The sequence below is a fragment of the Meleagris gallopavo genome, chromosome 15 (assembly GCF_905368555.1).
Source record: "Meleagris gallopavo chromosome 15, MGAL_WU_HG_1.1, whole genome shotgun sequence".
Taxonomy (NCBI): Eukaryota; Metazoa; Chordata; class Aves; order Galliformes; family Phasianidae; genus Meleagris; species Meleagris gallopavo.
The window spans coordinates 16,598,489-16,668,370 of NC_139418.1; the positions used below are offsets into that span (position 1 = coordinate 16,598,489).

Sequence of the window (69,882 nt, forward strand, 5' to 3'; positions counted from 1 at the left end):
TGCACGCTGGAGTCCAGTGCCCAGCAAAATGGTGAATTTGACATTAAACACAATCTGTTTTGTTCAGATCAATGGAACTAAGTGTTAATATCCACAAAGCTTCTCTTTGCTGTACACACCATCCACCTGCACACATCATTACAAAGACATTTACTGATACTTGGTACACATCACAGAACAGACTTCTGAGGTGAGCCCTTCCCAGCCTTCTGCAGGGCACACCACGCCAGCTGTTTCTCTGGAAACACGAGCAGGGCTACTGACACTCCTGCATAAATATGCAAACTGAGGGCCCACAGCCACAGAACAAACACTTGTCAGAGCTGGGGAAGCACCTAACGCTGCTCTCACTGACGGTGAAGACACAGCAGCTGCAACCTGCACTGCCTGCAGTGCTGCTCCCAGGTGAGCTGTGGGCAGGTGCAGCGCACGGAGCCACTCTGGGTTCCCTCCTTCTGCAGGAGGGAGGGCTGCCATGTTATCTTCAGGGAGCTTTGCTTGTACACAACACAGACGATGGCCACCCTCCTGGGCAGTGTTACTTCTTGAGCTCATGCTGCCCAGTGGGTAAGCTCAAATGGAAAATGTGATCTGATGTAAAACTAAAACCATTAATTCATGCTCAGGTCGATGCCCCATTCTGGGTGGTTGTAAGATATTTAAAGCTTTGTGCAAGCCCAGAGGATGCGGATGCCCACAGGCAGCAGGAGAGCAGTCAGCACACACACACACAGTGAAAGCTCTCCGGGTAATGCCCAGCACCATGGAGCAATGGAAATCTGTTTTGCCAGGGGCATAATCCCCAGTTTGATACGCAGCTACCTGATTCATGATCTAGGCACACAGCCCAGCCTGAATATTCCTATCGTTGAATACTTAAAGAAAAACAGTCATCCATATTATAAATATCACTGGTTTGGCTCAGCACACAACATCAGTTTGAAAGATTTTTGCCAAGGGATTCGTATAAAAGCTCATGGATTGAATTATTTCCTCCACTTTCTCCACGTACCTTTTCCCACAGCAGAGCTTTTTACCCACATTCTGCACTTCTTGTGCATGCTGACAACTGGAAACCACTTAAAAATCAGTCCCAGAAGGTGCTGTGTGAAAAATAAGCACTTCAGAAGCACCGTGAGGACTTCGCAAATACGGTATGCAGGAATGAGTTCAGAGGTTATCATTGAGAGAAGTGCCGTTTCAGCTGGTTCAATCCGATTAACACTCACCTGGATCACGCAGAGCCAGGAGATGTGCAGGTGGCAACTGCTGAGAAAGAAAATAATTGCACTCTTCCACTGCAGTGTATTTCTATTCTGTTGTATATACATGTAAACAGCAGAAATGAGTGCAAGAGTTTCACTGAAATGATCCATAGTAATCCCTATGGCTTCGTTCAATCTCCAAATCCAAACACCCACATCAGTTTTCATTTTGAATACTCAACCCACCCACAAAAGGAAAATATTTATGCCGTTCTTTTATTGAGATTATGTCAATCTGCAAACAGATGGACAGACAACAAGAAGGGGAAATACACGCCAGATTAATGGGAGCAAGATGTCCCAGCAGCCATTCCCAAAGTGCAGTCTGCTACACCACAGGATTTTGTCACCTGGCTTATCCAAGGGGAAAGCACATCCAGTTGTGCCTAGAGCATCTAAGCACCCGTCAATACTGTGGCACTAACAGGACTGCAAGAGTTCAAACTCAGTGCAGTGAGCGCCCATGGATTCCCAGGAAAACATCACAAATTATCGCACATAAAAATGGACAGCCCGCTGTTATTAGAGAGGGATGCTTTTCTCTAGATTTTCTAATTGTTCCTCGAAAAATTTGATCTGTTCTTCGAGGTCCTTCTGTTCAATCAACAAAGAGGTCTTCAGTTGCACAAAGTGCCTGTAGGCCTGGAGCTGCTGCTCGGTCAGGTATTTGGCAAGGATCCCAGCCACCACCCGCTCCCTACGATCCAGGTTTTCTTTCAGGTCCTTTGCATCCTCCCGTTGTCTAGACAAGAGCTTGTGCCGTTCATTCAGCGATTGCTAATAGGATGAAAAAACAAAGCAGCACACTATGAAACCTCATAATTCCTGGCAGACTGCAGATCTCCATTTGGAACCCATGGTCGATTTAGTTTAATTGCTTCCTCTTGTGGGCTTTGTGTTCCACATGAGTTTTTTCTAGATTAAATGACTCACTCTTGTGGCTTGTAAGGTAAAGACACCCAGTAAATCCCATCAAGGCTCACTACTTCCACAGAGCCCTCAGGAGAAAACTCAATGCACTTCATATTCTCATAATTTTGAGTATTGAGTATATAGTTTCAATTAGAAGCTCTTTAAGGCATGCATCTCTGTATTTTCTGAGATGCACGTGGCCAGAGTGCCACTGTCAAGTGAAAAATATACTGTGACTTAAAACGCATAGGTAAGAAAGTAACTCTGATGCAAACAGTAAATCTCATCAAATACACAAGAATCAAGCCTCGTCTGTTCTATGGGATTTTAATACCCTCCACATTTTAACCAATTTTCCTTCAGCTGCAATAATTGGCACAGGGATGGCACTGCTGGAAAATCCCCAGTTTCAGGACTACGTCCATAAGTACAGCACAGAGCAACCGTCAGCACCTGCATCCCAAGCACAGCAGCTGGAATTCAAGGCTGTTGGGGCAATTGTAGTGACTGAGAGATACTTGTGAAAATATTGCACATGATCAAGTCTTTATAGAGAATATTATTCCAAGTCTCCAATTAATGACTTTAATGCATTTGCTATGAAGAATACAGATGTAGCACTAAAGAAACCAGCTTGGCACCAGCCACAAAACACGAAGGCTGTTTGGTGTGAAATGCTGCCCAGAATTATTCATGTTAACTTGATGGACATCTTAGAACAGGTAGATCCTGCTTCTCCTCATCTAAATCTAAATAACAGCAAACCTCTAGAGTACACAGTAAAGGTCAGCAGCAGCACAGCTCCAGAAAACCCCAGCAGTAATGCCATGCTTTCTTGTTTCCTAATAAGAAATAGCAGCAGCAGGTGTTATTTTGATATTTGATTATATTTTGATAAATGCATGCCTAGAAGCAGTAAGGACAGCAGGAAATCCTTGTCCCTAGGCTAAACTTGTCTTTTCTAGAAAAAAAAGTGTATTTCAGACTTAAGATTTTCTGGTAGCATGAGACAATTCCCAGTTTTCCACTAGAACCTGCTGGTCAAGTTAAACTATAGGGAACTTTATCTGAAGGTACAACCACTTCCTCCTCCTGCTCCCTATAAGACAAGCTCATTAAGTGAGATAAGCTCTCTAAAGCAGCAATTACCAGTGAGCAGAAGCCCACCCCAGACGCACAGGTTGTGATCTGACCTTGGGGAGCAGCCCTGGGCTGGATGTCCCCCGCAGCTCAGCCCCGGCGTGCAGCTCCCCAGCATGCAGGGCTTGTGGGAAGCGAGGCGAGTGCAGCCCCATGGGAGAGATGTGGACAGAACTAATTAAGCACTCCCAACACTCACCTTCTCCTCAGCATCTGTGCTGCCATCGATCTTCCTCATGGCGTTCTGGACGCGGGCCAGGCGGCTGGACAAGCAGAGCAGCAGGCTCACCACCTTCTCCAGGTCGCCGATGAACATCAGGTAGCGCTCAAACTCATTGGGCTTGCAGGCAGCACGCACGGCAGCCTCCAGCTCCTCACCACGCTCTGCACACTCCTTGGCCTCAGCAAGGACGAGCTCCCTGTCCTCTGCCAGCACCCGCAATTTGGCCCTAAGGCTGGAGATGAGCTCCAGCTGCAAAGGGAAAAAAAGCATAGAAAAAATGGACTGCTGAAGATAATCCTTACAAAGGATGGATTCTCCTCACGTCATCTTTGCCACACTTAAAATAATTTCAAGCTCTGGGAAAGAAGAAAAGGAAGATTATCCATGGTATACTTAATTCTCAAACTCTGAAAAGCAAACAACTGATCATCGCCTCAATTGGTGGCATAACTCCTCACTCAGAGAGCTCCCAACCAGAGTCTGCAGTGAACTACTACAAAGATTTAAACATGTTACGCTCAGATACATGAGAGTGAAGCCACGGCTCTATTACTCTGCTGCACGAGAACAGACTGGAATTTCATTTCACAGAGAAAGGCAGTTGTGCAGGTGATTCCATTCAGCCCAAGGGCCTGGTGGCAGAGCAGGTGCAGGAGGCTGTTGAATACCGAAGTGTTGATATAGAAAAAGGCTCCCAGATCAGAGAGGGATAAGAACTGCCTCAGCTTGTGTAGAAATAGGCCGATGGCACCATAAAGAGCAGCAGCAGCAGATCAACAGCAGGCAGCAGAAAATATCCCTATGCCCACAGGAGGAATTTCAAGAGGGCAGACTGTAATTACCTGAGACGGAGTACAGCCAAGTTTCTTCAGGAAAAAAAAAAAAGTGTAATTCCTCAAAGCTGTGTGTTACCCTTCTAAGATGCCATACCCCTATCAGCAGAACTGGCATCCAGCCATGCCCACCTCTATTCCCTGCACATATGGAAATTAATAGGCCACTAGTGTAAAACGCTGCCAGTTCTCACCGTGTTAAAAACATTTATTATTTATTGTTTATTATTTAGGCTGCCAATTGTAATGAATTTTACAGATACGGAGACCACTTTAGAATGTTAGCTCACAAGCCAGGAGCTGTGCAGGAACAAGGAAGCAAACAATCAAACAATCCCAAGCAATCCATGGGTGTGCTGCACACACTGCTCCCATGGCCTGCTGAAGGTCAACACGTGGAGGGAGAGACCGAAATGAAATCAGGCAGAATTTAAATACCACCATTTGTGATCACCTTGCCTATTCCTAGAACATTAGCTACTGGGAAAAAGGACTGACTCAAAGTTATCTACCAAACATAATCACTGGGATAAAAGCTATGAATAAAAGCATCCACAATAATAGATGTGATGCAAATAAGTTTGTGTCGTGGTGAAGAAGCAACAGTTCATTTGATGGTCATCTACCTTTTTACACGTGATGTCATCTAGGTCCTTCGTGTCATCTCCACTCCTGCCCAGTGCATGGTTTCCCTTCCCAGTGGGATCTTCACTCCTTTGCTCGAGGGTGAGTTCAGATTCAGGACATTCTTCTGTCACATCTCCACTGCTTTTCCTGCTGTTCAAACAGAAAATAACCTGTGACAAACACTGAGTACTGCACACAAACGCTGCGTTCTTGTTTTTAGGTCTCTCTACTTCAGGATCACTTTTCTCTCATCTCACAGCAGGGACATTTTAGTATTTTAAAGGCTGTGGAGTGTTTTGGCAGACAAGAATTGTCAGTCCCTTTCAGACAGGTCTCAATCTGCTCACTGCAGCGCAGGCAGCTCAGCCATGCACTCAGTGCTGCAGCACAGCCAGCAGGGCACCTCCTGTCCCTGCACAGCCCATCTCATGCAGCACACTCAGAAGCTTTGATCTGCAAAAGCTGTCAGCATGTAGAAACCATTCAGCTCAGCTGAGCAGCACCAAACTCCCCCTGGCAGAAGGGGCTAAATTTGAGGTACCTCAGATGCTCATTCCCCAGTGCACAGCTTACTTATTTCTCATGCTTTCAATGCACACAGCACCTTTGTTTGCATGCAGCTGTCACAGCGTGCCCTATTCTAGCTTTCTTCCCTCATGCACCCTCAGCCTCAGATATTTTTGGACAGGTAAACCAGAAAACTATAACATTTTGCTAATGAAACAAACATTTGAAAAACACATCTTCTCAGAGCTGGTGCACGTATAACATTCACATGTTATCCTGTCTTAATACAGTAGTTAATGGGTTTTGTCTACTTACTCATTCTCCCGTGCACGTCGCAGATCTGCCTTCCTTCTGTGCATTTCCAACACGGAAATGTTAACAGGGAAAAGACCCTCCATCAAGTCCAGAGCAGTTTTTCTAACGGGATAAGGCATGAGGACATCAACCAGAGAGCTGTCTTTGGCAATGAGATCCATCGCAAGCTCCTCGTAATGCCGGTCCTCAGGAGACCACAGCCTCCTTTGGGGCAGGTCCGTCTCCCCCTCCTGCAGATCACCACCTCGGCTGTTGTGTGCAGCTGCTTCCTTTACACCCTGACCTGGGGCTGCACCTCCATCTCCTTGCTGAGGCTGAGCTGGCAGCACAAGGCAACTTGCCACATTCCCCTCAGCAGCCACAGCACTGCTTGCCTTTAGCTGCAGCTCTGGGCACGTCGTTAAAGCACTGCCAGTCTGAGATCCACTTCTGCTTTTCTTTTCTACTTGAGCATCTTCCCTGCCTCCATTTCTTGGGCTGGGGATAGAGCTGCTGGCAGCTAGCTCCTCACTGTGCTGACACAGAGAGCTTTCAGCAACTCTGTCTCGATGTTCCTGGTTCTGGCATCCGTCTTCCCTGGGATCATGGGAACTGTAAGAATAAAGACAGATGTTCCCTTTATTGGAGACTATTCCTCTATAGCAGACACTTTCTTGTACTGCTAAGCAGCTGAAGGTAACCGAAGGGAAAGGCCACCATAAGCAGTTATGTTCATGAAGGTACAGTAAGCAGGAACAGGTACTTGTAAAATATATGCAGGACCAAATCTGTGAGCACAGAGGCCCCACTGAACTCAAGGTGACTGAATAGTTGTGCAGTCCACCCTCTGAAATGGTGTTCATGCATACCCACCCACATGAAAACGAGCAGTGCAGCCCAGCCATGCATGTGAATAGCAGTGTGCTGACATGACTGAAGGAACAAAACTTTCTTTACCCACTAGCATTTTTTAAAATAAAATACAGTGATTGTGAGGGCAGAGAAGAAAGGAAAAGCAGAGGGATTCAATGAAAGGGGCTTTTTTTTTAAGCCCTGATTTGACTTGACCTACAAACTTCAAAGTTGTAGGCACAAAGCAGAAGTTTTGGCCCACAGAATGAGCACAGAGTTCACCTCAGTGCTTGTCAACCTAAACTAAGGTCACAAAGTCAACACAGCCGAGAGAAAAATCTGTCCTTTCCCCCCCGCTGCTAACCCTGGTGCAACAGATGGCATCGGCCTTCCCAAAGCCAACCAAATGTAAGCATTTTCCTTCCCTGACAGAGACTGGACCAGTGGAGGGACTTCCCAGCTAGGGATAGGGATGGTGGCGTGCCTTGGGGAGAGGTGCACACAGTGACCAAAGCCACTCTCCCTGCAGGTCTTACATGGAACAACCTCTGCAGTAATTAACAGCACAAACACGACCTGTATGCTCTGCATTTCCCACCACAGCTCAATAGCACTTTCTTGGGAGGAAAACCAAGAGAACAAATAAGATACAAGTGCTGCAGTGAGAATACATATTTCAAGTTCTTTCCCAAAGATAATAATCTAAATTAGTTACTAGTCAAACCAGTCACTGGCTTTCCATCTCTGTTACTCAGCATGTGTTACAGAACTCTGATCAAACATTTTCTGCCCTTCCACTGCTCTGTCTTAAACCCCAAGTGAAACTCACTGAGCTCCCGAGCTAAAAGGGAATGTTTAAGCAAAACTCCAAATCTCAGGAAGATGTGAATGGCTTTTGCCAAGAGGAGCAGACCTCCAGGAGCTGCTCAAGTGACTGAAACAGCAGAAATCCTATTTATAGAGGTTATTATACAGACATCAGCTTCATTTCTGTGTCGAGACAAAGCTCAGGTTCTTTTCATCCCTGCTGCTAAAGTAAGCAAAATGGATACCAAGACTTATCACACCTTGCTTCTAGCTAGCTATTTGTAAACAGCACGGTATCTCTTTTTTTCTTGGAGAAAGCAGAGCCCCAAGGCTCCGCTGTCACCCAGGAGGCACACACACACACACACACATATATGCACATGCATACACATATGCACACACACACATGCACAAACACACAACACACACATATATATATATGCACATGCATACACTTATGCACACACACACACGCACATACACACACACACACACACATATATATGCACATGCACACGTACACATATGCACACACCCCCACCCTGCAGCACTGCAGCCCGCACTGCTCAGCGCTGCTGCGGCCGTCTCCAATTGTCACACGAGGGAGCTGTGCTTCCAGAGGAGCAGCTCAGGAGGAACACAGCACCGACACGCTTCTCCACTGAGGAGAAATGATGTTAAAGGTCACCCCAGAATGAAAACAGGTTTTGGTTTTTTTTTTTTTTTTTTTGTTGTTGTTGTTTTTAAAGCATAGTACACAAATATTCCTGTATGGCCAACAAAGGATGCTAAGAAAGGAAGATGGAAGCAGGCAGTCACACCCAGTGCTAAGCTATCACTGCTTGAACGTGAGCTCTGCTACATTTGGGAGCAGAGAACAGATAAACACATCCCCAGAAGATGGGCTACCCCAAAACAGAGCAGTGATGAGGCCGGAGGGGCTCTGGGTGTGGGAGGGACTCCGGGAGGTCTTGTGCTTGTGTGTGAGCTCTCCCCCCCATGAGCTCAGGTCGGGGTTTTGTGTCCCTCTCCAGGCAGAAGATGACAGCCATGTGCCGCACAGCGGTGCTCCTGCAGCCTTACCTGGGGGTGCTGAGGTGGTTTTCACAAGGCTGGGCTGGTGGCACCGCACAGCTGGCACATCTGTCTGCAGCCTGGAAATGAGAGCAGCACACGGTACAGGCAGCACTCAGACCATGCAGATGCATTAGCAATGGACAGGTCCTTCACTTGGATTCCAGTTGTTTGGGAATTTCCCAAAGGACTAGCTTTGGACAGAAGCTTTTCCTCCACCCCCTATCACCTCCCCCCCTTTGCAATAGCTGTGCACTAATTGTGCAGGTGCTTCTGCCCGGACCAAGCATACTTCTGTACAGAAAGTTTCTATCTTTATGCACTCATGTTGCAGCTCTTTGCGTTAAAGGACACCTTGTTTGTCTGCAATACGTCCTTACAAAATATTTTTGAGAATACCATTGTTACTGTTAACCATAAATACATAATACATTAAAATTGTCAGCACTTCTCTTCAACCCCTCTCCCCCCCCCAATTACTTCTGCACGCTGCAAAAGCAGAGCATAGGCTTTGCTTTCAAGCAGCAATGTAGCATTTCCTATAGATTAAGCAAACACGCCTTCACCCCAACTTCTTCCACCCCCTGCCAGAAGCCACACACTGATCTCTTAGCGACCAGTCCAGCTGCTCCCTCCACAGCAGAAGGCTGCACCCCGCCATCCCAACACTGCTCACCTGCATGGAAGGATGCTCCACTTCCCTCCCCTGGGCAGCAGCACCCGACAGAGGGATGCTCTGCACAGACACACACTCGGTGCTGCAGCTGCAATCCGGTGCAGCAGGATGCAGGCTGGGCTTTGCTGGTACCGTCCCGCATCCAACATCTGTGTTTGGTGGGGGAACAGGTGAAGGAGGAGGGAAAACATCTGGTGCTGCTTCTTCAGAGAACACCTGGCAGGAAGCCTCATTGCTTGACGTCTTTCTGCTCTCACCGAGGTTGGAGCTCCTGCCAGGAGGCCATTTAGGATGCGAAGGCCCCATCTGCAAGGGTGGTTTATGCTGCGGGATGTGCTGCGTGCTGCCTGGTCTCTGACTGATCTTCCGTTCCATGTACTCCATCAGTGCAGTGTGCTGGATTTGCTTCAGCTCCGTCCTGGAGATGCTCGAACTGGAAAGTGCCCTCCCTCTGCTCTCTGAAGTCCTTCTCCTGGCTGTGGCCATATCCTGCTCGGTGCTCTCATCGCTGCCTCTGTTCCCCTGGACTTCCTTGTCTGCCAGCTGATTGAGTTTCTCAGGTTCAGAATAACACAGTTTCTTTTCCTCTTTTGTCAACCTTTTCCTTCCCCCTAATCGACCTGCTTGTGGCCTCTTAATTTCTGTGTCCTTATTGAAACCTTCCAAGGATTCTAGGTGAGAAGCAGAACAAGGAGCAGGTTTGGAATCCTCGTTTGCATTGGACAATGAGAAAGATCTAAGGTGCTCAATTGAAGGCCTTTTGGAGGGCTTTTGTCTCAGTCTAACAGGCAAACTCATTTGTAAGTCTTTTCTTTTAAAGGAAGTTTCTCTCAGAACCTTTTTCTGAGCCACTTTAAGTTTCTCTCTGTAGTCATTCTTAGAACTCTCCTCCATGGATGAAGCAGGACTCCCGAGAGCGATGTCTTCAGCCTCGTTCAGGGGATCCCCGTTGGCACAGTGCTGGCGATGCTCAGCCTTTCGGGGCTGACTGCTTTCCCTCTGCATCTCTGTGCTCCACGCTGAGGCAGTGTGGCTGCTTGTTGCAAATCCCTTTGGTGAGCTCCTCACACCCTCTGGACATTGCGTGAGCTTAGTGTGGTGTGTGGTGTTGGCAGCCCTTCCCCCAGACAGGTAATAAAGCATCGGAGTTGTCTGCCTGGTTATTTGCTCACCAGCAGGATCATACAGTGTCTGCCTTAAGAGCTCTTGCTGAAGTCCAGGCTGACATTTCTGATAAGGAACAGGAGGTTGCTCTTGCTCTAGCTGCATGTTAAGGCCAGGACCGCTGCTATTGGCACAACCTTCATTTAAAGGTTGTGATGAGGAATCTTCCTTTGATCTAAGACAAGCCATTTGCTCAGTATTATCACAGCATTGCTTATTGCCATGATCCAACTTCCCAGGGGGAGGCTGCTCCAATTCTGCAGCATCACAGCTGCAGGACAGCAGCGATTTCTGCATTTTGCCTTGTGGATTCAGAAGCGGCTCCCTAACAACATTCCCAATTTCTCCTTTGTAGTCATAGCACCCATTTTTATCTGTACAGCTGCTGGACTTCCTGGATGCATTTTTTATAAGGAGAGCATTCTCCATACATTTCAAGTCACAAATGTCCTCAAACACCTCCTGACCCACGTTCAGAGGCAGCTCAGCACGGAGCGGGCACTGAGCACCTAGCAGGGATCCCTTCCATCGGCTTTGCACCTCTGCATCCCCGAGCACTGCCCGGTGTGCACTGCATGGGCACAGCTCATCCCCTCCTGCATCACCAGCAGCACCAGGGCTGCTGTGTGCAGATGTGTAGGGCCTGGGCTTCACCTCTTCTGAAACACTGTGCATGTGAGCTGAACCATAAGCAGACAGAATTTTAGGGATGTTAGCCATGGAGTCAGTCTTCAGATATTCTTGAAAAATGAAGGAAGATGGCCTGCTGTAAACGTGGGGATTACTTCTCCTCGCAGGCTTTTGGGATGGGCTCCACTCCCCATTTTCTTCTGTCCTTAACCCCTGAAGTTTTGATATAGATACTCCATCTGCAGAACCAGAAGGACCCTTATTTTCCAGAGCCCTTCTCCTAGCTGCCATCATAGCTGGCTCACTGCTTCCAGCCCCTATTTGGCCATGCAATACACTCACCGGCTGGCTGTCCGTGCAAGGAGCTGACTGCTGCACACTGCACTCACTGAGACCTCCAGAGTTTCGCCTCCCTCTCCCCTTTGTGCTTTCCAGGTGTCTGGTGACTCTGTAGCTGTCGAGTCGCATGGGAGGAGAGGGCGGAGGTGCAGCCGGAGGCAGCAGTCCCTGGTCCAGCATCTCATGGGAAGGAGTGCCACTGCTGCACTCAGCAAGAGCAGGGCTGTGAGAGGAAGCAGGGATGCCCTGGGCTGGTGCCTGGCATGGCTGCAGGCATCTGAGAGCAGAGCTTGCTGCACTGAGGTTATAAATGCCTCTTACATATTCCGAGTCCATGTACGGTACCTGCTCTGAAGCTGAACAGCAGTGTGCATCATAACACGATGGGGTGTGATACTCTGGAACATTTGAACCCCCTGAGAAAGAGCTGTATGCAGAGTCCGCTCGCCCAGGGAGGTGCAGGACGTGGTCTGTGCTGCCAAGGGATGGCACTGGGGACAGATGGCTGCTGTCAGCAGCAGCTGTGGGCTCCATCAGTGCTCCTATTCCGCCGCCGTGCCTGCGAGGCCATCTCTCTGTCTCGTTCTCAGATACAGCCATGGGGAAGACTTTCCAGGAAGCTGTTCAATTACATATCCACATCCACGTTGTTGGAAAAGCCCATTTTGCACTGCAGCCGCATTCAACAATATTAAGAGTGTCCTAATATGGAGAGGAGAAAAAAAAAAATGGTGAAAGAGTGGGTAGGAGGATGGTGGGGGCACTCAGGGAGAGCAGGCAGTGAGCATCACACACCTGTTGAAAATGAGAACTAGAAAACAATATTCAGAGAAGCTACATAGCTTCAGTAGGTACAGGGATTTGAAACCATCAATTCCTTTACTGCAAACACAACAACTAAGTTTTTAATAACAAGAGTTCTCTAAATCTTCACTAAATGTAAGGCTACATACAACTAGGAGACACCTTCTCATTATGACTGCAAATACCAAGGGACAAAATCAGATCCTGATTCTGAGTCTACATAAAAATAAATCTGAGAGGTTGAAATTCCAGCTCAGATGCTCCCTGATCCCAGAGGTACCCAAACAGAGCACAGACGGGGCTCCATGAAATCCCCAGGGATGCAGAGCTGTGCTTTGGGAGATGCTCACAGCCATGCGTTGGCGCCCAGCTCTCAGTTGGATCAACGCAGCCCTCCTCTGAACAGCAGAAGGTTTTGCAAACACAATGCTGCAATTACAACACGCAGAGTGCACCTGACCCTGCCAGCACCTCTGTTCAGTATTTCTGTTCAGAAGCTCTCATACAGAACACGTGGACAGCTGCACTGAGCAAGTAGCGCAGAGATTAGCCCAGCAGAATGATCAAATGGGAAGAAATCATGATTACAATCAGCCCTATTAGCCCCCCCAGAGTCCCGCTCCTCTAAGCCTTCCATTGTTTCCCAGGAGAGCGAGAACCAAACGAGCAGGATGTAAATGATGGAAGTGAACTTCCATGCCATGTCAATCCATGCTTAAAAATACCTATCCTGCAAGACCCTTCCCAGAGCCTTACAGCAAATGCCTTGAGGAGACCAGTGGTACCTGGGAGAGGGGTTCTGTGGTCAGTGATAAGTCACAGATTTCAAACAACAGGCAAATGCTTTTATGCCTGATGTTAGGAACTGCCCTGCCAACATTCCAGAGGCACCAGAATAAAGTTCACATGCAACAAATACAGAACTCTTGTGGAGTCGAGAAAGCAGCCCATGTTCATTAGCAGCACTTGACATTTACTCTGAGTCTTACACAACACACACGGGTTTACTCTGAGAAATGGGATCTCTGCAGGCAGCCACGTCAGGGGCACCAGCAGGCTGCAGGAGGTGGCCATGCTGTGCGTCACCCCCCGGCTGCTTCTGCAGCTTCACAGCCCTCTGATGTGCACAGAGGTGGTACAGATCCCAACGGAAACCCAACCCGGTGAGCCTGACAGGCCACAGGCAGTGGCCGCTTTTAGGAACTCCCATTTAGGTCAGCTCTAAGGGTCTATTAGTTATTAAAAGAAGGCAAACAAATAAATAGCTCCAAGAGCCTTCAGAAATGAGCTCCTCCATTGCGATGCTCCTCCTGGAGAAAGGCAAATGGTTTCCAGATCCTATCGCGGTTCTGCACGTCTGTCCTCACCACAGAGGTTGGACTCAGATTTCCATCCTCTGTTCCTGACAGCACACAGAGCAGGGGGCCTCGCAGGGCTGGCGGACAGACAGATCCCAGGGCTGATGCTGCTGTTTAATCAAAAACCACCACATTCCTGCCCCGTTTCAAAGACAGTCATGGTATCGTTCATCTTCCGCCAAAGGAAGAGATGGATGGAAGCCAAAATACACCAGTTAATCTATAAAGAGAACTTGGACTTGTGGGGCACAGCAAATAAATTAACGCATTTCTGAGAAATGAAAGGAGCGTAATGCCACAAAGTTGGAATTTCTGCTGCGTTCTTCCAGAAATTTCAGTCAGAAATTGATCCGAGGACATCAGTGAGGTTCCCTCTCCCTCTTCTAACATCATCTGACACGCAGCTGTGAAAGGTATCGGTCTCTCCTTGAGAAAGGGGTCACACAACAAACATCAATAGCTGCTGCTGAAGTTTCCCATCCTTTTCATCACAACACATTGAAGAATTTCAAGAAATAAAAGCCTTAGAAATCTGGTGAAACAAAAAGTGTAGGTTTCCTGAAGCCACAGAAGGAGAAAAGCAGATGAGAGAGTGGTGGTGCTGGCACAGAACGCAGTCAGACTGCACCGCCTGTGCTGTTACCCTGGGGTTGCCCACATCACCCGCAGAGCCCTCAGAACAGCACCATCCTCAGCCATGTGCTCCCATGCAGTTCTGTGAGCTCCAGCACACAGAGGATGAAGCCCTGTGGGAACCACAAGAGAACCATGAGGCAGTTTCCTCCATCATTCTGATCTTCATTTTCTAATCAAAACTGTGTTCCAGTGGAACTTCTCCAGGCAGCTCTTTTACATCCCTACCACTGCTAACAGAGTGAGCCAAGTCTTTGTCTGGGACGTGCTGGCACAGTTCCATGGAAGTCAGTGGTGCTACCCTGATTTACAACGTGAATTTGGCACTCACTTTCCACAGCTATGTGTAGAATTTAAACAACAGCCGTGCTTTGGTTTTATGTACATCAGTGAAAGAGCTCTTGTGGTTTCCTATGCCAGTGTTTCCCAAGATCTCTTTCTCCCCATTATTTCAGGCTACCCCTGTTTGTCATTTACAGTGAAATCAGCAACAAAACCAATTTATGTCTCAAGCTTATATGGCACCATAAATAACAGGAAATGTACAACTTCAGCTCAGGCGAAGGTAGGACCATCTGAGCTGCAAAAAGCAGCAGCAACCACTGACCCACTGTTTGCAGGAGGCTCGTAGGACACCATGGGACGTTCCTTCCCTCGCTGCTGTCTCTCCTGCTCCCTCATGAAGCTGCCTGCAGCCTTTCCTCCTGGTAGCAAAGTGCCAGATAAGCAGGAGGATTTTTTCTCCACTGGAGTGCCCTCTGGTCCCACTCTAGCCATGGCTCTGATTTCCTTTAAGTGCAAGCTTACAATTGCACATCTTCAAAGTAACAGAAAAGTAGTAAGAGCTGAAGTATCTGCTGTTCTCCAGAAGTCTCTACTAAAATTTAAATAATACGATAATGAAACACATCTAGAGAGAAAATCTATTGCTGCATTTGTCATCCTGTTTGGAAAGACATTGCTTAAACTCTCGCAGAAAATCATTGACCTCAGTGTGTAAATAAGTACATAAAAGCTGCTGTTCTCCTTCCACAAGAGCAAGAATTTTCTTAAAACTCAACTGACACAACCAGTGATGCTGCTGTTCTCCCAGCTGGTAGGTGTAGCACACCCTCATGGAGCTGCCTCTGGCTCTCAGAATGCCCTGGCAAATCTGTAACACAGTGGGGTCCAGACAAGCTCACCGTATTTTCACTGTAAACCTCCAGAAGCAGAAAGAAAAAAAGTTGAATTAAAAGAATATCCAAACAAAGGAGACTGCAAGGTGAAGGGAGTGTGTTAACAGTACGTCATTCCAGATGCCCAAGGAAGAACTAAGCCCACTAACAACTCTAAGGGCCAGACAGAAGCATTCTTTCTAAAAACTCTGAACAAAAATAAAAAAGTTTATTTCACTTCTGTTCACTTCTTTCTTATATTTACTCCAGTTCTGCCCAGGGAACTGCACACGGAGCACAGCCCTCTGTGCAAAGCAGTTTGCAAACACAAACGTACAGCCTGTGCTGCATACATTTGACCAAGTAATGCGGTGAACAAAAGCATGAAAATGAGCAGCAGGATCTCAGCAGGGACAGCAAGGAGCCCAGTGCTGCACAGCAGGCAGGCGGCCAAAGCAGAACACGATGCAGACGTGCTCTGTGCCCCAGGCTGGGAGCTCTCGAGGCTCCAATAAAAGTGTCTTAGATTTGTTTCTGCCATGACAGTAGCAGACAAAAAGAACAGGAGTGGCACAGCCGTGCCTGCAGGTTCATGTTGTTGCTGTCCATTTACTCAGCTTGACATAAGTGCTGTACACTGAGATTCCTCCTCCAGACAAATGCTTACCCAAGGCAGCCCCAGAGCATGCTGCAAGGCTGTGCTCCTGCTGATGGCCACGGTGCACGCAGGCTGCCAGCAGGATCCCATCGCAGCAGGGGAAGGAGTTGTGTTGCACAGCCCTGAGGGCCTTGCAACCACTGAACAGGTGAGAGCCCCGTGTCTCCAGCACGTGTGTTGTGTGCAGAGAAGAGTCAGTGACCTGCTGCGGTCAGTTAGCAACTTACTGCTCCTTTCAGGGCAAGCTTTCTTCTAGTTACAGCCTGTTCCTGTTTGACCTCATTTAGATCACATCAGGTGCTGCTAATTAACCTGTAACTCACTTACAGGTACACACAGTGCTCGCCCCTACACAGTGCCACCCCCCTGCATCTGACGCAGAACTATTTTCTGTATCAAATCTCCATTAATCTCAGCAAGCCCTGAGGAGCAGATCCTGGCACTGAATGCCGCCGTGCCGGACCCTTGCTCACTTGTCCACTTCCACTGAAGTTTACAGTTTACCAAGGCAACCTTTCCATCAGAGAAGCAGGAATGACTACTTTACATAATGAACACAAGCAGAGCTCAAGCCTTCATCTGGGACTGACCTATCAGTGTTAGTGGATGAGAAATTATACCTGCACCACATTTTGGGAAATCCAGGAGGATTTCCTATCCGAAGGATTCTGGAGATAAATGTGACACACTGCAGTGAGGTTGGCCTGCACAAAGCTTCACAGACCTATTTCGTAAAACTGCCCCTTTTGAACAAACAGGTCTGTGGAAACAAAGGTAAGAAAACCCACAGCTTTTGATACAGATTAATCCATATCAAACTACAACATGCAACTGTTCTCCAAAGCACGCAAAGCAAACACTGTGACCAGCCTCCCAGCGTTATGTCATGTACATGTTTGTGAATGACCCGCTTCTTATCAAAGGGTAAACACTTCGTGTAAATATTAGCCAAAATTCTTCAGATTCCAATCACTTGCACAGTCTGCAGCATCTGATCCAGCTGTTCTGTGGGCCACCAGATTTAATGGCTCCTGGCTCCAAGGGCAGCCCTGTGCAGCAGCTTCCTGGGGGCTCCCACAGCACTTCCTGCACAGAAACCCACGGGCACACGATGTGGATGACCCACACATTCCCACTGACTGTATCTCTGCTTTCCAGACACATCACGTCCCAGCAGGAGCTGTTCCTCTGACCAGACTGTGTAATATCCAGAAATTCCAGACAGATGTCTGCAGTCTTCAGATTCCACCACTTTCACACGACTGTCAGAAGAGCGAGGGAAGGAGAAGGACAGCACAGCCACAAAAGCACGGCCGTGCGACCATCCTTGTGCCAGCAGCCCTGCAAGCCTTTCCCAGCTTTCCTTTTTTCTAAACAGATGCATTGCCTTTCTTTTGCCCCTCTACTTTACAATGCAGAACTTTCAACTTCAAGTTTCAAACTTGCCTTGTAGGAGAGCAGCATATGAAGGTACCACCTGCAACATTCTCAGCAGGCAACTGGAAAACACATCTGCTAATGGGTGTTTTCTAAAGTACCACATTCCCCACCTAGTGCCATTCCCAGGATTATCACACAGGCTGCTGCCTGGTGGCTGCTGGGGAGATCGTGCACCCAAACCAAACAAGGCTGCCTTACAGACACCCAGTGGAAAGAAAGTCAAAGCGTTGGGCATTGTTGAGACAGAGCTGAAATGGGATTTGGATGTGGCTGATGCCTCTCAAGTGCACAGAAATAAACGTCACCACTGTTTGAGAAATGTGAGTGTTTCATGTAAAAGCCACAGACACAGACTTTTGGCTTTCTGGAGCCATGAGAAACATCCCGAGTAATTCAGAAGGGGATGAAAACAATGGATTTTGATACCCTCTGCTCGAGCTGTGATGGCAGCACTGGGCTGGCACAGCCTTTCCCGGCACCATCACTGTGGACAGGAACATTCGCCACGTGAATCCCACTTGAATTTAGCTGACAGAAAACTGCAGCCCACATAAAACGTTTCTGGGCCCAAGAGCCACGGTTTGATCTCTGAGCAATGATTTAATGAGGAAGATCAGGTTTGGCAATTCTCCACAGCCCTGTGAGAGACCTTTTTTGAGCACCCAACAGAGTCTGACCTTTTAATCAAAGCAGTCACCCGCCACATACTTCTCCATTGTCTTCAATTCACTGACTTTCCTCATTCAGCCTCAAAAATGTATCCTGACTTCCATCATCCTTACTCCCTAATCTACTGAACACCAAACACTTCTTTTCCTTTCTGACTCTGAATGCACTTCACAAAACCTGCTTTTGTCAGAAATCACTACTTCATCCCCAAAACACACATCTTTCCAGAATTTCCCATTCCAGCCCTTCTTCCTTCACCACAATTTTCCCTCTTTATTTAGCTTGATCAAGCTCACTTAATACCCAAAATGTATTATCCAAGAACAGAAGGCAAAACATTCAACAGCACTAAACCAGAAACTCTGATGACCTCAGAATTTCCGAGAGAAGATTTTTACACGTCTATGGACCAGATCATCTAACATCCAAGAAAACATAAAAGACAACTCAAACCAATTGCAAAGCTCTTGTTCCCCTTGCACTCATACCCTCCCAGTAAGTTTAAAACAATTAGGGCCATAGAACTACATTTTCCGCCCCTACTTGACTGAGTACAAAGAGACAACGAATCTCAAATACATGGGGACACACCTGGAAGACTTTCTCCTTGATGGGTAAGCAGTTCCCACATATTTTAGCAGACAGCCCAAACCAACAGCACCCACAGATCAGAGCCAGCCATCCCCAAACTTCCCTGAGAGCTCCAGGAGAGCTCCCACACACTCAAGACTTCAGGGAGGGTTGGCTAGCTAAGAAATGCCATGAAGTCATCTTCAGAACAATGGTTTTCTGGCATATTCTTTCTTCTGTCCCCAGAAGCTTAATGGATGGCTCTGTCATTGCAACCCATGAGGCCCAGACCAAAAAAGTCTGCAACTTCAGTTTCTCTGTGCTGCAATTATGTTTTCCACAAAGCTGTAAGGAGAGCAGGCGTGGATGCTCTGCTTCTACCAGAGTGACCCAATGCTGGCCAGGGGCAGTGCTTATTTTGACATAAGAACCAGAAGCCATTCCTTTCCAGCAGTCGCCTGTTCTCAGTCTCATTTATCCATGACTGTGCCTGTTGCTGGGCCGAGGGAGGCAGCAATGTAATATCCAGTTGCAACAGAGCATTCCACTGGAAAAAACTCCAAGTATATACAAGAAATATATTAGACCGGCCCATTTCTTTGCCAAGTGTTGCATTCAGGTATTTTCCCACATCTTTCATTTGGGCAAGGCTCATAGATATTTATTCCTACTCACACTAAACGCTGTTATCACCACTTTCCATAACAATGAGAAACTACTGATAGTTCAAACCGAACTGGAACTACACAGCAGCACAAGTAAAATAGTGGGTTGCAAGTTACTTGGGATCAAAGGCAGCAATTAACTGCTTGTGTGCCACTATAACCAGCTCTCAGACATGCTACAAAACTGTCAAGAAACAATGGAGAGAAAGGATCAGGGAAAGCATAAACAGAACTCATTCTGAGAGCAAAGGCAGTAGGAGTCCCTTCAGGTATGGCCTTCTGCATTTAATCCATTCTGCAGAAACTTTCCCATCATGTTCCCTAACCAAGTGCCCACACCTTGCATCTCACCAGCAGCCCCATCACCCGAGCACTGCCCATAGCTGAGGATCGTTAAGCACACTTGTACCATGGTAACAATTCTCTAGGTAAAGCTGCCTCACTTTCTCCCTCCTCTCCCTCACACAGAGACAGACTTTATTCAGCAAAGAAACAGAACTTCACAGGGCTGAGCAGTGCTCCCCATGCTTGTGTTGGACTGACGGCTCCGGAGCTGCTTATCAGACTGTCCACAACTTGTCCCTTACACTGAGAGGTTTTACTCCTGGTATAAATCCAGTTATTATGTTCCATTCCATGTTTAGCCAAGAAAAGCCTCATCTTTCCTACTCAGACATGCACAGGATAAGCCCTGGCAAGTGGGAGGCATCACATCATCACGCATCCCTAAGGCTGCTCCAAACCCAGGTTAAACATTGCAAAATGTGGTTTTAATGTTTTCCAGGACACTTCCTGCTCCTTCATCTGTTTTGCTGCTGACTGCTGCAGAAAAAATGCCTTTGGATGGGAACAGATGGACTTTGGCAGCAGATGCTCTGGAAGCAACCAAGGGTAGAGTTAGCACTCGGTGAAAAGGATCCAGACAAAGCACAACACTGACATTCCATTTTCCAGCATTGCCCTTCTTCCTCCTGCCAGATCCCATGAGCTCGTGTCTGGGTGTGGGCATGCAGTGTGCCCACAGTCACCTTCCCTGCACGCAGCCAGCAGCTCGGCGTGCCCCGGCCAACAGGCAGTGCTCCAACCCCGACTACAGGGAGCCGCAGGCAGGCAGCACAGCACTGCTGGAGGGAACCTGCTGCCAGGGCACGGCCAGGTACATCTGACAGCACCCAAACCAGGTGACATCACATGGACTGCACAAAGCCACGCTCAAGTCCTCGTCCCCGTGTCCTGCAGGTGCTCTGGGACGTGCTACAAATGGTCACTGTGCAGGGGAAGAGAAATCTGCTTGTGCTGAGAGCCTGAGGACACTGAGCAGACAGCACGAACACACTCCCTGCAGCCCTCCAAGATCTGCCCGTGGGGTTTCGCAGAACCCTTCTCCTTCCCCAAACACCGCATTCATCCATCAATTAAGGAGCAATTAACGAGTTCAGCTGCAAAAGCGCCCAAGAGGTGGCTCTGCTGTCCCTTACCTGGACGGCCACGTGCTGCGGTACCTCGGGGCTGGTGGGCGGCTCCGCACACATTGCAGGCTCTGTGGCCGCATCCACACACAGCCCCACTGCCTCACCTGCAGAAATCGCCCTTTGGTTTACGACATTCCATCGTGCAGAGCTTACAGTCACAGCGGAAAAGAAAGAAAAGCAAACAGCAGGCGCAGCTATTTCATTATCTCACCAGTCAATTATTAACAACAGCCTGTTTTCTGCCCGAGCCGTTGGGCCGTGGCTCCCACGTGGGTTGAATCGAAACATTCCACGCAGATGCTGCCGAGGCCACGGCAGGGCAAGAGCTGCCCACCCCAACCCATCACCAGCTCTGTGCTGTGCCAGGCGGGCGCCCACCCCCGTGCCCAGTGCCCACTCTGTGAGCACAGCCCGGCTCAGCAGCAGCCCGGAGCCACGAGATGCCACCGAGCCACCATTGCCAGCCTTCCCTAAAGAATGACGCACCGCTTTCAGAGGATGAATTGAAAAAGGATGGCACAATAAACACCGAGGCGGTTCAGGGAAACACTGAGGCTGTGTTTTATGTGCTGCAGGTTTGTGATTTCTTTTTTTTAAAGTGCTTTTTCTCATAAGAGCAGCGCAGAAGATGCAGACTGAGGCTTTCATCTGTTTTGTGTGAGTGAAACAATTCAAGCCTCTGTAATAAATTCCTCCCTGCCTTCAAATCTATTTGCTGGAGCCTGATATTGCATTTATAACATCCTCATCTGGTGAGATGAATTCCGAATTGTTTCCAGCTGAGCTTAAAAAATAAGCCGATTTTATGCCACTATTTTTTCCTCAAACTAAGCTGCCAACTGGGCAGTCACACAGGCACAGCTCTCCCATTTGTTCTCACGTATGGTCTCCTAGGGGAAAAATGGGGAGATCTTCAGATCTCTACCAAAAATGAAATAAACCCAAACACCCTGCTTGCCGTGGCTATGTTCGGTGGTGAGAAGCAGCCAATTGCTCTCCAGCAGGAGCAGGCTCAGGATCCAGGTTCAGCCCTCCATCTCTGTGCTCCAGCAGAGAACACGAGCTGCAGATTTACTGATGGTGACCGAGAACAGAGAGCTGCTCCAGCAGGTTACTGAGTAACCAGCTCCTGTTCAGTCACTGCCTGTAATAACATTTTCTGAAAGCAGTGACTGAGTATCTGAGGGGAGGAAGCCAGAAACGGGAGGTGAGAGGATGGCTTCAAAGGGTCTGAGCCATGGGGGATACGTGCTGCACTGTGCAATGCCCAGCAGAGAACAGAGCTGCCCTCCATGACAGCTCTGTGCTGAGGCACTGCGCCTTCCCCCACACCTCAGGCCTGCACAGCCGTACCAGGGGTGTCCAAAGGGTGAGTGCTGCAGTTCTGAGCATAACAGGCTGTAATGTGCATGCAAAAGAGAACATGCAGAAAGCCAAAGTTGTCCTTCTATCACTCTGTGCCTCAGGCACTGATCCCTGCCTCTGCCAGGTGCTGCAAGGACAGCAAACTTCAGCAGCTAACCTGTTGGCTTCAGCTCCTGGATTTGCCAGAGATCTTTGTGAGCTTTGGCACTTGTATCAGGAGAACTGCTAAGCCCTCAGAAGGCACCAAGGCTGAGAGGGCAGCTAAACCTTTCCCGGATACAGAGCCCACATTCCCTCTCCTGATCGCTCTGGACAAAAGTTTCACAGACACTGAAGTTCTACGAAATTCAAGCATCCTTAAATGAAACGTGTTGGCAGGCATCTCCTACGTGCAGGCTGGTGACAAGTGACCCAGTTCTTCCCACACTGCTGAGGGGATAAATCCATTAAGAAGTGAGGGACCCGCAGCCCCAGCCCCTAAACCAGCACAACTCTTATTGGTAACTTAGAATAACGTGGTATTATGCATACAATAATCACATTCACTAGTTAGTCCAAACCACAAATCACGTGCCTCCTAATGCTCCTCCAAAAAGACAGACCAGGTGCTTTGTAAAGAAGCTGTTAAGCTACAGACACAGCCCACGATGGCATGCATCTCCCAGCAGGGCTGCCTGGAGGTGGGTGCTGCAGGGGCCTGAAGGAACCAGGAGCACCGAACACCAGGCCGAGCCAACAGGCACAACAGCTCCTTCAGAGCCCCCAGCTGTCACAGTAAATCCACGTTGTACAAATATTAATTATTAACCCTTCTCCCAGCCTCCGCACCAAATGCTGCAGGTTGGGCTGAACGCCCTTGGCCGTATCCCCACATTCTCCTCAATGTGATAATGGCTCACAGAGATCAAATGATGTGCAGCAGGGAGACCCCAAAGGAGAGGGCTTACAGGTGCTCTTGGCAATAAGAACACTGCAACGCATGGGAAACAAGACAGAGAGCTCCCTCCTGTGCCACGCAGCCACACACACAACAGCTGCTCCTCCATCATCAGCAGGGAGTGACTGCACCCCTGGGAGATCATCACACCACGAGAAAGCACCCTTAGGTTTGTTATCTGCAAACTTCCATGGCAATAACAACAAATGGTCAGGAGTAAAGATCACTAAAGGGTTCTGTAAATACAACTGAGCTGAGATTCATTTTATTTGTCCTTGGGTTCCCGAACATTTACAGCATGTTTCCAAACTCTGCCCCGCTGTCAGAAATGGTGACACACAGTGCATTTCTGAACTGGAAGCTGAGACACCTGGGAGCCCCTGGACTGACAGAGCCTGTGTCCTCAGAGATGCATCTGATCTCGTAACATTCAGGGCACAGAGCTCAGCAGTGGCCAGCAGCACACCTCCCGGCTGCTGCTCTGCCACAGCACAGCACAGAAGTGCTTAGAAGCAGAAAAGCAGAAATCCAGCTTTGGGACCAAACCTCTGAATACTGCTCTACAGGGCTCCTGCCTCAGGCTCCCACTGCTGGGGTGAGTTCTGCACATGCATGCAGCTCCTGAAGACACTGAACTGTATTTCTGGTTAAAATGCACAAAACAGCTAAGAAGGCTGCTGCCAGCTCACCTTAATAGCACCTCATGCTCTGCTACTCTCTTTTAGCACAAACCATGTAGCTCCAACACCACCAAAGCAGCCCATGCTGCTCCTGGAGCCCCCAACCCCTTGCATCACAGGTCAGAAAGCAAAACCCAGAGGGGTGTTTGTTTGTGCAAACACAAACAGCAAATGCTACCCATAAAGCTGCAATCCACCCGGAGGGCTGTTACCTCTCGATGTTATTTTCATTACTTGGCATCAGCTGGGTTACAGATGGCTGCTCAGAGTTACCAGCTTCAAAAACTAGGTCAGTGGTGGCAGAGATAGGAAGAAAACATAACAATCTCAGGCTTTACCAACCCAAACCATCCAAATAGCAGCAGCGTAACAGAGAAGATAATTTCCCTGAGAGTCCTCATTAACCCCAGGCCTGGCAGCTGCACTGCTGAGCGATCAGAGCAGTGCGTGGGGCAGAGGACTGGAGCATCACTACAGATGCACACTCAGTGCCTTTTACCATCACCCAGTAATTCCTACAGGAGTTAATCCTGCTGCGTAACCTTACAGCAAACACAGTCAGTAGCTCTCCAGCATTTCCTAAGACGTACTTAATTTTTTGTTAGCAGGTTATAGACAAAAGGCAACACAAGGCACTACCACTGCTCTAATTCATACAGATGTGCCCCATATCAAAGACCAACACCCCTACGTTCCTCCAGTCCCCAGTTTCATACAAAACATTCTGCAGCCAAAGCCACTCAGAGAGGCTTCTCCTGCCTTTGCTCCCATGGGGATGGTTTCCCAATCCCAGCAGTACAGGCAGTTTCAGCACACAGGGCTTCCAGCTGCAGTGTGGAGCAGAAGCAAACAGCTGAGTGCCCAGGAAAAGCAAGCACCAATGCCAGCAGTTACCTGAAACGTTGGTATTGCTGCCAAAGGCTTTGCGTTGTAAAAGCACAACCATGCTTACAGCAACAGAAACCTCCACTGCAGGTTTTGACCGGGTCAGGTTATGGGATTTGTTCCCAGAAAATATGTAACTGTGGGTCTTTAGGTCAGAACAATCAAATCATATTTGAAGGCCTGATTAGAAAAATAAAACAATGTTTAGCTGAACAAGTTTCCCAACTGAAAGCACCTTGTAAGCGTGTTTAAGTGCTAAAACTTCAGTGCCTAAGCCATTTGAACCTGCAGAAGAATTCCGGGGGAACACCAAACATTGTATCACCCAGAACAGTGACGGTTTAGTGTCTTAATAAAAGGGCTTCAGTAGCCTGGATAGGCATACAATGGGCTCAATGCCACTGTTTAACACTGTTTCTTAAACGAAGTGAACTTCATTGGGTACAGCTCATGCACTGCCAGAGAGCCCTGGGCCACAGCCTGGAAACTGCTCCAGTCACTGCAGTGCAAACTGTACCAATGGAAATAGCAGGCAGGCATGAAGGCACCTTGCTGCTGCTGGGGGCTGGATTGAAGAAGATAGCTTTTAGCATCCCCTAAAGTAACATACATCCAGTTTTCCATTACATTTATGACCTCTTCCTAACATCTAAGCCTCATTTTAATGAAATCATACTAAACACAGTATACATCTATTGAATAATCTGTATGTTTTACCTTTCTGTTTTACCTTTTAACCCAGCACATCCCATGCAAATACCTCAATAGCTTTATTTGTACAGAGAAGCAATGGATAAGGGAGGTCTTGCACAACTAAAGGTACTGGGAGAAGAGGACAGAACCTCCAGAGCCACATCGGACCTTTCCCCACCATAGCTGCAGCTTGTGCAACTCCAGCAGATCCCACACTGCAGTCACTCCCAGGTGTGCTGCTGCTGGAAGGGGAGATACCATCCTCACCCCTCCTGTTCCCATGTCCTCTGTGCCATCCCCAGCACCAGCCCATCCCCCCCAGCAGCAGCTCTGGTGTGCACTGGGTTCTGCACTGGGCTGAATTGGTTTGCTCGTTTAACAAAAGCTGCTCAGGAACTGATTTGGAATTGTTGTTGGTTTATTGAGATGGATCAGCTCAGGGTGGCACAAATGTCAGTCAGTGCAAGCAGGGAGCAAAGACAAGTGCACTACCCACCCTGAGACAACTGCAGCAGCAGCAGCACTGCTGAGCTCCCTTCTGCACCACAGCAGTCTGGTGCTGAGCAGTCCAAGCGCTGCAGCCCTTCCTCTCCTCTGTGGCCACGTGTGCTATCAGCAGAGGGCGGACCCTCCCTGTGGGTACCAAAGGTACCAACCTGTGCCCAGCACAGGCAACCACAGCCCTGCTGCACGCCCACCTCGGCTCTGGTGCTGTAAAACCCTGAGCTCCACAGACCGGCCAAGCGGAAGGGTGTTCAAACAGCAGTGGGACATTTCTGTCCAACAAAAGTATCGCTGCTCACAAGTTCTACGCTTTCTTTTTTTTCCACAGGTAATTATTGAGCCAGAATGTAAACAAAGCTTGTCACTGCATTTAAAGGAACACTCAGGGATCACACAGTGGCAGCACAGAGGAGCAGCGCAGGATGCTGCTCCACCACTTCCCAGGCAACCGAGGCCCATTTGTTTCTCTCTCAGGCACAGCAGAATACGAGAGAAGTAAACAGAGAAGGACAGCAGGGTTCCCCTGGGACAGGGTCCCGTGTGAGCAGCTCCCCAGCTGCTGCCTGTTCTGTGGTCAGGACAGGATCCTCCCCTGCACTTAGAGAAATGAAGAAATGAGGGGCTGGGGGACAGCAGTACGGTCGCAGGGCAGATGCAGGCACCCTGCTTTCCCTCACAACACTTTAAAACAATGGTGTCTTTGTTATGGGAAGGCTAAATAAATAATGCAGCCATCAGATGACATAAAGAAAAGGAGCAATACCCGACTGAGTTCCAAATACAGGCTGGTGCAGCTCTGCCACCATTGCAGGTAAATAAACAGCAGTGCGAGCTGGCAGCTTGCTGCTCTTTAAGGCAAAAAGTGTCCAGTGTTGATAGGGAGACACGACATGAAGATCCTTGGGTATTAAGTACAGTTCAGCTCTGGATGACAACTGGTAACATGTATTTCTTTTCCATATGCTTTCATTTACTGCACTGGAGCCGATGAGCACATGAACCCAGCAGGAGTGAAACCAATGGCTCTTGAACGCAGCTTTTGAAGAAAATCCATCCATTATGCAAGGCAGCTCGAGCACATTTCAAGAAGTAAAAGGGCTATTATTCTAACAACCAAACTCAAAAAGAATATCAGAGGTCTCCAAACAGACGTCACATCACATCACTAGAGAAGTGACACAGAGCTTTGCATGCAGGCCATCCACAGCTCCCAGGGCCATCCCTGGAATTCCCCTTGGAAGCACAGCACCACCCCCAGCTGCTGACAACACAGCAGCCCTCAGCTGTGCTCCATCTCTGTGCCACCACCATCATGTGTGGGTGGAGCGAAGGGCTCTGCACACACAGGGAAGAGGAGAAGCAGTGCTAAGTGGAACACAGCAGAATAGGAGAGCACTGAGAACAGAGCGGCAGGCCAGGGAAACAGCAGAAAAGGCCATCACAGCAAGGAAGCTTAGAAGAGGTGTGAGCAGAGGCAAAAATAAATCAACAGAAGTGCTGTTCTGGAAGAGAATGGAGAGGAAGGCAAAGATCATAAGGAAACTAGAAGAGCCAAACTTGGCTGGGCAAAGAGATCAGCACTTGCAACTAAGAAAGTGACCATATCTCTTGCTGACAAGTCCATAGTTTTTAATAGTCATGGTGACTTACAGTTGCTTGTTTACACTGATTATTTACAGTTGCTTGTTTACACTGATTATTTACATTCATTCACTTTACATTTATCCTGCACTTCATTCTCTGCATGAAGAGTCTCAAAGCTCAAGCGCTGCACACCCTGACAGTGAGTACAGGCACTGCCATCATCTGCACATCAAAAAGTCACAAATAGCTCACTCTCAAACACGAAGCCTACACCCACACACACACACAGAACAGAAAATGTAAATCCTGTATCACTTCTGGTAACGCACAGAACTGGATTTAGGTGTAATTTTCTCATTACCCAACCCCCACTCTGGCTCGGAGTGCACAGTACAGCCAGGGGAACCTGAGGTTACCAGATCAGGACACCCCCAGGAGTGATGGAACCAACTTCACCCCCAGCTCAGCCCATTCATTCTGACACCCCACAGCATCCAGTGCCCGAACCCTCAGCCTCTCTAAGCCACAGAATCATCACTCTCCCGATAGCAAAGAATCTTCCAAGAAATGTTCCTGTCATGTCATGAAATATTTAAATATTTTTGTTCACTTGTGAAAGTGTACAAAATTAACATTAAGTTCCAGATGAGCATTAAGCTCAGGTGGATCTTCGGATCTGCCACACACCTGTAGAAATGGTGAGCTGATGTCACAAGAGCAGATGATGAAGAGGAAGGTGACAGAAACTGGAATGTGTTTAAGGACTGAGCTAAATGTATGAGACTTGGCACCATTTTTCTAACCAGTCTTTCCTTTGCAAATAACTTTTAAAGAAATTAAAACTTGATTTTAATAACTAAGGTTAGGAAAACACCACAAACAAAAAGGAACTAACTACAATTTGCTCTTTTTTCCCCTCCTCGTTGCTTTTAGCTGTCTGTATGAAAATTATCCATGCCTGTAATTATGTTTAAAGAACATTTGCAGAACTCCTACTCCATTTGTGTCCGCCCCACCCCTCCCAGCCCCATTCCCACCCGCTCAGCTCTGCCAGGTCCTGGGGCAGTCAGTGGCAGAGCCCACAGTGCCCACCAGGAGCCCACAGAGGCAGTCGGGCTCAGCATCTGAAGGCATGGGCTGGAGGCAGCCGGGTCATTTATCCCTTGGGATGAGGCCAGAGTCAGCCCAGCCATGGCTGGGAGCTCCTGGAGATTCCAGCAGGATAAGGACAATCCTTAGACATTTAAGGTGTGCATTTTTTGGAGATTATTAATTGGCCAGACTTGGGAGGCTCTTCAGAGCTAAGAACAAAGTGCACCCCTAATGCAAATCCATGCAAAACAAAAATTAGTTCCCTTCTCCAAATGCAGCTGTTCAGCGACAGCTCAGAGCTACTGAAAATAGGGAAGACAGCATTTTATCCTCTAAGATCATTGTTAGGGACACGGGGTTTGTTCTGCTCACGTTGTCCCGAAAACTCAGACCGAGCAAACAGCCAGAGAGCAAATTATCAGCTGAAACAAACTCCAGCAAAGTCAGAACAAGGCAGCAAGCGAGTTCAACTCCAAAGCTGACTTTGCTGTTCAAAGCTGAACAGGAGGGTTCAACTCCGAAACACAGAGGTGGCACAGCAGCAGGGCAGCACTGCCACATCCCCAGCCCTGCGTGTGCTCAGACTCGCAGCTCAGCACCAAACACAGCAGACAAGAGGCAGCATCAGAGCACACAAAACCTCCCAGGTGGATTCATAAGAAAATCATTTGCATTTGCTCTCATCACACAAATCACTGGAAAGTCTCCTGGGATTTTCTCCCCCTCCCCTGCAAACACCTCTCCTTCCCAGCCACACCTCTACCCGATTTGTTCGCCTTGGATTTCTGTTTTTCAGCTGTACGCTCAGGTCGGTTCACAAGTTTTAACTGTAACGTTTTCCCACAGACTTTCACTCTGAAGCACGCACTGCTGCGAGATACTTCATAAACACAACACTTCCGAACATCGTACAGCACAGCGCTCAGGAGTTCAGCACGGAATTGCTCAGCTCACAGCAGTGCAGTGCAGTCGCTCTGCTCCGTCCCGGCGCTCAGGAGACCTTTGCTGCTCAAAGGAGACCCGCAACGACCGGCCCGGGATGTCTGCAGGAATTAGCGATGCAGCTCAGACCGTGACCACGAAGATTTGAAAGCCTCCTGCTGAGGACGGCACAAGTAAGCCACGTTGATGCACAGCAGAGCCGCCTTAGCCATGTAACGCCGCTTATTCTAATCTACGAAAGAGCTCTTTTCGCCGCGGAGATAACATCACATGAGATACAATCATCTTTAAGACCATTTTTAGCAGCCGACAGGACAGCGTACCTTTAGCGTTGCACAGATGAGAGCCGCTCTCCAGCTGGGACCGCTTCAGGCAGGAATCAGCGCCCCGCAGCAGTCCAGTAATCCGCGCTACTTCCGAACTTCCCCAAGCACCTCAGGGCTCACCGGCCTCCAGTCGCTGCATAAGCGATCCTTCCCCCTCCTCCCTTCCCAAATCCATCTACCTCCGTCAGTCCCAAATCGCTCTCAGATGGGTAACCCGCTCTCAGCAGTCGGACCCGAGCAGCGCAGCTGACGGAGCGGAGCCGGAGCGGATCCCGCTCAGCCCAGCGCCCGCAGCGCTGCGAGCGCCCGGCCCCGGGGAGGCACGGAGGTGGGGTCAGGGGAGGCAGCTGGGAGCGGGAGCTGCTGGGCCGAAAGGAGGAGAACCTCCCACACACACACATACGTACGTACACGGACATACGGACACGGGGAAAGAGCGGAGCGGCCGCCTCGAAGCCGTGGGAACGGGCAGCGCTGGGCAGAATGACGGCGTGGGTTCCCAGCTGCCCCGACGGGCTGCCTTACCGTTCAGAGCTTTTCTCGCTGAGGGTCACACAAGGACACGCACGGCAGCCCAACAAAACAAACAATTTCCTACCTTACAGCCACGACCCGGTCCTGGGGAATACCGGCTGGAATTGCTATTTTATTGGAAAACGATTTAAAAAATCTGAAAAACCTCACATGTGGGTACTGTTATTTACCTGGCCCATCTGCTGCCCCAGGCCAGGTGACAGCAGCAGGATCACTGCTGTCTGGTGATGCTTGTAAGTCCCTTCCAACTGAACTGATCTAAGGACGTGGCAGATCTGAGCTCCGCAGCACACAAAGACAGGAGGAGGAACGCCAAGCATCAGCCCCCATCTCCTGGCTTGTCAGAGTTTATTTGGGTTTTTATCCTTCCCATTTCTATAGAAAAAGTAAAATAGAAAGGGAGAAGCAAACCTATTTCTGTGTTTATTAAGAGTGCTTTGGTTTGTTTTTAATGACTGACCAGCACACTCTAAGCCAAAAAGTGCGCCTGATGACAGCACTGCATGGTATCACACTAACAGCAGCCTCCCAACCAGCACAGCAAAGCCAGCACCTCACCTCCTACCTTCTTCTGGAACAAAGGGCACAGCCTGAGCTGCCTCACAGCCCTGGATGGATTGAGCAGCAGGGGAACGAGCTCTCGTCATTCTTTTTTAATGAATATCTGGTTACAACGAGGAGAGACCCAGCAGCTTCTGTGCAGTATTTGCTGAGCGGGTGAGGCTGAGTGCCGTGCTTGAACACTGCAAATCAACATTTATCACCTACCATCACATGGCTGATGGGAAGCAACGCGTGCATGAGTAGTAAACCAAGATTTCAGTACAGAAGAGCTGCAAGTGAGCACTCCACAAGCACGTACCTTCACTGCAGCAAAACTGACAAAGCCAAGCAGCCCCAACGGCCCACGAGCAGAGGAGGGCCGGCTCCATTCCAGGGACCGAAGGAGGGCTGCCCTGTGCCAGGAGGTTGTTTTCACTAAGGGTGAAGTACAGCTTTTCTCACACCACTGCCTATTCAGTCACCGAACTCGTGTACTAAATGAACCAACTGACCACCCTGCCAAGAACAGTTATTAATTCCAGTGGTACAAAGTGCCCACAGGGTCTCTCCTCAATGCTGTGCTACACGCTCAGCCTCCAGCGCTGCTGGCAGTGCATCCAAAGGAGCAGCAGAGCACTTCTGCAGCATGCCCTGCTCCTGGCATGGAGAAGCGCAGCTCATCACAGCACTGCACGCAGCAAGCTTTACACTCAGAGCAGGACAGCAGGCACTGAGCTCAGAGATACAGTGTGCATGTAGTTAGCTATGGGTCCGCAGCATTATTAAGGGACCTCACAGAGAGCACCTGGTGCTTCTTGTATTTCACAGTGCTCTGAATCAGCTCAGTAAGCCCAAGTGAAGCACTCTGTTGGGGCAGAACCAGCTGCATTTGAAATCAATGCTTTTGCTCTCTTGTGGAAACGTACAAATGTCATTAACTAACTACAGGGCAAAGCCACAAGTCTTCTCTGCTTTATCAAAATTCAAAGACTGCTGTTTGTTTGTGATAGTACAAATGAGGTACTTGGTGAAGAAAAAAGAAGAGATGTTGGAGAGCAGCTTAAATAGTCATGGAATGGCAGAAACCATCGTCATGTTTGTCTGACACTGACACAGAGAGGGAATGGTTTACAAGCACAAGAGAGCAGCAGATCAGCTCATCACGTGTCACTGAAGGATGTATTTTTAAAATGAACCAAAGTACCAACCTCATCCAAAGCTGTGTTGCACAGATCTGATGGTATCCCATGGTACCTTCCATCACAGTCAAAACAGCTTTAAGAGATCTAAGAAGAAAAGGTTACTTTGTTTCACATTAGAGATTGTTATCTGAATTAACCTTCCACTCAAAGGAAGGAATTCTGTAAGTTAATTAGGCATTCTCTGAACGAGCACTCCTTACTTAAAAGCCCTAAGATGTGAAAGCCAGATTACAGGCGGCACTTCCCTAGATTACCGATAGCACAGCTCTAATTAAAAACACCTGGCACGAAAACATTTGCCTACACATTTTCCTTATTAAATAAAACAAAAATCCATCCCTTTCATTACATCCTGTAAGAAGAGTTTCTAAACACTCCAAGCACTCAGTGCTTCTCCAGATGGAGTCTTCGGGAGCATCTTAGACACGTTTAGCAATGATAACCGGCGTCGTTGCTGCACTTTCTTCAATAGCTAACCCACAAACACCGGAGCGCCCGCAGCCCGCGCTCACACCGCCGGCCCGGCGGCATCACTTCGCCTCCCGGCTCCCCCTGCCGGCTGACCCGCGAACAGCCGCGCACTGCAGCTCAGCAGGCGGAAGTTTCACCCTGAGAAGCGGGGTTTGGTGCTGAGATGCTTCCACGTGCGAAGACTCAGCCCGGCCGCACGCACACACGTGGGTTCCACAGCCAGCTGCGGAGCTTTGCCTTTGGTTTCTAATCACAAAGAAATCGCACACAGCTGAAACGTATATAAGGGCTCGTGCTCGCGTGTTCTTTTTCTCTCGAATGTTTTGGGGGAGGCGTTGTTAGGCTGCAGCTCCGAAGAGCATGGCGGGTACCTGGAGGATCTGCGTTTGTTTCTATTGCTGCATTCAGTGGCTTTCTTCTAGCATCCAGTGCTCCCCCCGCTCCAGGGATCGCGCAGCACCTGACAAACTCTCCGGGCTCCTGGAAGCTCCTGAGCTCAGCGAGCTCCACCCGCTGCTGCGGCTGCCCCAGGGTGCGAGCCGAGGCTGTGCCCTCCTGCCCCCCCTGCTCAAAGTGCTGTCCGACCAGGGACGTCAGAGCTGGGAAAGCGGGACCCCCAGGCTCCAGCCGGACTCCCGAGCCCTGCGGTACATGAAGAGGCTGTATAAGATGTATGCCACCAAGGAGGGAATCCCGAAGGCCCACAAGAGCCACCTCTATAACACCGTTCGACTTTTCACCCCGTGTTCCGAGTGCCAGCACCGCCACAGGGATCTGATTACAGGTAGGTGTGGAGCTACCCGAGCTGCCCAGCTCAGACTGCTGTAGGCGTTTTGGTTTTAAATAGTCAATCTCGTGCTATGTATCCTAAATACAGCAACAGTTAAAGCAGTGGTCTGAATCTGAACCAATTTCTGAAAGCGAATTTTAAGGCTGCTGTTTAAACTTGTAACTTCAGATGAAAAATCATTAACATAAACCGTATTGTAAGTTCATTAAATCCATAGAGCCCTCATCTGACTCTTAATCCTTTGCGCTCTGTGAGTTTGGAGATCACTTAATGCACTTGTGTGGTCACAAAGAACAATTTCTAACTCAGAGGAAAAGAGGCAGTGCTGAGCAGTGAGAGAAGCAGTGTGCTGAGCATTCAGCTCCACACCTGGAGAGAGGGCCAGCCAGTCTCAGAATTGAGATGGAAATACAAATAACATCATGGGAGATGACAAGAACAGTGTATCCTACAGTAGGGATGAATGAGACAGAAATATGAGTTCAAAATAGCTTGGAAGCTGTCCTTTCTGCTTCACAAGAGAAAAGCAAACTGACAAAATCGACTTTCTGCTTTGTGTTAGTCAGAGATACTGGCAGCTGTTGGTCAGGAATATGCGAGCAGGAAGAATAACTGCAGTTAATGTTAAAAACTTCAAGTTTTAAAGGGAGCCTGGCAGCACACCCTTTAAAACTTATACTATTTCATTTTATTGTTTTCTGTACAATTCAAAGTGTCTGGTTCCTCTTCCCCCTTCCCAGAACTGAAAGGACAACTGCCAGCTTTGTGTGCTGCTCCTTAACTGCGTGCTAATGCCTCTTAAAAGCCTTGGGCGGCTTTGGTTTTGTTGATAACTTTTGGTTCTGACCTAAGTAGACATTCCATATAACAAAAATACGGGCATCTTAATTGGTTTCTTCTGCTGCTTAACAATTTCTGATTATCAACTGCGCCATAGCATTTATGTACAGGTGACAAATCAAGATGCACTAACTGTGCAAGATCTGTTTCCCTTCTCAGGAGACCTTCACTCGGTGGATTTGCTCTTCAACCTGGATCGTGTTACTGCTCTCGAGCACTTACTCAAGTCTGTCTTGCTCTACTCATTTGACACCTCAGTTCCCACTTCTTCCTTTATGTGCACGTGCCATTTGTCTGTTAAGGAGCATGATTTTTCTAGCCAAGTATGTCCCAGCGTTTCGCACTCCGTAGCTTTTAGCCTGCACTTTGAAGTTAGAAAGCGCAAGTGGGTTGAGATCGATGTGACTTCTTTTCTGCAGCCTCTCATTGCTGCTAACAGGAGGAATATTCACATGGCTGTGAACTTCACTTGTCTTTTGGGTAACCCACAACATAACGCTAAACAGGATAATCTCATCAATATGGCTCTGGTCCCCCCTTCTCTTCTTCTTTACCTAAATGATACCAGCGAGCAAGCTTATCACAGGTGGAACTCACTCAGGCACAGAAGGAAAAGCCCGGTGCGGCCCAAGCAAAGGAACAGTCTGTTCGCTGATGTGACGGGTGGCCAAGGAAGAGAGAACACGCAGGGTAAAAGGGCATCTCGGCATCGAAGGGAAGAGAATCTGAAGGAAGCTCCAGCAACTCCGCCTCAAAATTTGAGTGAATATTTCAAACAATTTCTGTTTCCTCAAAACGAGTGTGAGCTTCACAGCTTCCGTTTAAGCTTTAGCCAACTAAAATGGGACAAATGGATAATAGCACCGCATCGATACAGCCCTCAGTACTGCAAGGGTGACTGTCCCAGGGTGGTTCGGCACCGCTACGGCTCTCCTGTACATACAATGGTGCAGAACATAATATATGAGAAATTGGACTCCTCTGTTCCCAGGCCCTCCTGTGTTCCTGCTGAATACAGCCCACTGAGCGTCCTGACAATAGAGCCTGATGGCTCCATAGTCTACAAAGAATACGAGGACATGATAGCTACTAAGTGCACTTGTCGGTAGTGGGTGTATCCTAAGCTGCTTTACACTTAGTTTGGGTGTTTTGCATTCTCAGAATATTTGTAGCATTTGTGTAATTCTAACACCTCTTTCAAACTGAATAGGATTTCGCATGGGATAAGAGGGTGTTTATATAATAGCACTATTTTTGTAGCCACTCAGTCTTTCTAGAACGTGAAAATAAATGTAAATATCTTTTTATTGGAATAATATTGCATTTGAACAGAAGTGGTTTCAACTACCAGATGCCTATTTTAAGCTATTTTGTTACAGATTTAATAATAAATAAAATGAATGCTTATCACTCATATCACTTAAATTCAGTGTCTGATGGTCTTCCTCTATATAAAGAAATCCTTTGTAATGATGCTTCTGCTATGCTTCTAGGGAAAGAGGAAAGGCTAATGTTAAAATTACTTTCTCAGTATTTCATTTTTTTCCTTTCCAAATTTCCAATTCCCCCAGCGCTTTTCTTGTAGGAATGCTGCAGAAAATGCTTATTGCAGGCTGAGAACTCAAGCTAAGGGAGATTTGGCTGCAGCTCACACAAAGGACTGCTTTCGTAGGGATTTTTTAATAGAAGAATGCAGTGCTGTTTTGTGTGCATTTTTTTTTTTTTAATAGCTAAGAATAGCTTTTAAAACAATTTGTGAATGTATTGTTGCATAAACTCCTCCATTCCCTACCAATCCCTAACATTAGATCATGACTCTCACAGTTCCACGTTGCTTGGTCTGGGGGGAGGCACTGAACCCGAAGGGGCTGCGCGTGGCTCCCAGCACGCTGGCAGAGCAGCAGGAGTGCTTCAGTGCCTCTGCGTGAGCCTGAAGGCGGTGTGGAGCTGCGGCGCTGCCTGGTACAACACAGCCTCTACTGATTGCGTTAGCCTGGGGCTGCTACGCTACAACTAGTGCTTACTTTGGCTCGGTGTGAGGGTACATCTTACCAAGAGCTCAAGGCAAAATAGCTCCATGTCAAACAAGCTCCTGCCCCAGGTCAGCGCAGTATTTGATTGGGTTGGAAAAGAAAAGGGTTCCTTGCCTAAGAAGTGTCACTCCCACCAGTCCATTTCAAATGGTGGGAATTCAGCTCTGCCAAACATTTGTTTATTTAAAGTGCTCTCCTTTCAAATTATCTCTGTGGTTCTTCTCTCAGTGATAAATTCTGGCAACATCCTTTCGTGACTTTTTCTCACAGCATTTTTGTGGGGATTGAAGAGATCGGGTACACTGCAGCTGATTCAGCAGAAATAAGTATGGAGGTGTAAAACAAAGTTATTGGGTCTTCAGCACGAGCGTGAAAGAGCTAATTCAAGAGAAAGCATTCAGGCTATGGAAGCTGTAAAATACAGTCACAGAAACGCGTGACCTCGTATCAGAAATCTGCAATGGATTACAGGGCTCATTCCGCGCGGTCTGACAGCACAGCCGGCCCTCTGTACAGCGGTACAACAGCGCGGATCTCGGCTGAGGAGGCACAGAACTGTGAGCGTCGTTACCGCCCTCACAGCCCACCGCCACGGCGCCCACGCCTTTCTCACCCTCAGCAGCTCCGAACACGCCCTGCTCCTCTCCTTTCCCCTTCCCTGCAAAGCCAGCAGAAGCTGCATCTTTAACGGAGCTAATTAGCCTGTGTGGGGTTGTTAGAACCTATGGGAAGCGGGACGAGCTCCGCAGGCGCCCGCAGCCCTGAGGGGAGCGCCGATCGGCGGGGCCTCACGCAGCGGAGGCGCGCACGGCCAGCGTAACCATAGTAACCAATGGTAACCCGTGGTAACCAATGGTCGCCGCGCGGCCCGGAAGCAGAAGCAGCATCTGAGATTCCTCTTCCGGGGCGCGCGGCGGCAGCGCAGCCCACAAGGTGACACGGTACCGCCATGGGCATCCACTTCGGGAACCTGGCCCGGGTGCGGCACATCATCACCTACAGCCTGTCGCCGTTCGAGCAGCGAGCCATACCCAACGTCTTCTCGGACGGGCTGCCCAACGTGTGGCGGCGGTTCAGCTCGCAGGTCTTCAAAGTTGCACCCCGTGAGTAGGCGGCGGGGCTGCGAGGAGGCCCGGTGTCCTCAGGGGCTGAGGGAGGCGGAGTGGGGCGGCGGGGTTTTGTAGCGAGGTGTCGTGGTGGGGCTTTGCTGGTTCAGAAACACTGCCGGTGGCCCAGGCCGCTCCGTGCCTTGCCCTTGTCAGCGTTCCTTTTCCTTTCCAGCCTTCGCGGGCGCCTACCTCCTCTACTCCTGGGGCACACAAGAGTTTGAGAGGCTGAAGAGGAAGAACCCTGCTGACTATGAGAACGACCAGTGACTGCGTCTCTAAGACCTTACCGCTCTGTATTACCAACGGCTGGTTGCTGTGCTTGTTCATGTAACCAGAGGGATGGGGAGATAATATATAATAATGCCTAATAAACTTTAACTTTGTCCCATATGAAGTCTGTGTCTTACAGTGTTTAAGGTGAATTGCACCACGTTATCTGTCAGGTGAGTTTCATTCTGAGAGATAGCTGTACTAAAATTCTCTAAGCTCCAATTGCTTTATTTTACATTTCCAGACTCTCTGGCTCTACTTTCAGGAAATATTTCTTAGTGCAGTTAGTTGAAGACAGCCCCTGCTATAATACAGGTGATGAGAAATAACAGTACAGAGGCGAGCTCTTTGATCCCTTTATCTTTCCCTCACTAGCCACTTTTTGCTTGAATTAAATGCATTCTAGTCTCTGTACCTGTGAAGAACAAACAGTCTGATATGATACTGACAAAAATTGCCCAACCTGACTGATGGTTCAGAATTGAATATGAGCTTTGACCCTCTATACAGCTACCAGGTTATCGTATGTATTAATAATAATTCGATGATAAACTGCAGTTCTGATGTTTGGTTAGTGTTAATTGGCCGAATTAAAAGCAGTTCTTAGGGAACTACAAGGAAGTAAAAGGATTATTTTAACACCCAAGGATGATTTAAGGAACTCTATTGCTACCATTATATTTTCAAACACATGACTACCCTGGGGGTCAGATTTACCCTGGGGCAGTTAAGCATACGACACGCTTTGCTCTCCAAAGTCCACAATGTTTGGCTCATTCCTTTATCATCTTCTTTTTTTTTTTTTTTTTTTTTTTTTAGTGTTGAGCTGTCTGTCTCAAATTCAAGCACAAGCAAAGTAACACATTTATCTCCCTATCATGCTATTTCTGTAGCTGGTACTGAAAATTTATCTAATCTGCAGTGTGTGACGTTATTCTGTGATAGTTCCTTTGTGAGTTAAGGGCTGAGCTGTCTGGAAGGCAAAGATGCTCAGTCTCTCACTTCAACAAGCTGGGGGATTCACAACTTTTGTAGCTGAAGGTTTTCTTGCTCTGTACTGCCAAGTGCAGTCTGAAGTTGGCAGAAACAAGTAAAGCAAGCTACTCAGTGCTGCAAGTTCTGCTACAAATAATCTCTGCTTAACTCCTTCAGTTCAATCCTATCTTTCACTTAAGCAAGGGAACAGTGAACTGGGCACTCCAGTTCTGAGAGCAGCCAAAGATGTCCGCAAGCATATTTTGTTCAGGACTCTTATTTGGGTCCTATTTACTTACCCTCAAAGAGTGATGACAGCAGTTGATTTGTAGCCTGAATAACAGGACATCTGAGCTTCACACAGTGCGAGAATCAATACTTTTTTTTCAATGCCTCTCAGCAGTTCTGTTGAGCATGAGCAGCTCAGAACAGAGCCCAGCCTTTCTGATGAGGTCTCTGCCCCCATTCACAGACAGCTGAACTATGTCCTGACCAGCTGCTAGACTACTGTAAACAGGTGGCACGTTCAGCCGCCCTGGTGAGTTTACCTACAACCCAGCAGCCCTGTCAGCCTCAAGCGGCAGCACTGCCAGGCCCTGGCTTTTAACCTTCATGCTGCAGGGTCAGCAGGTGGGCTGGAGCTGCTCCCTGTCTGCTCCTGCTGCTGGCTGTGCCTGCTGCAATCCTGCTGAGCTGTTCTCATCTCTGCAGTTGCCTGCAGGCCCAGCCCATGCAGCAGGAAGCGAGATGCAAACTTGGCACGTGGGCACGCAGTGATGGCTCCCACCTGCCAGTGCTGCGTGGGAGTGCAGCTGAGCAGCGTTTCAGAATCCAAACAGTGCAGTTGGAAATTCCTCCATCACCTAATTTATTTCTGATGTTCCTTCACTAAATGTTAAAAGTGGCACAACACAGCCATGTTTTATGTTTTCTTTGTCAATTGTTTAAACAATTGCAATGGCTATCTACTGGCCAGCAGTAGACACCTGGACTGCGCTGCACCTGCATACATAGAAACAATCAGTCCCTTTTTTTTTCTTGCATGAGTGAAACAGATTGCAGCCTAAAAGGGATCTGCAACTACACACTATGAAGAGCCTAGGAGACACAACAATTTTGATGTATCATCACAAATTACTAGTTTTAGCTAGCCAAAAAAGCTGAGAAACAATGACATGCTGAGAAACAATGACATCCTGAAGGCACTGCTATAGAGCTGAGATGCCATTTCAAACCTGTGCAGGTGAAGTCAAAACGAACCACTGGCTTTTTCCCCATCTCTGCTCTATAGTGCCTAGCAAAGAAAAAATTAATTAAAACTCAGATGTATGTAAAGAAAGGATTCAGTGGAAGAAAGGATTGAGAAATTCACAGCCAAATGTAAAAAAACAAAACAACAAAAACACAACACTGAAGTTCAGCTATTTGATCTGCAATGATTATGTGAGACCCAAGAATGTGAAATAAAGACTAGTTTTGATTTCTCCTCACAGGGAAGCAAGACAAATAAGGGGAAGTGAGAAAAGTTAAGAAGAACCCCAGGAAAGGAATAAATCTTCCAGCAGTGGATTGGAGGCAATATGCTGCAAAGGGTTTTTATTTAATCCCAGTGAAATTTGGGCTTCACAGTAATCATTTGTAGGCTGGAACCTGACAACATAGCAGGTATTATCTTAATCTATGTAACTTGCCTTCCACGCTGGCACTTATGCCTCCATATTAAGCAATCACAGAAAACTGTAGCCTACTGCATTCACTTTTGGATTTATAATGTAGCTAACGCATAATTATTTTTATACAGTACCTGACTACTTGAATTTTTATTTTTTATTATTATTTTTTTTAACAGACTGCTTCAAAATCTGCATGGAAAACTTGACACAACTACATCGGTATTCTGTTACTCTGCAACGTAAGAATCATTTCCTTGACAGACACAGCATACTTGGACATACATGGTAGCTGAATGCATAAAATATCACCAACAAAAAGGAGTAAATACTGACAAGGTGCATTTACAGAGCGTAATCTTAGAAACACACTACTCCTACTTGTCTCAGTGGGAGACAAGTGGGACAAGCATGTCTCAACTTTGATATTTTGGAAAAAATGAGAGGCAGTATGTAGTCCTTTTTAAACATTATTTTCTCTAAGCTGTTGGCAATCTCGTATCACCACAGAAAAGTTTAAGATTCCCCTTAATTACAGTCTGCCTGTCCACATCAGTGGGAGTTTTGTTGGCACCTTTCAGAAGATTAATCATGAGTTACACTGGGAGATACAGACTACAGCAGAGAGTGTTCATCTCAACTCACCTCCACAAAATCCTTGCAACCATCTCTTCCACTTTTGTGCTTAGCTATCCAGAGATTAACTGCACACAAGGATCCTTGAAGGAACAGATCTGTGATTTACCTATCAAGTAATAACATAATTTTTGCACTCCAAACCCCACATGGAAAACATTACATCTGATTCCCAAGTACTACTTTGTGGAAAGAAAGGTTAAATGGCTTGCTTGTGATTCTTTTACACACCAAGAATGAGAAGCAGAATCGAAAGTTCGATTCTCTGCTCCAAATACTCTCAGGAGAAAAGTATTTACCTCCCAGCTGGCAAACTCAGAGCTGTGCATACTGTGAATGTCACAGAAGTCAAATAAGGTTATGGCTTTTTGATCTTCACCACGATACCGTTGGCCACCCACACTTTTACTTGCAAGCACACAACGGAGTTCTGGTAACATGCTAGATAGACTTTAAAGAAGGAACAGTTGGCAAATCTGGTAAGCTGACCAGACAAAGTACAAATGGAAGGAGAGTAAATTATTAGCTAGATAGATAGGCCTTGAACCAGATCACTTCAGTAGATGCTAACTTTGTAATTCCCTCTTGCTCCTAAATGAACTTTGTTCTTGTAATGACTGACAGCTGATGCAGTGATAAGAGAATGAAGTCTATAAAAATCTGGCTGTAGCTTGGGAAGTTCTATTCGGGGCTCTTCCAACCTCCTCTGCCCACGGCTGCTCCTACAGTTGAAGTGGCAGCTCATACTGTGAAGATGCACTGTTTGAAAACTGTGGCATTCCTTTTATTCTTCTCACTACTGCTGTGTCAGGTAAGCACAGATAACTATTTGAAGTGCTAGTTCAAATGTCAGGCAGCAAAGAGGTGCATGAATGAGAGAAACTGGCAGGAGTCTGCAGTATGGGTAGAGCTCTTTTAGCAGATTCAGCATCCCAAAGAAGTAGAGCAACTGCCTAGTGAAGATGGGTTACTCTGCAAAGTAATTGAGCAAGTAACTGCCATCCCTCCCAAAGTAACTAAAATGTTGATTTTTAATAACTATTTCTTTAGGACTCGGATATAAGCAACCATACTTTAAGAGAGCAATGTCTGAAAACAAGAAAGATTTAAAGTCCTTCACTTAAAAATGTTTAAGATGATTGACCCGAGCATCAAAACGACCCCCTGCCTACTGCTGCTGCATGTTCCTGACAGTTGGCTGCAACTCTGTTCCAGGTGCACTGTGCTTCCCTGCACCAACCACAGCCTCTGCTCAGGCAGAAGCGGATGACGCCCTTCTGGAGAGGAGTCTCACTGAGACCTGTTGGAGCCTCATGTAGGGATAACAGTGAATGCATTACAATGCTATGCAGGTAAATAACCCTAATCAATATCGAAGCTCAGAGATGCTTGATACTGTGTCATGTAGAGGAAGCTCCTCCTTATTCTCAATCAAACAAGATATGGGATTAATTCTGTGCATAAAAGAAAAAGATGCCAGGAATAAGGATGGAGCAATAGATTCAGACCTCTTTTGTTAGCAGTACAAACAGACCAGAGTCCAAGTGCCCTTAATGACAAACCTCAGCCACTGCAATGCTACCCCAAAAAAGTCATCTCAAAAAAAAAAGAACACAGAACTCTAGACTGAATTTAGGTATTGGCTAAGAGGCCTTAAAATTAATCCTTCTTAAAGCCAATACTGTTCATTTTAAAGCATATATTAATTAATGGGGACTACTTAAGCTCTCAGATCAAAGAGAGGTAAAATACTAAAGCCAACATTCCTCAGTTGCCATGCACGCTAGGTATGAGTAAACTGTCCAAATACATATAAAAAGTGATGTTGAAGTTACTTAGCGACTGAAAGCTGATTTTGTGTGGCACCTACTGTACTCCTGCCAGAAAGCAAATGGAAGAGGAACAGAATACATACATCATCTACACGCAAATGCTACAGGAAAAGGTAGTCAGGCTCCTCTTCTGCATGCATTTGAAATGCTTCCTTTGGTTCTACCGACTGGCATGGATGAACTGTAACAGCAGCTACAGGAAGATAAATAGACAGAAAGGTGTCTCTTCTGCATAATTTGTCCACCACAATCTGACTATTTAGACCTGGGTAACACGTACCATGTCAGCGAGATCCAAAGCAGCACCACTGCGACAGCTGAGTAAGATGAGCACTGCTAGGGCCAGACAGACCTGTTTATGCCCTGCCAGTCTGAGCTGTCAGTGCCTGATGATGTTTTGTCCTCCAGGAAGAACCGCTGCTTCCTTAGAACGGCCTCCGAGTGACCTGCCATGAGGAACACCTGCCACTGTTACTGCTACCATGGCTCAGCTCTACTTGGGACATATTTATTGACCACTCAGAAGCTACGACAGCAAATCAGCAAAAAGTACATTCGACTTTCCTGTCATGAGAACTGGTAAAAGGACTTCAAAGAGATGGAGAGCATTTGCTCACTGAGGCTGTACCTCTGCAGCACGCACTGAGGATGACTCTGGCCAAGCTCAATAAAAGGACTCTGCATCTCATGTTTGTTTTGTTCTTTTTTTGTAATCGTTCATATATATATATATAAATATATTTTTTTATTATTATTATTATTTTTAAAGGAGTGTATTAAAAATTTATATTCAGCAAACTACCTGGATTTTTCCTTGCATCCTGTGACCAAAGTGTTTGGTGACAGCACATCAGGCATTTCAAGCAGAAGTGCTTATTTCAGAGTGGACTTTAGACATTTATCCTTCAACCTGGCAAGTGCGTAAAGTTGATCACGCTTCCATCTCATTTCAGTCTCAACAGCTGAACTCTTATCCGTACTTCAAATAAAGGCCTGTTAGAAGAGAGAGCAAACAAACTGATAATAATAGTGCTAGCAGATTCAATATACTAAATATATCTGGTGATAACTGGAAGAAGTATTTACTTTTAAATTATTTCTAATCAAAATTGCCTACGTCCCAAGCTGACCTCCCTGCCTGAAGAATCCTATTATTTCAACATACCTTTTATCAAAATTTTGACCAGGTAGGCGCTAACTCAAAGAGCTGAGAGAAACAAAGCTACTTTTGATTGACAAATATCAGCAGGGTCTGAGATATACTGAATGCATCTTCCCTTGTTCAAACCTTGATCAAAAAAGAAGACCTCTGCTTAAAAACACAGCAGCAGGGAGCAGACAGCCCACTCAACAGACAGGACCACTCTGAAGTTTAATACAGAAAATCTATTTGATATTTATTAAACTTAGTTTCTCCAGTTACAGTTTTGCATTGTACAAAGCATTTTAATGACACAGTAGTTAAAAAGATCTTTACAAATTGAAATGTGATACCCTTTTCTCCAAATATTTTAATTGCCATAAATTTGTTTAAAAATACACATTAAACGCATGTTTCAGACACTAAACTTTCTATAATCTCAATACCACAAAATACATAGAATATACTATACAGATGTGGAAAAAATCTAGTTAGTATATAATACTTTGCTCACCATTAACAGCTTTATTACGTGAAATGCACATACTGACTTAGAAATCCTAATTTTGAGCCCCAAAGTACCCTTTGAAATTTCAAATGTATTGCAACAAATAAAATCACAGTTGGTGTGTTTCTTTTAGGTTTTGGTTGAAGACAGATGCCTAAATATTCTGATAGAAACAAAACGCAACACGTGGACTCGTCATGTACAAAGTGTGAAACAGAGACACCCCATTAGTTACGAGCAGTACCTTTCTGTATGGTTCGTAAGGGCTTCGTTTATAAGCGACAGGTGAAAAGTTACCTTCCCTCACCCACAAACCCTCCCCCCAAAAAACCCTTCTTCATCAAATAATAATTTCAATTAAGATAAAGGATTTTTAATAAATATATAAGCACTTTATCCTCCATATACAAAATTTCTTAAAACAATTTAAAAGGGGGACCAGATACAAATGTCAGGAACTGTGCTTGCAAAAGTCATGCCCGGTCCTTAGAGTTGAGTTTCCAGATGTGTAACGTCAGTGCAGCCAAAAAGAAAGGCTGCAGAAGTTCTGTGCACCCAACGGCACCGATTCCCAGGGCAGCATATAAAAACCAAGTCAGGGAACACTGCATTCCAATTTGCCTGTATCAGCTCCAATAGCAGACGCAGAGCGGTACGACAGGGATAGGTACGTTTCCATTGAGTTTCCAGATGAAATTAAAACGTTTACATAAATATAGCCTATATAAACCCCAGTGCTGTAACACAGCATTTCAAATTGCTCAGTATGGTGTAATTCAATTGAAACTCAGCCGAGATGGGCAGAGAGCAAAGAACTAATGCGGTCGATGGCTGATCTAGCAAAGACCAGAGCTCCTGATGAGAGAAAAATGTCCCTACCACATAGCTGAGCCCTCCCTCCTTGTCTCCCCCCACCCCAACACTGCTGCTTTCAAATGGCATCATGGCATCAGAAACCAATTCCTTGAGAAGTAACACATCACGATTCCCTGATTGATTGCTTTTAGGTAACTTTCTCACTTTGGAGATTTGCCTCCTGGAATAGCTCTGTATTTGTCCGAGTTGGCCACCAAAAGCTTTGGCTAGTCTTCACACTTCAAGGTATCCAGCATTAACATACAGGTTTCCATAACACTGTTTTATTAGATGGAGTAATTCAAACTCTGACCAAAATATTTGTCAGAAACCTACAAATTTGGAAGTTGCTTACTCCCCAATGGGTAATTCAAACTCGACTTGCTCAGGCCCTTAACACAAATGCTGCGGTGACAGTAAATATCTGTTGGGTAAATGAAACATTAAATACAGCAAAGGTAGTCTCTCTTTCCGATAGTTTCCCATTTTGGAAAACTACACAACTATCCGCCTACGGCTTTATTTTACTTGCCCCGGGCAAGCACAACATCATTTCCATAAAGTAATGACTCTCTGTATGTTGGGGCCATTCATAAATACATTTCAGGGCTTTTTTTTCTTCTTTTTTTTCTTTTGTTATCACAGCAATCAAGCCTCAGCAATCTAAAGGAATATACATTGCACTCCTGTATAATATGCAAGATTTATCACCAGTAAGATGGTGACTCAGCACTCAATAAATAATATATCAATATAGTCAGTTGCACCATAATCTAAAAACAAGTATAACATATACTTTGGACAGACTGATTTCATATATATATATACATATATATTAAAAGACACATACAATACAAATTGCATACTGCCATCAAAAGCCAAGAAGAGCCATCCACACGCTCTACTTTATGGCTAATAGTTTCAAATCAAAATAAAAGTATCGGGCTGTTTTGCTCTGGTGTCCTGAAGATTTGACTATAAATATAAAGGGTTGCACCTTATCATCTAGGAACCTGCAGGCTCCACAGCAAATCCAAATAATAGTGATATCTGAGCAAGCCTAGTCTGATTAAGCCATTTTTAAGATTCATCAACTGGGACTGCGTTCAGGAAGGGGATTAAAATCACAGCATTGATATGTATTTGAGATACAATCGTTTAGGGAATCGTTGAGGAAGCTGGGAGCGAGGGATCCCCCCCTCAGCATCCCTGCAGCCTGCCTTGGCGCTGACGCCGTCTGCATTTCCACCACTGCTGTGCAGAGGTTACAAAAGGACAGAGTTGGTCTGTTTGTCTGCACTGTGGCATTGGGATGGAAGCATATTAAGTATTTGCTTTTTTTTTTTTTTTTTTTTTTTTTTATAGCTATGAAATCTGACAAAGCACACAACGTCTGTCTGACACAACGGTAAGTCCCAAATCAGATATGCTTTTGGAAGCGTGAAGTTTAAGTTTCTCTGATCGAAATAGCCACAGATGAGTAAGGCATTTCTTTTCAAATAAGAAGACCACTGCATATCTCCTGTACGGACAGAAAACTTGGGACAGCACTCCAGGGAACACTTCCCTGTGACAGACTCTGTCAGCCATTTCAGGTCCACATTTTGACACAACGTAGGAAGTCTTTCAGTTACGCGAAGACAATATTTTAAGACCCGCCGACACGGGGACAAGCGATACATTTTTTTAAGAGACAACTGTGTGTGACACCAAAAGGTATTTGTGGGACTCTATAAGGAAATAAAAAAAGAAAACAAATTCCCAGAGATGGGACCATTCCTGCTTACAGTCATGGTCACTGTGCACAAAGGAGCAAGCCGAAAGCAGCCGCGCCGCCTGGTGCAGCACTACACAAAAAAATCAACTACGAATGCAACTTCTACAAAGGTATTTTTTATATAGCGTCAAAAGAGTGCTAGGCACTTTAGAGTATTAAAGGAAAAATTAGTTGACAGTGTCCCATTAACCAGGATGCAGAGTCTGAGGGTACAGAGTTCTGTCTCTAACAGCAAACACGAAAAGAAACGCCATCTTGCACAGTGATTCAATAAAAAGGATGCTCCAACCAGCAGACCTGATCGGTGATTCAGCTGTAACGGGAAAAGTCACAGGTCTGCTAACCAACCACGTGTTGGTTCGTACGCAGCAAAGCTCTTCTGGAAGTACAAAATACGTTGGAACGCAAAGGAAGCTCTACGAATATGCAGCTACCTTTTAGTAGGTTACTCATTTGCAAAACTCCTAAACTCTTAAAGCCCATAGGACATACTGCAGTACTAAGAGCGTAGAATTCTATTCCTTCTTTCGAGGTTGCCATGATTTTGGCACTTAACCACGACGACACAAAACTTTAGTGCAATAATTTTTCCTGAACGTGCGCGTTCATCTCTGGTACAGAATTAAGGGTTAAATGGGAGATAAAACAAAGCAGCATTCCGCAATCGCACTCCAAAATATTCAGAGCTTGATTCTTTAAAAGGAGACCATTGCAATGAGAAGTCAGTTCGCATGACAGACACTGGTGCTTTTAAAAAGGAAATGGAATTTTACCCAAGTACTGCAGAAGACCACTGCATACAGTACACCTGGTCCTGCTGTAAAACATCTTGTAAACAGTTCATAAAATCTTCATCTAAAAGTAAGGCATAAGGCACACCAGACATGTTAGGGGCACTAAGCAATACTGAAAGCAGTAGCATTTTAAACCTTTGACTCAGACAAGCACCTCACGTGGAAAGGTACTTTGGTTTACACGTTTCGGGAGCAGTCGACTGCAACTTCACAAACTATTTCTGTTGCACCAACTCAAACTTCCTCTCAAATGAATGTTCTGCTCCATCAAATGCATCAAACATGAATGGGACCTTCATTAATATGGGGTAAATACAAGTTTTAAATCCATTCTGCATCAAAACGATTAGACAACTTCCCTGTAATAGCAGGTGTGCTCCCCACCCCACAATGGCTGTTGCACTGTCATGCTGTAGTGTCCATTAACCATCAGACCCTAAAAGGAAAAAAATGGATCTCCATCTCTACTTAAGATTCCTGATTTTCCAGTCAATGAAAAAGATGCAAATGGCAGTTCTGGTAGGAATTTAACTACTGTTTGTTTTTGTTTTTGTTTTTTAAACCACAAAACTGCGGATTTTGCAAGTGTCAAAAAATGACAAGCAAGGAAACAAAATGCATTTTAAATGAAGAGATATAAAAAAGCACAAGATTGTCCATTTCAGAAACCTTTCCTATATGCATCGCACCTATCAGAAGTTCATTCCTACACCATTACTCTGATATTACATCAAATGCAAATTACTGCAATGTTTCGTGATTTGTTATAGTGTTAAATCAATGTTTTGAAACTGCCTTGAAAGCAACCCAAGTCAGATCCAGCTAAATATTTTTCCATATAAATTTCTTTAAAATTCATTTAAATGAAGTATTTTAATACGTAGAAGAATATCTGGAATTTTTCTATTTAGTACAAATTCTGCAATAATAAAACTCTAGCTGTCATTTATTAGTTGATTCATAGGCATTAGGCATGAAAAGTATGGTGTTTCTACACGTTAGAACCTATCAATCCTAATTCCTTTTACAGGTTCTACCACCACAAGACATTACAGAGTAACAAAGCTCACAAAGTACTTAAATAAAGTGTCTATGTTTAATTTTTCCTAAGTACTTGGAAGGGTAAATTTAGGGAAGAAACGGCTAAAAACTGCCCAAAACGGGGCTTTTCAAAATTAAAATTAAAAAATTAAAATAAATAGGATTTAAACCAACTATTTACGCATTATGACGGGAATTCCAATGACCCAATCTATCCATGATAGATTAGCAAAGCTACACCTTTATATGTCGCAAATTTAAAAATATTTAAATAACTTAAGAAGGGAATACTGAAGGAGTCCATTAACAAGATAATTTTGGGTTAAAACACAAAACACAAATCAGGATGGGAGACGTGTGAAAGCATTCCTTGCTCTTAGTGTCAACTAAGCAATGTGTTATGGCAGTCTTCCTTATTGACATGACACAGTGTTGTGGAGATAAATCAGAGGCAGCGAGAAAAACGTGTTCTATTTTCCATTCCTTCAGTTCAAATATCACTTGGCATCCAGGCGCAACCAGTGTAGTCCCTGACGGGTGTAACGCACTAGGTCTGTCATGATGCTTGAATTAAAAACCAGAGGGCCCATAGCTTTATCCAGTTCAGCAAAGAACTCTAAAACAACAGAAACACAGATTAGGCACAGTCTTTGGCATTGGCTGCTGTATGGGAAATACTGCACTCCCTAAAAGAACACCTTCTCAGCACAGAGCTTCCAGATAAAGGCAAAAGAAATGGAAGATGGCTGAATGATGGCAGAAGAAAAAGAAAGGAAAGAGGTCCTTTCTAGTCCATTGCTTTACTGTTTTGCAGAAGACAGGTTGCTAAGCATAATTACACTGTGGCCTTCTCCTCAAATGTGTATGTTCTCTTCAGCATTTCAGAAGAGGAAATGCACCAAGTTCTGCTTCCTACAGAGGACAGCTTACAGGAAATGCAAGATTTATTTACTTATTTATTTTAAGCATAGCTGGTAGGAAATGTTACATTTCCAACAACAATAATTGACAACCAAGACAGCCAGCTCAGGGCATCACTGTCATCAAAGGAATTACTTTCCATCTTCCTTTTGCAGAGGACCCAATTAAGTACCATTGTGCACTGTTAACCGTAACTCCAAAATTGAAAACCTGACAGAATTTAGCACAACATGCAAGCCTGAGGTTGTAACTTGCCTTTGCCTACCCTTACCTTTCTGTTCTTTAGACAGCTGTTCAGCTTGGTCCCAAATTTCAGTGGCATAGAGGAAGTTGGATGTAACTTGGACATAGCTGGCTGCCATCTGATGGATCCTCTGGGGGATCGTCACTGAAGACCCGCTCCCTGAAGGGTTGGCTGCCCCAGAAGAGTAATTTCCTGAATTCCCTGGAGACAGCTTTGGAGAGACCGGAGACGGCATACCAACAGGCTTGCTGCTCATCCAAAGAAAAACATTACATTGTAAAAGGCACGCACAGGTACGTCAGGTGCATCATGCAAACCTCTCTTCCTGCAGCTCAGAACATGGGATGCTAAAGCACTCCCACTTCACACACTGAGAAGTCAAGATTGGCCCTGCAACAAGTGAAAATCTCTGAGGTTCCTCCAGCTCCTGTATTTTAGCCTCACAGCCAAATCGATACGCAGCATCTTTCAATTAAATTCCTTGCTTAAATAACTTGAACCTTACATAGTAATAATGAAAAAATTAAAGCAGGGCAATTATACTGCCATTATATTTTCAAGTAACATGATACAAATCTGAAATGCCCTCCTAAAATTCTGTTTTTGTTTTTTTTTCTTTTCTTTTCTTTTTTTTTTTTTTAACTGAGTAATCTATAAAAAAAATCTGCTGTCATATTTCAAGAACAGAAGTAAATTGTTACACTATGGAAGAGCCAATCATGAAAGTACTTGTAGCCATCTGGGCTTCAAGTGCATCACTGCAGCACTAATAAAGCTATTGTTTTGAGAGAAAAAAGCATTATATAAAACAACTAACCACTGAGACAAGTGACCTGTGTGTTAAGGACACACTGAGGATTTTTTTGTTCATTCCTCCCAACAAGGAGTTGCCTGAGAATATTTCTGTACAGCAGTCTCTTATCAGAACACTTATCTGAACAACAGAATCAAAATCTAGACCTTAGAACAATTAGGAATTAGTTCAAAAGCAACCAAGGCTCAAAAAAGTGAAAGCTGCTCTTTGAGCACCTCAGACTCGCAGGTTATGTGGAAAATGAGCTATAAATGTAGAAATACAGGAAAACTTTTACTACCTACCTCCCCATACCAGGTGACGGTGCTTGAGAATTGTTATAGGAATTCTGTTGGGAAAAAATAAATTTCTCTTTATACCTCAGCTAATTATATTTTATCTAGTTGTTTAATTGGTCATTTCTGAACATGAGTTATCGTGGCTTTTCTTTTAAGCAATAATCAAAATCCCAAATAACATCAAAGCACTTTCAAAATTGGGAAAAACATCTCCTTCAGTGATGACTAAGACACAAATGAGCAAAGTTTTAACTTTGTTATATCAACAACAAGAAAATTATTTTAAAATTCTCTTTGAAGCCAACTAAATTTACTAAAAACAAAAGCTGCACCAAAATATTAATAGGAAGCTATCGTTAGGACCAGTGGGTTGATGACATTAGAGTCGTGCTGTATCCTCCCAGCTTTAAACTACGCAGCTTGAACGTACTTTCAAGGTCCAATCCTAAATTGGGGCATACTGGAAGTTCACATGCAGCAGTCTGAATACCAGGCAGAGGAATTTTAAGTGATGCAGACCTTCAATTTGATTAGTTTTTTAATATTTGAAGAAAATATATCTCCAATTACCTTCAGATGTTCAGTCAGAGTTTTAGAATATTTCAATGCACTTTCCTTTTTCAGTTTGAAAAGCCTTAGGTATAGTAGAGACTGGCACCGAAGACTAACCAAAGACAGAACAGCAAAACATTTATGGTTAAAGTCAAGCTTATCACAACATGCTGAAAGTCATGAAAGTCAATTGAGTTCCTGTGTTTTTAAAAGCTTTCTCTCTCAACAGTAAAAAGCCAACTGTCCAGCTGTAACTAGCAGAAGTCCCACACACCATCTTTACTTCTCAAGAAAGTAAAGAACAGTTTTGTGCCTTAAGCTGAAACTACAGTTTGCAGTGACTTTGCTGATACAGGTCATCTCCAGTTCTGAGCTCAGCTGACAACTCAAATTTACTTCCTTCAGAAGGAGTTCACTTATTTTTTTCTCACGTCAAGAGATACTGAGTCTGGTGCATTCTGCCATAGCTCCCTCTATTCTTTTCCACTGACACAGTCAGCTCAGTTTTGCTACTTGCTGCAGCCATTTAATTAACCCAGGAGGCAAGTGACAATTCTTAACAGCCATTCCAAGTTTTGCCATTTCACTGGGTGAACACACAGCAAGGACCCCAAATCTTTTTGCTGATACTCCACTCAAATCCAATAGAGAAGTTCACCTTTCCAAGAAATTTTCAAAGGAGAATCGTAAATTCATTCAATTGAGTAAAGCAGTGTGTGCTGATTATGTTAATTTACAAAAATTAAAGCCAAAACCAGACAACAGTTTGCTTGTTAATGCAATCTCAAAGTTTCCCAAAGCACTTAGGTCACAGCCCAACATCAGATGACTATGCAACCAACTCAATAGTAATCCATTATTTCTGAACCTTATAATTTACAAAGAGAGAAAATGAAGAGCTCAGTTCAGCAACAGCAATTTTATCAAAACATTAAGGATGATGAAATTCACAAAGGCACCTCTATCATTTTTAGCCACATTGACAACTTCATTGCATGCAACAGTCAACTGACCAATGACATCGCATTCTAAAACAAAAGCATTAACTGACGTAATGCTATGGAGCTGAAAAAAGTCAGTAATTTCCTCAATAGTTGAAATAGTTATCTGCTGTTGTTAACATGCTCCCCGTTCTGATTTACAGTAATCAATCCATAGCATCCACCGTTCTGTGTAGTCAAATGGAAAACTCCCATTTGGTTCAAAACACCTGAAAACTCAGTGTAAGACAGCATTTCATGGAGAGAAAGCAGTTTCAGTTAATCAGTGTGTAGTAAAAAGTTCAGGATACACGTACCAAAGCACTGCTAGCCTTTTATCTGCAGCCGTAGCATCCGGTGCCAAGTAATTCTTCAGTTTCATAGTGTACCTATAAACAAATTATCAACAAGAAAACAATCTATCAAGTAAACCACAAAATAAAATATCATACTATCATTTATCAGTCACCAAAGTTCTTATGAAATTCTAATTCCAATTCCTTCACTGTTTCAGATTTCTCCCTCAGACCCTAAACAGAGCATGGCTAGAAATAATTGGATATAGTTTTGCCCTGCACATGTTACAAATTGCTAAAGCATCAAGAACTCTGGAATAAAGGATCTCAACCTTCAAGAACACACTTTAAGCTCCAGTAACTGGAACAAAGTGGCAAGTGATCCGTTCTTAGTGGAGAGTAAGGGACGTCAAAAGTTAGTGGCAGAACATCAGTAAAACGTAGAAGCTCCCATTTCCAGCCCTCTTCCCCAACCATTTGAGTTTTGTATGTGCCCTACAGTGCTTACTTGATTAATTCCACAGTTTCTGAATACATAGGGAACGGGGACTTGGATTCCTGAGCATTTTTCTCCAATGCATTCCCACACTCAATGAACGACACTACTGCATCTAGGTAGTACACAGCCTTCTCAAACCTGTCAGACTGAGAAGATTGGGGAAAAAAAAAAAAAAAAAAAAAAGGGAAATATTGAAAGGAAATACCAGAAAGTTCTAGCACAGACAGGCAGCAACACAGCAAAAGCAGTAAACAAAACCCAGCATAACATTCAAACACTGGATAAACATTGCAGATTTACTTACCAATGCATCTGCATTATGTTTTAACTTCTTTGCTTCCTGTAAATAATGATCAGCTGAGTAAGTCCTACAATAGAAGACACATTTATGGACTCAGATCAGCTACACTGCACTTCCTTTTATGACATAAGTTTGTTAATGTTACAGCTTTCACTTCTGCCCCCTCTAACTCAAGTTACAATAACAGGAGTTACTGTATCAAAATCCCAGTCTTGTAGATCTGCAATTCAAAAATGAAGGCTCCTCTCTGCTACCAAAAACAACAACTGCTCACTGTGGGTGAAGCAGGCTCTGTTAAGAGAACAGGCAGACAGGCAGTAGTGATACTCTGAAAGGGTGCAATGGATATATCAACACTTAGAAACAGGACAACCCTGGAATATTAAGTCTACCACTGGGTCCACGCTCCACAGGAACACACAGGGCAGGCTGGATTTCCTCCTCTAGGAGTGCACTATCTGCCAAGTCAATGGTGCACAGAGCAGGCAGAGAAGCACATTGTTGCAGGAACAATACACAGATCTCAAGAACATAAACTAGCATTCAGTATCTTTTGTGAAGCAAATAGGACAACTCTCTTCTCCACAGAGAGCTCGCTGTGCTCCAAGATTAGCATCCCCAAGAAGGGAAAGGCACCCTCTGCCTTTCTTACCTGTCATCAAAAACAAGTTTTGCTCTTCTTGACTTTGAGCTCTCCGTAGATGGAGTAGAAACAGGAGGGCAGTTTGATGAATTGTTCAGAATCTTTTCCTGAAATGTCAAGATTTTTTTTTTTTTTTTTTTTTTTTTTAAGACAAAAAGCTATTTAATGTACACATTTTTCCCATGACTTTACACTCTATAAGCAATAAGGTCAGTTCTGTAGCTGCTTTAGCTGCCATTCACCATATAATAACACAGCTTCCCTGAGGCTTTCATCTCATGCTGGCACAGGGGAGACACAGAGGCTATAATTAAGCTGAGCCCTACTGCAGTAGGAGATCTCCCATATTGCTAAATCTTGATTTTCCACTCTGAAAAAAGAGGCTATATATACTTTTATTACTTCTCATGTCTTTCAACAATAAACTGCTGAATGTCTCTGGCTTGAAAAGATTAGTATTTCAGAAACACCATCTTCAGGAGAAATAACAGCTGTCCTCACAACATGCTGTCCTTGCTCCCCTTAATTTTACATAGCTCAGTGTGACACTTCAGGCTAAAGAAGGACACTAAAACATCCTGTGAATTCTAAATGAATCTGTCCTTACTAGCTCAACAGCATAAAGCAACTTCCCAGCTCCAGTGCACTTTCAGCTCTTTTGATTTATCATGACCAAAGGCCAACTACATAGAGTATTTCATAACCTGCCTTTTATCAGATCCTTGCTAATCAGAAGGATCTCGAAGTTGCAAGGCATTACACTTGCACAGCAATGCCCTCTCTACCAGTGTAACATAAAACACTACCAAACATGCAGGGAAATACAGGAAGAACATACTTCTTTAAAAAAGACATGACTAAGCATATTGAAAGTATGAAAAGCTAAGCATTAAACAAGTTAACAGCTGGTTTAGGGACAGTTCTGTACTGATGAATAAGGCAAGGCCAGAGCAGCAGCCTATGCTGCAAATCTGCTATCTACAGCCTTCTTGTAAGTGTAGACATCGATGCACACAACCTTCCCAGGTTTCTAAAATCTCACAGTAATGGCATGTAAATTAATCCAGCAGGTCTCCCAGTTTGAATATTGCATGAACTCCACCCTGATGACTAAGCTACTTTCTGCCATTGCTAATGGCAAGTTGCTGCTCTACTCCTCCTCAAATCAATTATCCTTCCTGAACACTTTATAGCACTCAAAGATTTGGAGTCCCAAAGATAAAAGTGAAATCCCTCCAACTCAAACATATTACACTCGAATCTGGCTATACAATAGAAACTGCTCTACACAGATACCCAGATGTCCTCAAAGTTAAATTCTATCCAGTAATGCATGCTTATATACTAATGAAAAAGCACGTTACATTTCATGACCTTACAATCTCATCATCTTATAATATTTTTGAAACCCACCAACTAAACATGTTCTTAATCTAAGTTGCTTAAAAAATGTTTTCTGCATCACCTTTTCAACAGTTTTCTCTACTTTAACCACAAAGAGCTCTGTACCTTCCTGAGCTGGAATCAGATGAACCTTTCTAGAATCCTAGGATGAAAAATAAGAGCCACAGCTTTGCATCTCAGCACTGTGCACAGACCCAGCTCCTGTCCTCCTTAAAATGAGGACAAGAAATGTACTTGCTCCAGCGACATAGGAGTAACCTCATTGTTCATTCTGGGTAAACAGATTTGTAGTGATATTTCTCATTAACAAATTAAACAGCAAATAAGCAGCATCTGTCATCAAAAGATGACTAAACTCACTTTAGTAATTAACATAAATATTTGGTAGGAATAAACATTAATATTCAACAATCTCTCCCAAGTTATTTTCCAATTTAGAGTCTTAAGCACCATGGCATGAAACAAGGCAAATCTGAAACCAATTACATTTCATCTTCAACTGCAAATTATTTAGATGACACTGTGCACATCAAACTGCAAAGCCAAGAAAGAAGTTCAAGGCACTCACAGAACAGGCCCTTTACCTTTGTTTCTTTAGCACTGCCAGAACCTTTCCCCTCCATCTTCTTCTGTTTAGAAGATGAGCTGCTTTTACCGCCACTGCTGCTGTCCTTACTAACATTGCTGCTGGACTTCAAGGATGACGACTGACTGACTGTCCTCTTCCGGGACCCGTGCTCTTGTTTGGAATCCTTCTGAAGGACTGGGGCAGCAGGAGATGGCAGTAAATCCTTCTCTTTAACAGCACTTGGTTTTAAAGACCTGGACAAAATGAATACATTCAGTTTTGATTTTTATTTTTCAAAATAGAAATAAACAAAAAATCCAACATCACTTTTTTTTTTTCTTTTAAATCAGACTCACACCCTTCCCCATTTAAGCCCTCCTCCTCCCCCCCAAAAAAAACACCAAGATTTTTAATGTTGAACGTAGCAAGACAGATTCAGAGGAAGAGAATAATCTCCACAGTAACTAGACGTTATGAAGCCTGATTGAACTAGTTTTCACCATTTTATCTGTTCTGACCTGAAAACGCAGAAGGCAAGTTCTAACCATAAAACCACATCCCTCAACAGTTCTTAAAAACACCCAAACACTTGTAATGTCAGAAATGAATGCCAGCGTTAGCGCCAGTCTGTCTATTGCAGACGAGTCAGCCTGACAGCTCAGAAAAAAGATGGCCCAGATAACAGTTCTCTAGAAGCCATCAGCCTTTTGGTACAGTCTTACCTTGGCTGCTGAGGACCCAGTTGCTAGTTCTGGCTTCCCTTTTCACAGAGAACAGTACAAGAAATAATTGTACGCAGTTTTTTAAAAACCACACTGTTGCATTTAACCAAGTGCCTTTCAGATAATCACACTAGCAACCAAAAAACATTAGGGGTAAAGGAAAAAAAACACGACAGACGAGCATCCATTTTTTCTACATTTCCTAACAAATACAAAGAAAGCATTTAACTCAGAAAGACTTCTGGCATCTGCAGCCAGAAGCTGCAGCTTCTCACACATTAGTAATTCAACAAATATTCACTGTAGAGAATTTTTTTTCCATGGTGTAATTATACCAGCTGTCAGTTGTTTGATCTGAAATAGTATATCAAAGGTGAACCCTTCATAGTAGGGTTTATTTAGTCAATGTTTTTGGTTACGGAAATGAATTTCCACCAACAACTAATGGAAACTTCAAAAAAAATGAGTCTGAAGAAATAGAAGCCACAAAATGTTACCCACTGATTAATAATAAGGAGACATTTTGTTGAGGAGGGAGGGGAAGAAGGTAAGGAAGAGGTGGAGATGGGCATCAGTCTTCTCTTTGATCACCCTGAGCCTTCAGTGCTGAAGAGACAGGCAAGATACTCACTCCCTATTGCTAGAAGTCTTGTGTCCTGATGGAGCTTTTTCTTCCAGTTTCGTTTTCTTGCTTTCACTGGCTCTGTTTTCATCCTCATTCTGAATACAGCAAACAAGAAACACATCCATATAACTGTCTACATTTAAAGCTTCACAGATACAGTAATTTTTCATATTTAACAGATTCAATTCAGTGGGCATCTTGCAGTGTACAGAATAAGATTTGTACAGGCCACAAAACCATTCCCTGAAGCATCTAGCTTGTATCAAATATTTGAAAAGTGGCAGTCTCAAGTTGTTTGATAACAAACATATCACTATGAAATACCAGGAAAATCTGCCAAAGGTTTTGGTACAAAATCAGATTTTATGCTGGGAAGTCAAATACAGGTGTCTTATGAATGCTAGAAACCTTAATAGTCTTTAAGTCTCCAAGAGATGCTGAAGACCACATTTTTATATAAACCTAATCCTAAAGTCAAAGGGTTTGCAGGGAATACAATCTGTTCTACTTCCAGGAACTGAAGCTACAGTGCTAACACACCTAAAGGTACAACCTTCTGCCTTTCACACATCACTCCGAAAGAAAATATTCAATATCCAATATTCCCTATTATAATGGCACAAGAATTATCCATTTTTTCTACACAGAATAGGTAGACAAAGTCATTTCTTAAATTATTGAGCCACTACAGTGAGGTATGACATAGGTTACTGGGCCATATGCTTAACCCCTGTAATGAGACAGTAGAAGGCTAAGACAACAGGCAAAATTTTATTTAAAATATTGTTACCTGTTTATGTTTCCTTTTGCCTTTTGTAGAACCTTTGTCAGAAGGCTGCTTCTGGGATTCTCTTGCATGCTTCTCTGGCACACTTTTCTTTTCCACTTTGGGCATATCAGCATCCTTGTAAGGCTTCCCTGGTATTCTTGATAAGAGGCTCAGGTCAATCTTCACAATAAGTGGGTACCTTTCATCAGGATCGCTGAGTGGTGAAAGAAGCTCTTTCTCTTCCATAGGAGAGAACATTCTTTGTCGAAAAAAGCTGTCATCCTCCTCCATGGAAGATTTAACAGGAGTCCTATTGCTCTCGGAGTATTTGGGTGTTTGTGATGAAGGAGGCAGGCTTTCGTTTTCATCTGAATCAGAGGATGAGGTATCTGTTTCTATGAATTCCCTGGATTTCTGGGCAGATTTGCTTGAAGCCTTGTATTTCTTCTTCTCTGCTGTAGGCCGAGGGGAAGATTTGGGCTCTTTCTTTATATTAGGCTTTCTGGAACCTTTAGTGGCTGCCTTGTGCCTGTTGGAAGGTATGTTTGTTGCCATGTCTACTGGGGTTTCGCTTTCTATTTTAAGACCTCCTCTAGGCTCTTCAACAGATGTCTTTTCTGCTTTCTTGGGCTGCTTTTTACCCACAGTCCTCCTCTGTGTTGAGCTGTCACTCTGGGCAGGTGATTTCTGCCTGCCACGACTGCTCTCTGAGCCCTTTTGGGTGGGTTTGGAATCTCGCCCTGGTGTTGAAGAAATCGAGTCCTTGGATCCACTTTGATCAGTGTACCCACTTCCTGCTCCCTGATCCCGTCCCTCTTTTTTGTAGCCTTGTGAGGATGGGATATTGCTGTCTACCGAAGAAGCTGGTGACACTTTATGTGAATTAACTTTGTTCAACCAGTTATCCAGTTGCCACTTGTTTGTTGGCGGTGGCTCTGGCTAAAAACATAAATTTTAAAAAAAGCTCTGTTAGATACAGTGTTTCACATGGCTTCCATCTTTTCTGCAGCTGAACTATGCTGCAAGCCAAAGCAAGAGGTGCACCCGAGCATCTGGGGTCATTAACTAATGAAAAATGCGTATAATTACAAATAGCAGTTCTCCTCTTCCTTCAACCAGAGGAGCTGCAACCCACAGGAAGCACTTGCTGCCACGGCTTTCCAGACTTAAAGCTACTGGTTTTTAAGCTACTGCTCCCATATCTTATTTCTGCACTCCAAGAGATAACTATGGTAAAAATCACCTCAAATAACAAACGAGTGCTTATAAATAACATCACTATCATATCCAATTACAGGTACTTTAGCAAAAGAATATTGAATGAATGCGGAAATAATTCTACACTCGACAGATGAAGTTCTTGTTAAAAAAAAAAAAAAGAGACTGAGAACATGTTCATTTTTTCTGCTTTTAAAACTCAGGATCAATGCCCAACCACAGCCCAGATGCGTGACAAACCCTACCTCAGGGGATGCACTCTGTGACGGTTCATTAGCTTCGCTATCACTGGAACTGCTTTCACTTTCAGAGTCAGATCCCGAACTGCTTTCAGATCCACTATGGCTGCTCGAGTCATCCCTTGAATTATCTGCTCCTTCACTGTTATGCTGTGAAGGTTCAGAACTACTGAAAACAAAAGGGAAGAAAAAAATGAACAAACATTACTCAGTGCACAAAGGCATCCTGGAAGTTCTTCCATTAGGAAGAATAAAATGTAATATTTTAAATAACATTTGCTAAAGAGTTCAACGCAGCTGAGCACCTTGTTCCCCTCCCCCCTTCACAAAGTTGTTAGTATAACTTGCAGAATACGTGTTATTTAGCCACTGATTAAACTCCAATCACCTTCTGTTTTAATCAAAGACAAACAACAGACACTGATTTTAGAAACTAGATCAAGCCAAGAGTGCTGACTGGACCAAACATCACTACTGTTGGATTGCAGCACAGAAAATAAAGGAATGCCTACCTTCCAGGTGTGCTCCTTGGCACTGTCTTATCACAGTCCTGCAATTAAAAAGAGCATGAGGCTTCTAGAAGTTGCATATATGCAATTATGTTGCAAAGTGTTGATTTAAAGTCTTAAAGATTTTAAATATTTAGACAGAAGTTTAAATTTCCCTGCCTTTTCCTTGTATAGAAGGAAAAATAAATCGGAGTTCTTTTATCCAAGCTTTTACCACAAATGTGTCATCTCAGAACCCTCTATATTCTGACAGTAGTTCTGAGATTTCCTATTTTCTCCACTCCCTCATACCATGTTTTAGAGCCAGATGATACAAATTTTTAGCATGCTATTCCAGAAATGTCCTATGTCTTAGTAGTTAACCAACTAAACGTACTATCTTCAAGTTTTCCATGTGAAAAAATACCAAACAGCAGAAGTGAGAACAGCAAAAAAAAGTAGTGTGGACTACTGCTGGGTAGCATAAATTCAACAGGTGTGTTTTATTCAGCACGTTGAATGCCTCTGGCTAGAGTTGCACAAAATTAATACCAACAAAGAGGGAAAAGGAGATGATAAAAATGAAGGAGCTTCTAGGCTCATGGTTACAGATACAACCTGGGAGTAAGAGACACACACAGCAGCTCTCATTCCAAACAGCTGCTGCATGGAACCATGCGTCCCACGCACTCTTTAGCCAGCACAGCAGAACACGAGGGGCTCTCTATGTGGCAGCCCCTCATGTGTGCGTTTGGAATAGACTCTGTTTTCATTTCACATTCAGAGAAAGCCCATTTGAAATCAAAGTATGACTCTGTAGGTACAAATGTACTGTTCTCACAAAACAGACGTTTTCCCCCAGATTTGCATTTTAGAATACCTGAAGTTTGTTTGAAAACTTGCTAACTATTTTTGTATCTCAATTGCAAATCCTCCTCTTAAGCTGTTCAGTTTGCTGTTGGTGTACTGAACACTGCTGAAGTAACAAACTGTCAATATACTTAGTATATTTTTCTGAAACTTGGGTATCTCACGAACATACCTGCTCTCCATCGCTGTCTTCACTACTGCTAAGTTTTAAGTCATCTTTCAACATACTAAATAAGTAAAAGGGAGAAAGTGAGACAAGTTTTTCCATGTACCTTAATTACATTCAAAGCATTCTTCTATATTCCAACAAGTTACTGTTTATACTACAGAGCTGGGTGTGTGGGTGAAATCCACAAGTTACCACTTAAAACATTTAACGTTTAAGAACAGCAAATTAAGTCATTCTTTAAAGAAAACTATGGACTGTTGTGCTTTGATTCCTTTGTTCATTCTTTTAAGTTTAGAAAGGAATTCTGACACGTTTTACTACTGCAGGAGGAGCTAAAACATCTGTGTTCAACCTCTTATACACAATAGCCAAAAATGCTGTTTTACATTGAATTAAGAAATGTAAGACTTGTGACTGCTTCCTGTCTAGTGGCAAAAACCCAACAGTTCTACAAGGTAAATTTTCTATTATTCTTCAAAGTATAATTACTCCTATTTATCCTAGTCATACATACACATACTATTTCATGATACTGAAAGTACAGGAACACAATGAAAACATAGTGGGGTATTTGTGCTTATTTAAAAACACCTTTATTACAAAAATAAAACATCTTACTCTGTCTGGTTCGATTCGCATCTGGAGAAAGAAGATAAGAAAGGATTAGAATAGTTCCCAATTTCACAGTACAGCTGTTCTAATCTGAAAAGAAACACTAACCTCAAGAATCTAGTTCCATATCTATTTTCCGCTGCTACCCTTATCAAAAGATGCCTTTATCTCATTTTTAATGCTTTTTGAACAGAGCACAGTCACTTAAACAGAAATTCTACTGACACAGCAAACATCTTCTCATCCCTCTTCCCATGCACCTCATTTCAACTAACGTTCAGTGCTAACTCCAGTTCTTGCATCTTCCTGCCTCCTCCCATCCTGGAACCAGCATAGCTCTTTCACAGAGGATTACACTGCTATAACAAAAGCAAAGCCAAATGATGAACTCCATTGCTACCACTTATTGAAGTGGCCGCGTATAAACATCTGAAACCTCATGTTTTCAGGAAACTGACTAAGTCTATAATAAATAAATAAAAAAAAAAAACTAGTCTTCAATTATTTTCCATTTCCTTCTCATATATCACATGTTTTTTAATCTTATTAATACTGAAAAATGTACACAGACAAGCAGAAAAGATAAACTTCATTTTGCAACTGCATCACAGCAAGTATTAACTTAGAATACCAGACCTCCAGGATCCAGAATCGCTTTCAATAAACATTCCATCAGCTGGTATGGACATTTTTGTTTGGAAGTAGTATTTAAACAGCACATAGTCAATTTTCAGGTATGAATAAGGCAGACTACAGTTAGAATCTTCCTGCTGCTTTTTATTTTTTCTTTCTGATGTATGATTAATGAAGCATAATGTTAGGTCTGTGTACACAACTAATAAAAATGCCTGTCAGTCACTAAGAGAATGAGTAGTACAAATTTAACTAGAGCCCAAACTTAATTTACCGCCTTCTCTAATAACAGAACAGTTCCTCATCCTATTTGTGCAACTGCAACAAGCTGCTTCCAGCTGACAGCTTAGCAGTGCACATGTTTGGTAAATCCTGCCCCATCCTGCCCTTTCTTACATGCTGATACCTTTCCAGTTCACAAGCCAATTCCTAAGGCCAAACTCCTGCTCAGCATCCTATAGCTGACAAGAGGGCAGGGAAACGAAGGAAGGCACAGTGCACTTGTTACTCACACCAACGCGCCATATTTGCACTACTGTCCCTGAAAATGGCTCGAAAACAGCTTTTTTTCCCCTGTCAGCTAAGTGCAAGCATGACAAAGAGTGTGCAAGAACCGACACGTTCTATTAAAGAAACAGCTACATTTAAAAATTGACTATTATTTGAGAAACGTTTTCTCAACTGCTACTTACGATTTGGATTGATGGCCATTGGATGTTTTTGATGAAGGATTATATCGTTCTAGAAGGAAAAAGAAACAAAGCTGTACACTTTTAAACTCAGACAGCAAAACAGTCACTCCGAAGTGGCCAGAAGTAAACAGGCTTAGCTAAACAAACTCAAGAATGGCCGAGTGAACAGGAGAAAGAGGGAGCAGCTGACGTCAGGTGCAGCCTCTCACAGATTGACCAAGTGAGCGGAGCAGAGACAGAATGCCAAGAGAAACAACCACTTTAATCAAGAAAATCTAGAAGGCTTTTTTAAATCGTTGCTGTCTAAACCAACACAAGCTTAATTTGTTTCTGAAGGTGTGAAAAACTGTTCTGCTTCTATCGAGGCAGGATAGCAGTGACTATCCTAAAGTAAAAGAGGTCTAGATTAGATTTTAGGAAGAAATTCCTTAGTCAGTGTGGGGAGGCCCTGGCACTGCTGCCAGAGAGCTGTGGGTGCCCCATCCCTGGAGGTGCCTGAGGCCAGGCTGGGTGGGGCCTGGGCAGCCTGGTCTGGTGGGAGGCTTGGAACTGGATGGGATCTTAGGTCCCTTAGAACCCAAACCATTCCGTGAAAATTATTCTGTTACCTTCTGCATGCTGAGTACAGGAGATCAATTGGCCTATCAAGATTTTTATCTGTTTCAGCATTCCTGCCCAGCTTTTTAGTGAATGAAGTCTTTACATCCAAAAAGCAAACTCATAAACCAAATCCTACGGTCAGAACGCATACTGATATAATCTGCTTTTCAGTCTGTCTCCTTTTTCCTTCCCTGTTCTTTAGTTCTAGTAAATTACTAAGCATAGCACAACAGAAACAAGACTTGAGGTTGTCAGAAGTCTCACAGAAAACTGAAACAGGAGCTGAGAAATGGTTCTGTGCTTTTATTTACCCCGCCTCTCTGATTACATACCTAAAGACCAGTTGTTTCCAGAATTTAAATCTATTGGCTAGCTTCATGGAATTAAATCTTAATTTGTTTTCCTAATTCCCCACTGTATTAGGTGTTTAGATTAAGCTGCTTTGAATACCTAAGAATAAACCATTCCGCTTTTACTATTTAATCTGCTTAATCAGTTTGACAGGGACCGGTAAGGCTGCTGGAAGGCAACAGCACAAATCTAATCCAGTTTTGCCAGATATGTTACCTGGTAAAATGCTCCATTTCAGTAATATTCAAAATGAAGATACAGTCAAATAGGAATAAAAGGTGTATTTGTTTAAAATCTGGAAATACATTCTGGGATAATGCACTCAAGAACATCAGCAACCCAACTTGAGTCCTTGATCAGTTCTCTTTGATTTTTATAGCCACAAAGTGAAAGTGGACAAGAAAAAGGAGAAAATGCATTGTGCTTCTTCTATTAAAATACGAACACATGCATTCTGTTGCTTTCCAATATGCCCAGGGGTTTTCTTTGTGGGTGTTTTGTTTTCACACTCAGCTATTTTCAATCAAATCAACCAAGGAAGCTTATTTTCAAAAAATAACAGCAAGTTAAAGATTCAATACTTCTTTTTTTTTTTTTTCCCTCCCCTTTTTTAGAAGTTATGAGTGAGTTACACAATAGTAATTAACTTTCCAGTTCTCAACAAGAAGCCACAAATAAAATTGTTTGTTTTGTAGGTCTTGAGGAAGTACGGACAATCTTTACATACGATCAATTCCATTTCCAGTCTGGAGAGCTCATTCTCTAAAAGCCTGACTTCTTAAGGGGTACTAAGAATACTCAATCGTAACAAAAAACACAGCACATAGGAAAGGAAGTTTAATGTACTTACTCTGTTCTCCAGTGCCAAAACTGGACTGTTGAGACTCCTAAGGGAATAAAAGATCACAGGAGTTTTTTCAAAGGGAATTTTAACGTATCAAAAACCATGCCATAATTAAGCTATTGTTCTGACTTTAAAGGATGGCACCTATCCCTTATAAAAAAACAAAACAAAACAAAACCAACACCTACTCCCAAAGAAAAACCAACATGCTAAAAACAAAACCCAGCTGTAACAACCAACCAGAAACACAGAGCCTTTATCTGGGCCCAAGCTGCCTTCACCAGCTGTGGCAGAGCAGCAAGCACATGGGAAGAGCACCTGAGATTCCTCATCCTTAGCTCATCTGTCCCACTGAGCCATCTGTCCCTGCCTGCTTGCTTTGAAGATGGGCCACGTGCAGTTGTCATACACAGTACCTGAAACTCCAGAAACACTGTGTTTGCAGAAGTTACCCTATCTTCCCTTTCTCATCTTCACCCCTCTGTCTTTGGTGAACAGCCAGATCCTCATGTAACTGGACAACCTGGCTGTACAAAAGCCAATAGACAGTGATAAATACCTGCCTGGATATATAATGGATTTGCTGTCTATGAATCTAGCCTTGAAAGATAAAGCCTTGCCAATTCGATCTTTGGTATTCCTGTTCCAGAAAACCCAGTTCTGCCTCCTGAAACATTACAGTACATTATCAAACACTTGAAACATTAAACTTTTTTTTTTAAATAAACAAATACACAGAGGGTACCAAAAACCTACTTCTAAGCTAGCGTGCCATTTTAAAATAGGACCTTCCTGACCTCCTTTTAAAATGAGGACAAATGCTGACCTTATGCATAAAAATTGAGAATATTTGAGTCAATTCACCAAGCTGACAGTGACAGTGAATTGCAGAGGTTTGGGGCACAGCTGCACAGCAGTCTTCTGAAACAGCCAGCTCAGTGATGTGATGCAGTTACGTATGCAATTTCCAAATGTAACTTTATAAACACACAAAAGCTCTACTTGGCAAGGCCTACAAATATCTAACTTCCTTTAACATTTTTATTTCAAAAGTGGCAGCAGTTGAAATAATGACTTGAACGAGCATTTTGTCAGTGGTGTAGAGAAAGAATGCAATCTTCTCAAAAACAAAACCTTTTAGAGAACTTCAAGATGTTTCAAATGCCCCTCATTTTACTAATTGAAAGAAGAGACATTAAAATTAACCTATATTTAAACTGCAGAGTCAAGATCAAGTTGTAGAAAAGTCTTCTTACTTCAAAAGAAAACAAAAGCCATACTCTCTTCAGAATACAAACTGATTCTTATCTTACACATAGGTTCAATGAGTGCAAGTATGATTCCTCAGTTTCCTTTTTCCTGTCAACTTAGACAAGTAGACAAGACCGATAAGACATAAGTAAAAAAGACCCTATAGTAATCAAAATACCCCATATGCAGAACAACTGTACTGTGCTGAGCACAGGGTGAGTAACTGGCACTGTTCTCACCAGCATACATACCATAAATTCTGCAGAAAGTGTCTGCCTCAATGCTCACCTCCGCCAGCCTCTTATTTTTAAGGCTTTATTCCAGTTAAGTGCACTTTAATGAGGTGTTACGTTTAAATGTGCAACTTCTTCCAAATAACTTGCCATCTATTTTGCCTTTGAATAAATATGTCTTTCAGAAACTCAAAGATTAATAAAGAAACAAACAGAAATACGTATTTTTTCAAGTCCAATTTCTTGAGAAAGAAGAAATTAAGAACATTTTAAAGGAAGGACATGCTTTTCACAAAAGCACAGCAGGCTGCTGCAGTTAGGTGGAAGACACTTCACCAGGTAACTAAATCAATGCTTGTACTCTGACACGAAATGGTGGTGGGATTAGAATAGCAGTTAGGTTCATAGCCAATTAGAATGGTAGTTAGGTATAGAATTCTTATCTGCACACTTTTGGTTTGGCTGTAGTGCAGGCTGTGGTGAATAGGACCCATTTCCATTTAATGCCTGACAACCCAGGTCAGACCTCACTTTCGGTTCTCAAAAGAAAGTTCTGGATTACAAGGCATCCACACAAGTGACCACTGCCTTCACAGCTACTTCAGCACAGGCACAGAGTGAGACACAGAGCACCTCTTCAGAGATGTCTGCAGGTCACAGCTCAGGTACACAGCCACAACAGCTGGCAGTGATGTCACGCTCCCTGCTTCACGATGGAAAGCTTCCACCCCCTAAGAAACAGCTGCATTTCTGGGTATATTTTACAAACACGCCAGTCCTCCTGCTCTGGAGTTTTTGACTGTGAGCCCATGGCTGTAAAAAGACTTACGTAGGATAAAATTATAGAGTGTTAGGTCATGGGATAACATTTTTATCAAGAGTCAGGAATCTGTTTTTCACAGCACTCATAAAACTTTTCACGACCTATTTTCATGAAGTTTTATCTTCTGATTCAAAGACTTCCTGATAATTACAGGATATATTTATAGTAATGCAGACAGGCCCCAGACGGGATGTTGGGTCCCTGCAAACACTCGCTGCACACAGGGAAAATCATCTTATGCCAGCAATCTTACACATAAAATCCACCTGTCCACCAAAATGAGCCGAATTTTCCAGGTGCAGGCAAAGTGTACCAGACTTTCTGCACACAAGAGGAATGCTGTGAAATGCTGCAGCACGTAACTTGTAAATAAACAGAATATTGAAGAAAATGAGATTTTCTAGAACAGCGTGGCTTGATTAAAGTAAACCAGTGCTGTGTTCAGCTCTCTGCTTTCTGTTCCGGGTCTGGGCTGTAGAAGCCTATGGCTCACTAACTTGCTGGAATTCTGAGAAATGCCACTGCCAAGAATGACAGAGGGGAGAAGGCAGAGGAAATTACAGACTTTGGAAATAGAGAATTTGACAAAGTTCCATGGCTAAGATGTGCAGCCACAAAATAAAAAAGCTGGCAAAAAGTCGAAAGACTCGGGGCAGCCATAAATGGAATTTTTTGCAAACTTAGTGAAGAAACACAATCCAGGTTGACAGATTCAAAAAGAAAAACACAGCCTCCCCTTTGTGTTCAGACGTCAAGAAGGCCGTGCAATCTTATGTAGTTCCTCTGCAGCACAGAGGCCTCTGTATCTCTGCACACCTTCCTTCCCTCCCCAGGACAAACAAGCACTGAGAGAAGAACGCTGACAACAAGGCTGCTGACACCAGAGCTGCCCATAGCTGTGGGCGATCCAGGAGTGGCAGTAACAGAACCATTTAGCCTCCCATCAGTCTGTGGGAGTTTGGTGGATGTGCACTTACAACACAGCCTGGAACCTTTGGCCAAAAAACAACCACGAGCTGTAGTTGGAGCCTTTTGGAAAGCTGTGTTCACCCACTGCTCTCCTGGGTAAATCACCCAGCTTCAACATTTCTCCCACCCTGAGGAAACTGTTACATTAACTTACGGCCAACCAGTCAAAATTACAGAACACCTTTCTTTTCAAACTAGATTGCTACAAAGAGTAATTCAACCTGCTTATCTTGGGGTTTAGAGCTGATTTTCAAATGGGAAAGTAAATACAAAAACATCTTCATGGTAAGAAGACTAGACAGTTGATGTCAAAGCATTTGTGTAACAGCACAATCTGTTTCGACAGATTTCATTAGAGATCTCAGGGAGAAAATTTTTAAAAAGTACTTCACTGAATGGTTTGGGAAACAATTTGGATCAAACAGGAAACACAGAGCAGTTAAATGGTGCTAAAAAACAGCAGTCTGGTCAGGAAAAGTGGAGCCTTCATGATGAGGAAGGCAACTTTTAAAAGGCAACCATCATAACTTCTGCAAGATGGCATCATGCCACATTAGCAACCCATTTTGGAGATATGTCGAGTCTTGAGAAGAATTGTATTCTCAAGTTAAATCAACTACTGTTAATCAGCAGATACAGGAAACAAAACATGATTTCATATATTAGTCAGCTACCTCAAACCAAACTGTACTTGCTAAAGTCACTACCCACAGCTACCTCCCCTGAACACTCATCAGGCCTACAAAATACTTCAGATTACAGAGCAGCATTTCAAGGCAAACAATCACTGATGCCAGTCTGACTGAAAGCACTGCTGCTGAGGATGCAAGATGCAGCCCTGGGGGGAGCAAGCAGCTGAGAGCTGAGAATAAGAACCCCTTCCTCAGAGGTGTCAGCTCAAGCAGATCTCTTGGAAATATGCCCATACTGCCAACAGCAGCAAAAAGCAATCTCCTTCAAATCAACAGCTTAAACACTTCAGTAGTTACTAAGCACAGGGGATGCTAGGAAGGCATCTTTCAGGGCAAGTGATCTCAGAATTCCTTTAGCAAGTGTCTGATTTGAAAACTTAACTTTTTTCTCGTAGTTGAAAAATTTAAGATCTAATAGCACTCTTAAGGGACCTCAAAATTATGAGGAAAGTTCAGTTTAAGCAGAAAAGTACATTTACATTTTTTAGCATTTACCTCTGCTTGCCAGATAAGAGGTAAGCAATGCTTGCTTCTGCACACAATAGTGCAAAGTGTTTTCTCCAACACTTTGGCATTTTAAAACTTTTAAAACTTCACAATTACCTTAAAGATGGTTTGAATTTATGAAATTAATTTTAATATAAGAAGGAAAGCTACCCCATATGTGTCTCTGCAAACCACTGTGTGTGTGTAAACCAGAGGAAACAAAATGGCATTCTTTTAAGAATGACAGTGCTGTGAAGTAAGACAAAGAGATTCAAGGTGTGGAAACAAACACAGAACT

The 69,882-nt window shown here is 44.4% G+C and overlaps 5 protein-coding genes across 11 annotated transcripts in view; 3 read left to right on the top strand and 2 right to left on the bottom strand.

Moving 5' to 3' along the window:
* Positions 1-1,463: 1,463 nt before the first annotated feature.
* On the bottom strand, positions 1,464-30,126 carry SHROOM1 (shroom family member 1). Of its 4 annotated transcripts, none has more exons than XM_085236531.1 (8): positions 29,775-30,126; positions 9,211-12,045; positions 8,544-8,614; positions 5,823-6,413; positions 5,000-5,147; positions 4,383-4,406; positions 3,517-3,789; positions 1,464-2,042 (listed from the first exon to the last, which is right to left on the bottom strand). In XM_085236531.1, the coding sequence occupies exons 2-8, from the start codon at positions 11,941-11,943 to the stop codon at positions 1,788-1,790; spliced, it is 4,095 nt and encodes a 1,364-aa protein (XP_085092657.1). In that variant the 5' UTR covers positions 11,944-12,045; positions 29,775-30,126; the 3' UTR covers positions 1,464-1,787. The 4 variants fall into 4 exon arrangements, with proteins under 4 accessions (XP_085092657.1, XP_010717543.2, XP_010717541.2 ...); XM_010719241.4 differs by having other exon boundaries at positions 5,000-5,150; positions 29,775-30,123; XM_010719239.4 differs by lacking the exon at positions 29,775-30,126 and adding an exon at positions 20,776-20,941 and having other exon boundaries at positions 5,000-5,150.
* A 2,450-nt stretch (positions 30,127-32,576) lies between these two features.
* On the top strand, positions 32,577-35,562 carry GDF9 (growth differentiation factor 9). Its single transcript, XM_003210484.5, has 2 exons — positions 32,577-33,311; positions 34,317-35,562. Exons 1-2 carry the CDS (start codon positions 32,888-32,890, stop codon positions 35,264-35,266), a joined length of 1,374 nt encoding a protein of 457 aa, XP_003210532.1. The 5' UTR covers positions 32,577-32,887; the 3' UTR covers positions 35,267-35,562.
* Positions 35,563-37,066: 1,504 nt separating this feature from the next.
* On the top strand, positions 37,067-37,689 carry UQCRQ (ubiquinol-cytochrome c reductase complex III subunit VII). Its single transcript, XM_003210485.5, has 2 exons — positions 37,067-37,293; positions 37,472-37,689. The coding sequence occupies exons 1-2, from the start codon at positions 37,140-37,142 to the stop codon at positions 37,564-37,566; spliced, it is 249 nt and encodes an 82-aa protein (XP_003210533.1). The 5' UTR covers positions 37,067-37,139; the 3' UTR covers positions 37,567-37,689.
* A 3,813-nt stretch (positions 37,690-41,502) lies between these two features.
* On the top strand, positions 41,503-43,481 carry LEAP2 (liver enriched antimicrobial peptide 2). Its single transcript, XM_019620501.3, has 3 exons — positions 41,503-41,661; positions 42,066-42,202; positions 43,091-43,481. The coding sequence occupies exons 1-3, from the start codon at positions 41,605-41,607 to the stop codon at positions 43,125-43,127; spliced, it is 231 nt and encodes a 76-aa protein (XP_019476046.1). The 5' UTR covers positions 41,503-41,604; the 3' UTR covers positions 43,128-43,481.
* Positions 43,482-46,516: 3,035 nt separating this feature from the next.
* AFF4 (ALF transcription elongation factor 4) overlaps positions 46,517-69,882 on the bottom strand; it is a 46,228-nt gene continuing 22,862 nt past the window's right edge. For 3 of the 4 annotated variants that reach the window (XM_085237092.1, XM_085237093.1, XM_085237094.1), the window contains 17 exons: positions 65,137-65,173; positions 63,336-63,384; positions 62,017-62,037; positions 61,402-61,456; positions 60,384-60,421; positions 59,878-60,040; positions 58,436-59,353; positions 57,652-57,740; positions 56,315-56,552; positions 54,336-54,433; positions 53,687-53,750; positions 53,392-53,528; positions 52,905-52,976; positions 51,626-51,719; positions 51,062-51,105; positions 49,991-50,211; positions 46,517-49,414 (listed from right to left, as the gene is read on the bottom strand). In XM_085237092.1, the coding sequence (XP_085093218.1) occupies positions 49,296-49,414; positions 49,991-50,211; positions 51,062-51,105; positions 51,626-51,719; positions 52,905-52,976; positions 53,392-53,528; positions 53,687-53,750; positions 54,336-54,433; positions 56,315-56,552; positions 57,652-57,740; positions 58,436-59,353; positions 59,878-60,040; positions 60,384-60,421; positions 61,402-61,456; positions 62,017-62,037; positions 63,336-63,384; positions 65,137-65,173 (2,457 nt within the window). In that variant the 3' untranslated portion in view covers positions 46,517-49,295. The remainder of the gene's footprint in view (positions 49,415-49,990; positions 50,212-51,061; positions 51,106-51,625; positions 51,720-52,904; positions 52,977-53,391; positions 53,529-53,686; positions 53,751-54,335; positions 54,434-56,314; positions 56,553-57,651; positions 57,741-58,435; positions 59,354-59,877; positions 60,041-60,383; positions 60,422-61,401; positions 61,457-62,016; positions 62,038-63,335; positions 63,385-65,136; positions 65,174-69,882) is intronic. The other variant, XM_085237095.1, reaches the window with a different exon arrangement.

Excerpts from the sequence above, each read along its gene's own strand:
- SHROOM1 (XM_010719241.4), bottom strand. The coding sequence starts at position 11,943 with ATGGCTGTATCTGAGAACGAGACAGAGAGATGGCCTCGCAGGCACGGC. Across the intron at positions 5,151-5,822 it reads CGACGTGCACGGGAGAATGA|CAGGAAAAGCAGTGGAGATG; the intron begins GTAAGTAGACAA and ends CTGTTTGAACAG. Across the intron at positions 4,407-4,999 it reads ATGACATCACGTGTAAAAAG|AAACTTGGCTGTACTCCGTC; the intron begins GTAGATGACCAT and ends TTTTTCCTGAAG.
- GDF9 (XM_003210484.5), top strand. The coding sequence starts at position 32,888 with ATGGCGGGTACCTGGAGGATCTGCGTTTGTTTCTATTGCTGCATTCAG. Across the intron at positions 33,312-34,316 it reads CCACAGGGATCTGATTACAG|GAGACCTTCACTCGGTGGAT; the intron begins GTAGGTGTGGAG and ends TTCCCTTCTCAG.
- UQCRQ (XM_003210485.5), top strand. The coding sequence starts at position 37,140 with ATGGGCATCCACTTCGGGAACCTGGCCCGGGTGCGGCACATCATCACC. Across the intron at positions 37,294-37,471 it reads GGTCTTCAAAGTTGCACCCC|CCTTCGCGGGCGCCTACCTC; the intron begins GTGAGTAGGCGG and ends TTTCCTTTCCAG.
- LEAP2 (XM_019620501.3), top strand. The coding sequence starts at position 41,605 with ATGCACTGTTTGAAAACTGTGGCATTCCTTTTATTCTTCTCACTACTG. Across the intron at positions 41,662-42,065 it reads TCTCACTACTGCTGTGTCAG|GTGCACTGTGCTTCCCTGCA; the intron begins GTAAGCACAGAT and ends ACTCTGTTCCAG. Across the intron at positions 42,203-43,090 it reads TGCATTACAATGCTATGCAG|GAAGAACCGCTGCTTCCTTA; the intron begins GTAAATAACCCT and ends TTTGTCCTCCAG.